The 71,271-nt window shown below is 35.3% G+C and overlaps 1 non-coding gene across 1 annotated transcript; it reads right to left on the reverse strand.

Moving 5' to 3' along the window:
* Positions 1–24,923: 24,923 nt before the first annotated feature.
* LOC120082270 (small nucleolar RNA R71) lies at positions 24,924–25,030 on the reverse strand. The gene has a single exon (XR_005483106.1). It is a non-coding gene; the product is annotated as a small nucleolar RNA R71 (small nucleolar RNA).
* Positions 25,031–71,271: the final 46,241 nt, after the last annotated feature.

Consider the following 71,271-nt stretch of genomic DNA (forward strand, 5'->3'; position numbering starts at 1 on the left):
TGTATTCTCTAGGATGAGAATTTAAGGAGTTGTATGGGCTCTTGGTATTTTTGGTGAGGGAGTGAGATTGAGAGAGGGAGAGAGTGAGATCAGAGAACTTTTCTCAGAATTATTTCTCTCAGCTTTTCACTATAAACTCTAGGGGAATAAGAAGAACACAACCCTCTGCACCCTTTCCCACAAATGCACATAGTAGAGAGAAAGCTACCTCCTAAATTTTTTTTTTCAAAAATAAAATAAATTAAAAGAAAATTTATTTTAATAAAATGTTAATATATATTTATATGATAACCACTTTATCATGTAATATATATTAAACTTTATGTTATATCAAATATAAAATATAAGCTATAGTTTAATATTGTATCGAATACAATATAACCTATAGTTTTCATTCTCTCATTAATGCATGGTATTTAATATAAATCTCATTTATAATAAATTTAATCATATGAATCCAATTCACATAATTAATATTTGAATCATATTCAAATATTTATTTCATCTCAAATAAACTTTATATAATAATATATCATATACATTATAGTAATTATATCATATACACTTAAATTAAATTTATTATATCACATATAATTAATTCCTTCAATTAATTTGAATAATTCAAATTAATCCAAAATTGATTCTCATTTAATCCATGTTGAGCTATAGAGAGAACTTTATGAACCTTTAGCTTGAAGCCCCAATGATCCATTAACTGTCAGACACTCCACTAAAGACTGATAGCGGCACTTTTTGAACTACAAATATATTTCTGTGTCCATTGGATATAACAGTCAACAACTGATGACCCTTCACAAATTGCTCGTAAGTACAACTAGGCCAAAATTACTGTTTTGCCCCTATAGTTCTACATCTAACTCCTTAAGTACCATTGATCCCTCTAATGAACAATAAGTCATAATTCAACTATGACCAAACCCATTTTGGGCCAAGAGAGAGTATGACACCACATTATTCAAGCCCCCAAGATCAGCTCTTAAGGGAGCAATTTATGTACTTACCTTGATGTCGGGGAAGAAGTGAATTCTGTCTTGTGTAGCTGTGTTCCCAGCTCCCCAATCAGACGAATCCCCAAAATGGTAGGCTTGTTGAGTTGGCGATCTGACCACTTTCACCCATACAAATCAAAGGAGTACATAATTGACAGGCCCGGACTACGAAGAAATGAAGAATTAATTTCTTTTGAATTCAATTTGACTATGGAAAAACAGTAAAAATGAAATTTTGGTTTTTAGTTGAAATTTTAAAAAATGAAAGAAAGATAAAGTGCAAGGGATAAATGAGACAGTAATTGGTTCATCTAGTTCTCGGATCAAGTAACCATTTAATGCAATTTAAATCATGGATCATGTCACCGAATTATGCATGCATAGCTACCCAATTGATGCAAATTAACTAATCTCTACAAAGGCCGACAATCAATTAATTTGAAACCAGTCAAGCGTCCTAATTAATAATTAAGGCTGGAAAGACTGTGCTCTAACTAACCTACATGCTCCTAGATTCAATTGGGTCCTTAGCGGCCATAAAGAACTACAACCACATGCATTAAGATTTAGGATTCAACTATGCTGATTAACTGTCAGGAAAAGTTATGTTAAATTAACCAAATATTCTTCAAATCTAAATTAAACATGCAATGCAAAGATTCAGGGTCAACCTATAAATCTAAGCATACACATTTAATCGATGCTACCGGGTAAACCCAAAGGATAGACGAACTACTAGGATACGTGCGAGCTTGAGATTAACTAGCAAAAGAATTGCAATCACAATAAGGGTGTCAATCCAACATACAAATGCAATTCGAAATCAAGCAAGATTCAAAGAAAACACAATTCTGAATTAAAACACATATTTTGGCAGAAAACTCAATAAATTACATGATTGCTCGATCCAAGAATTAGATAGAAAGATTACCTCATCGATTCATAGGCAAACCAATGAGATACAATACATGTTCATAATCCAAAATTAAACTAAAAACTATCCTAATTATACTGAAAATAAAGAGGGAAAGGAAGAAAATAGTGTTAGGAATCAATAATAATGACTTGTTGATTTTGCATCTTATTATGAAAATCCAATAAACGTATCATTGGCTATAGTCTGAATACTGTAACGTTATGTAGTGACATAAGCAGGATCAAGTTGACAGTATATAGCCTAAATAGTCTAATAAGTATATGGATGAAATTGGGTATCTCATCCTGGTAACACTATTGGATGCGACCTACTCTGTAGTTGTTAAAAGAAGTTGTAAAGCGCTACAAACGATGTAATCCACAAATTGTTCATGTTGAGACATGTGAGTGGGGGCATCCTATGCAATGAGTTTGCATATAGACTGGACCACGAAAATTGTCACTTTTCTTTATAACGGTCGTTTACTGTTAAAACTGACTATTTCATTTATCAAATAACTTAGGTTAACTATCTTAATCCTGAGCTAGTTATGAACTCCTATTTGTTCGACATTATCCTTTGATCTGCAAATGGTGAGAGTAGTCCAACAGCACTGCTCAATAAGCTTCCCATTTTGGGGATAAGACCGGATGAATAGCTGGGGACATAGCCTTGCAAGATGAAATTCACTCCTACCCCTAAGGGTTAGTAGATAGGTTGCTCTCTTAAATACCAATTCCAAGTCTTGAACAATTGTGGCCCCACCTTCTCATGATAGAGAAAGGATTTGAATCATAGAGATTATGAATCATAATTATTCATTAGAGGGTCGGTAGGAACTTAAAGAACAAGATATATTCATAGGGGGTAAAACGGTAATTTTGACCTAGCTGTGATTACGAACAACCTGTGAAGGATCGACTAACTGATTATGGTTATTAAGTGGACATAATATATCTACAGTGAGGGGAGTTCAACATGGGCTATAGTGGAGTGTCCCATTAATTAACGAATGAGGGTTAGATCGGACTAATGAGTTTAGCCGATTAATCTCGAATCGTTGGAGCCCATGATCTGTAGGTCCGCGAGGTCCCCCTACTAGCTCGTAAATGGTTAAGCTTTAGAGTAGCTTGAGAAATTAATTTGAAGCGATCAAATTAAACGGAATAGGATAATATATATTTAAATATGATTTAAATATATGATGATGATTATTGTGCAAAAATTAATTTAATATTTGATATTAAATTAATTTATGAATTTAATTTTAGAACATGATTTTTCATTTATTAAAATCAAAATTGAATTTTGAAATCAAATTTTGGTTTTAAAACAAAAAATGGAAAAAATCGTTTTTACATGCATTAAAATGGAAAATGTTGATTTTCCAATATCATCTTCTTCATGCTCACAAAGAGTCCACTACCTTCTCTTCATTAATACTCCAAGCATGAGCTGCAAGCTATGCATTTCTCTTCTTTGTATGTTCATATGCAATAAATAAAGAAGATTGGAGTGGGTTGATGGCATGCATAACACAAAAATTTTGAGAGAAATTTCAGTAAGAAGAAAGAGTTTTTCAAAGTGAGCTGCTGTGAGTATATCTCTGTTCTTCATTGCTTCAAGCTGTTCTTGAGTCTCAAACTCGATCTAAAGCTCCAAGAAGATAGTGGGGAAGATCTTGAGGTGGTTCACGATTATCTTTGGTGAGGACTGCTGTTGTACAATCAAGTTCTTGAAGAGTTCTTCAAAGGTATGATCTTAAAACCTTCCTTTTAGAAGAGCATGCTTTAGTTTCTGCCAAAATTAGTGAATTTGAATGCTTATGAATCCTTGATACTTCTACTACATGTTTTCTTACTATAACAAATAAGGGCTCTTCTCGGCCTCCATCGACTCCGACCTCAAAAAATCAGCATCCCCATTAATTTTTGGCATCTCATTTAACCTAAATTGGAAGAATTACATTTATAGAAAAAGGGACAACATTGCAACGCTATGTGGAGTGTTGTAACGCTGCTGTGGCTGATCTCGAGCGTTAGGAACAGAAGTCCAACACTAGTGTTGACGCACACTTGCGCGCGCGTGAGGGTTTCTCTGTCTTCAACATCGTAGCGTCGCGATGTTCAGGGTGAGCATTGCAACACTACCCATTTTGTGCTTCAACATGGGGCTAGCGCGTCATGACGGTGGTGTTGCCTATCTTCGCAGTGTTGCAAGCAGTGTTGCGATGTGGTAACAGGGGCATTTTGGTCTTTTTAACTCTTTTGAAGCCTTGATTCTCAAATCAACTCTAATTTGCTTCAAATTAACCTTGTTCTTCACCAAATAATTAGTTCTACCTCTTGATTGCTCGGTACCTACAAAATAGAAAAAATAAACACATAAAATCTAATAATGAGCCCGAATTAAGCTAGGAATAATAGCTCTTTTTGAAAGTTATCAAACACCCCCAACTTAATTCTTGCTCGTCCCGAGTATGGCAAGAACACACAATAAAATAGAACATAAGATAATTGATGATATGTTAGTTCTAGATGCAAAGTTTTTACTCCAGCCTCAACAGTCAATAAGAATGAAATTTGTAATCAAGAATGAAAATTAATTATGATCAATCAAAAAGCACAAATTTAAGAATGGTTCTTAATCTATTCATGCATGAGTGAGCCTAGAATTTTGCTAGTTAAGCTTGCACGGCCCGAAAAAGTTTTAAAAGGTCTTCATCTCGTTTTCCTCTACTCTGGTTCGATTATCAACCTCAGACATACCATACTTGTAAAAAAATGGCAACACTAGGACAAGGGTGCCTAAACACGCAAAAACACAAAACATAAAGGGCATTTATTTTACCTAGAGGGCTAGCTTTCACACCCCATCGCCGGAAACCTATCAACTTTTTTCTTGCGGGGCCCTAACTAGACACGACGGGGGTAGCTCTTTTTACCTCTATCCATGCACACACACACACACACACACTATTCGTTTGCAGGCATGTCGACAAATGCCTCATTTTTTATTATTTATTTATTATTATTATTATTATTATTTTCAACTAACTTTTTTTTCCATTTTTATTCACTGTAGGCTCTTATTTTTATCCACTTTGTCTAGTTTTGCTCTGCAATAAGTTTGGTTACTCCTAAGTCAAAGGTAGACCTTTCAGGGTGACAATAGAAGTACAAACCAGATAACCCAATTTTAAGCATGCAAGACACTGTTGAGGTTGATGCCCTAAAGTCTCGTGTCCTGTAGTTTGTAAACTGTTTGTACGAATGCTTTTGATGTATAATATATGATATTTTACTTCACTTCTTGGTTTTGTACATTATGAATGTTTTATTTACTTTACCACAAACGAATAAACCTAAAATCCCTGGTTGTCTGTATGTAACTTAAGCATGTATGTGGTGACATATAAGTAGATCAAAGGGATAACCAAAATGGTCTGTAGTATATGGATATAGGAGGGAAACCTTATCCTAATAACGCTATGGATGGGGCCCGCTTTATGGAATAGTTGCAAGTGTTGTAATTTGTCACAGATCGCATGATCCTGATCATTTGTGTAGGGGACATGCGAGCAGGAGTGTCCTATATAAAGAGTTTGTATAAGATCTGACCACGAAGTGTTAACGTCTCGTTATATAATACCGTTCATGACAGAGACTTCACTTCACTAGGATGACCATAGGTAACATACCTCAATCCTGAGTGAGTTGGGAACTCCTGCCATTGAGGGCGGTCCTTTGATTTGCATGGGTGTGAGTGGCCAGCTCACAGACTCAAACCTACCACTTTGGGGATTCGTCTAATTTGGGAGCAGGGAACTCAGCTACACAAGATGAAATTCACTTCTTCCCTGAAGCAGGGGTAAGTAGATAGATAGCTCCTTTAAATACTGATTCCAAGGCTTGAACGATATGGCGCCACACACCTTCTCTTGGTTCGAGAGGTGTTCACACATAGTTGGACTATGTTGTATTGTTCATTAGAGGGATTGATGGTACTTAAGGAATGAGATGTAACTATAGAGGTAAAATAGTAAATGGCCCAGCTGTACTTACGAGCATCTGTGAAGGGTCATTGTATTCATGATTGGTTATATCCGTTGGACACATAAATATATCTGTGGTAAGAAGAGTTCAACTATTGGTCTTTAGTGGAATGCCTGGAAATTAACGGATGGAGGATCTCGTGGCTAAAGAGTTTAGTCAGCTATTCATGTACCGTTGGAACTTCGAGCCATAGGTCCATAAGGTCCCCTTGGTAGCTTGGATAAAGTTGAGAATCAGTTTTTGGATCAGTTTGAAATGTTCAAATTGACAAGAGGGAGTTCGATTATACATGATATAATTGAACTAATTAATTATATATGATATAATTGACTAAATGTATGAGATACATTATTTTGGAAGAAATTGGATATAAATATGATTTATATCAAGTAGAAGAGAAAACACTATAGTCGATATATGATATCAAACTATAGGTTTAGAATATAATATGATTATATTCATTATTTAATTAATTAGGCGGTTATGAGATAATTGGCCGAGAATTTCTCTGGAATCATGTGAAAGTGGGAAGATCGAATTCAATTCTTGTAACTGAAGAATATAATGAAAATTATTTTCATTTTGTAAGATACGTAGTAAAATCACTCATGGTGTGAAAGTATACGATCGCACAACATTGAGAGCCTGTACGGTAGTGCCCATCGTCCTAAACGATCGCACACACACGCACTAAATGATCGTTCGCGATTTCTAAACGATCGCTTACTTTTTCCATACGATCGCTTAGTGCGCCGAGAAGACCTAAACGATTGCTTACCATTTGATAGACGATCGCTTAGCTAAACCTACACAATCTTGTACCTTTTTCTAAACGACAAGCACCCGGCTATACGATAGTCTTCTATTTTCTCCCACTTGCTTGTTCGTTCAGTAGATCGTCTTTTCCTCTACCAATTCCCTCAAAGTCCACCCTTTGGATTCTCACTTCGAGAATACCGAGGGCTTCAAGTGGTGGTGTCGTCCTCAGTTGCTGTTGGTTCGAGGATTGCCGATCGTGTAGACGACCGTGGTGCTGTTTGGCGACTGTTTGTTGGACGATAAGAAGCGTAGAGAAGTTCGCTTCCGCTGGACTGAGTTTGCTTGTAGAAAGTCTTCAACTGGTACGTTTCTCTCAGTCTTTTGTATTTAATTGTTAAAGCATGCCAGTAGTTAGTGTTACAATGCATATCTATTTGTTTGAATGTATGTGTGGTAATTCTGTCACAATGAAATCGGAAAGATCCACTTTCGCTCATGGATTCTCTTGTTTAAGAGTTCCTTCAGATGCTTCATTTAAACCTTTCACATTTCTCTTATATAGTCCACACAGTGAGATCTACCCTCGACCTCGTGGCACCCAGGGAGTGTCCCCTTAAAGGATGGTGTTTGGGTGGGTTAATATCAAGGTGGATGGAGAGAGTGTTCATAGTAAGTGAGAGCTGGAAGTGCGACAACATATCCCACGGTCTCCCTCGTTGGATTGAATAAAGTTACTGCGCATCGCCTCGAGGCACCCTGGGAGAATCCCCCTATAGGATGGTAGTTTTGTGCATTTCTTTATTTGATCTCCTGAAAGAGGATAAGGTTACTTAGTCTCTTGTCCTAATCTGCTTCTTCCCTACGGTGGGCTCATTAGGGCGGGATTCTGGCACCGAAAGCGAGGGGTCACACTTACGCGGAATTGTTAAAGCTTAACAGTTCTGGACCAAATAAATGGTGGCTGTTAGGTTCAGTTCCAAGAGTTGGTTCTGCCTAATGGTTGAGAATGTCTCATCCCAGTGAAGGGGCATCTGATCACCCCACCGGAGACGTTTGTCCTGCCTCGCTGTGGTATCATTACTTCGCTGGGGAATTGCAAAGTATATTTACATTGTCCTCCTATTCCAGCTCCAAATACCGCTTGAAATGTTCGGGAGGCATATGAGCAATGGACACGAAAAAATGATAAGGCCAGAGCCTATATCTTGGCAAGTCTTAATGACATCTTGGCCAAGAAGCATGAGCCTATGGTCTCAACACTTGAGATCATGGAGTCTCTGTGGGGGATGTTTGGACAATCATCTAAACAGCTCAAGCACGAGGCTCTTAAGTATATATTCAACTCTAAGATGGAGAAAGGCACCTTTTTTTGTGAACATGTGCTTAACATGATAGTCCACTTCAATGTGGCGGAGTTGAATGGGTCTATTATTGATGAGGGTAGTCAGGTTAGAAAATCCTGCATTCTTTGTCAGAGAGCTTCTGCACTTTTTTAGTAATGTGATTCTTAACAAAGTGACATACACCCTTACAACTCTCCCCAACGAGTTGCATACATACCAATCTTTACTGAAAAGTAAGGAGAGAAAGAGAGATGAGACAAATGTTGCTTCATTCTCCAGGACGTTCCATCGAGGTTCGACCTCAGGAATGAAGTCTGCACCTTCTACTTCTAACTCTACAATAGGAAAGAAAAAGAAGGGTGGTAAAGGGAAAGGGAAAGTGCTTGCTAATCTACCACCTGTCACCCTAAGAAGGTGTCAGCCGCCGATTGAAAAGGGAAAATGTTTCCACTACAACCAAAATGGACACTGGAAAAGGAATTGTCCTTGCTGGCTGAAGGAAAGGAAGGCCGCCAAGGTTAAGGCCTGCTGATAAAGGTAAATATGCTTTACTTGTATTTGAAACATGTTTAGTGGAGAATGATGATTATGCCCGAATAATTGATTCGGACGTCACTAATCACGTTTGTTCTTCTTTTCAAAGGATTAGATCCTGGCGACAGCTGGAGGCTGGTGAGATGACGATGTGAGTAGGCACCGGGCACGTCGTCTCAGCTGTGGCAGTGGGAAGGATCCAGTTATCTTTATAGAAGAGGTTTCTTGTTTTAAATGGTGTATATATTGTTCCTAAACTTAAGAGGAACCTTATTTCTGTAAAGTGCCTATTGTAATGTAAATATACGCTTTCTTTTAATGTGGATAAATTGTTTATTCATAAGATGGTGTTAATATTTGTACAACTTATCTGAAAGTGACTTGATGTGCTAAGACCGTTAGCGATAAGTTTCCTCCATAACACTGAGTTGTTTAAAACTACCATAACTCAATTTAAACGTCAATGAATTTCTCCAAAAGAAAATGGCCATCTTTAACATCTTCAATTAGGGCACATTAATCTCAATAGGATTGAGAGATTGGTGAAGAATGGACTTCTAAGTGAGTTAGAAGAAAATTCTTACCGGTGTGCGAATCTTGCCTTGAGGGTAAGATGACTAAAAGACCTTTTACTGGAAAAGGTTATTGAGCCAAAGAGCTTCTTGAGTTAGTACATTCTGACCTTTGTGATCCTAGAATGTGCGAGCCCAATGTGAATGAGTATTTTATCAATTTTATTGATGATCACTCTAGGTATGGGTATGTTTATCTTATGCAATGATAGTCTGAATCCATTGAAAAGTTCATAGAGTTCAAGGCTGAAGTTGAAGATGCATTGGATAGACGGATTAAAACACTTCGATCGGATCGAGGTGGAGAGTTTTTGGACTCAGCATTTTAGGACTATTTGATAGAACATGGAATCATTTCCCAACACTCCACACGGGGTACACTTCAGTATAATGGTGTAATCGAGAAAAGAAATAGAACCTTGTTAGAAATGGTTCATTCGATGATGAGTTACGCTTCCTTACCGGACTCGTTTTTGGGTTTCACAATGGAGACTTCGATTTACATACTCAACTGTGTTCCCTCCAAGAGTGTTGCGAGAACACCTTTGGAGTTGTGGAATGGGCGTAAAGCTAGTTTACGTCACTTCTGCATTTGGGGTTGCCCTGCACATGTGTTTGAGGCAAATCCCAAGAATTTGGAACCACGGTCGAGGCTATGCCTCTTTGTAGGCTACCCCAAAGGTACACGAGGGGTTTATGATCCGTGGGAAAATAAGATTTTTTTTCCACGAACGCTACTTTCCTAGAGGAGGATCATATTCAGAAGCACAGTCCATGAAGTAAAGTCGTGTTGTGTGAGCTTTCCAATGAAACTACTGAAACTTCAACAAGAGCTGTTGAAGAGTCTACTTCATCAACAAGAGTTGTTGATGGTAGTTCATCTAGTAGGTTGGTTCCACCTCAAGAGTTAAGGGAACCTCGACGTAGTAGAAGGGTTGTGAACCCACTCGTTCGCTATCTGGGTTTCATGGAAATCCTTGCTATGGTAGTAGACGGCGATGTTGCGGATTCGTTGTCTTATCAGAAGGCAATAGAGGATGTTGACCGGGATGAATGGGTCAAGACCATGGATCTCAAGATGGAGTCGATGTACTTCAACTCAGTATGGGATCTTATAGATTAGCATGATGGGGTAAGACCTATAGGTTGTAAATGGATCTACAAACGCAAACGGGGTGCTGATGGGAAGGTGCAAACCTTTAAGGCTCGACTTGTGGCGAAGGGTTATACCAAGGTAAAGGGAGTCGACTATAAGGAGACTTTCTCGCCTGTTTTCATGTTAAAGTCGATCCGCATCCTCCTGTCCATTGCAGCTTATTATAATTATGAGATCTGGAAAATGGACATCAAGGACCTTTCTGAATGGCAATTTTGAGGAGACTATTTACAGGTGCAACCCGAGGGATTCATTACCCAAGATCAAGAGCAAAAAGTTTACAAGCTAAATCAGTCTATTTATGGGTTGAAACAGGCATCTAGATCTTGGAACATATGGTTTGATACTGCGATTAAATCGTATGGCTTTGACCAGATCGTCAATGCTTCAGTAGTATTCTTAGTGTTGTATGTAGACGTATACTACTCATTGGGAATGATGTAGGTCTACTGACTGTAGTTAAGAACTGGCTAGAGACCCAATTCCAAATGAAAGATTTGGGAGAGGCTTAGTTTGTTTTGAGTATACAAATCTTTCGAGATCGTAAGAACAAAGTCCTAGCACTGTCTCAGGCATCGTACATTGACAAGATGTTGCTCAAGTACTCGATGCAGGACTCCAAGAGGGGCCTACTACTATTCAGGCATGGAGTCACTTTGTCTAAGGACATGTGTCCTAAGACGTCTTAAGAGGTTAAGAAAATGAGACGGGTCGCATATATGTCTGCCATTGGCAGTTTGATGTACGCGATGCTCTGTACTCGACCAGAAATTTGCTACGTTGTGGGCATAGTCAGTCGGTATCAGTCTAACCTAGGCTAGGGTCACTGGACCGCAGTGAAGAATATCCTCAAGTATCTTTAGAGAACGAGGGACTACATGCTCATGTATGGATCTAAGGATTTGATCCTTATGGGATACACAAATTCTGACTTTTAGATTGATAGGGACTCTCATAAGTCCACTTCAGGGTCAGTCTTTACTCTTAACGGAGGAGCTGTAGTGTGGCGAAGCACTAAACAGGGGTGCATCGCCGTCTCCACTATGAAGGCGAAGTACATAGCGGCTTGTGAAGTTACTAAGGAGGCCGTCTGGCTCAGGAAGTTCTTGATAGAACTGGAAGTTGTTCCAGATATGTCTAGGCCCATTACCATCTATTGTGACAATAGTGGGGCTGTGGCGAACTCCAAGGAGCATAGAAATCACAGACGCGACAAACACATAGAGCGGAGTATCACCTGATCCGTGAGATAGTGCATCGAGGGGACGTGATCATCACGAAGATCGCTTCAGAGCACAATGTTGCTGACCCGTTTTCGAAGGCTCTCACGGCTACAGTGTTTGAGGGTCACCTTTAGAGCATGGGTCTACAAGATCGCCCGTGGTTGGACTAGTGCAAATGGGAGATTTTCTTGTACTGTGCTTTTATGCCCTCGTTTATTGTTTTGTACTAGTTTTTGTACGCCCCACTTCGCTTTAGGACAAGTGGGAGATTGTTGGGGTTGATGCCTTAAAATCTCGTGTCCTGTAGTTTGTAAACAGTTTGTACGAATGTCTGTGATGTATAATATATGATATTTTACTTCATTTCTTGGTTTTGCTCAGTATGAATGCTTTATTTGCTTTACCACAAACCAATAAACCTAAAATCCCTAGTTGTTTGTATGTAACTTAAGCATGTATGTGGTGACATACATGTGGATCAAAGGAATAACCAAAATGGTCTGTAGTATATATATATATGAGGGAAACCTTATCCTGATAACCCTACGGATGCGGCCCGCTTTGTGGAATAGTTTCAAGTGTTGTAATTTGTCACAAATGGTCTGATCCTAATCATTCGTAGGGGACATGCGAGCAAAGACGTCCTATACAAAGAGTTTGTATAAGACCTGACCACGAAGTGTTAACGTCTCGTTATATAACACCATTCATGACAGGGACTTCACTTCACTAGGATGCCCATAGGTAACATGACCTCAATCTTGAGTGAGTTGGGAACTCTGACCATTGAGGTCGGTTCTTTGATTTGCATGGGTGCGAGTGGCCAGTTCACCGACTCAAACCTACCACTTTGGGGATTCGTCTGATTTGGGAGCAGGGAACTCAGCTACACAAGATGGAATTCACTCCTTCTCCGAAGCAAGAGTAAGTAGATAGATAGCTCCCTTAAGGGTTGATTCCAGGGCTTGAAAGACGTGGTACCACACACCTTCGCTTGGCCCGAGAGGTGTTCACACATAGTTGGAATATGTTGTATTGTTCATTAGAGGGATCAGTGGTACTTAAGGAGTGAGATGTAACTATAGGGGCAAAACGGTAAATTAGCCAAACTGTACTTACGAGCATTTGTGAAGGGTTATTGTACTCATGATTGGTTATATCAAATGGACACAAAAGTATATATGTAGTAAGAAGAGTTCATCTGTTGGTCTTTAGTGGAATGCCTGGCAGTTAACAGATGGTGGATCTCGTGGCTAAAGAATTTAGTCACCTATTCACGTACCGTTGGAACTTCGAGCCATAGGTCCAGAAGGTCCCCTTGGTAGCTTGGATAAAGTTGTGAATCAGTTTTTGGGTCAGTTTGAAATGTTCAAATTGACAAGAGGAAGTTCGATTATATATGATGATATAATTGAACTGGTTAATTATATATGATATGATTGACTAAATGTATGAGATACATTATTTTAGAGGAAATTAGATATAAATATGATTTATATCAAGTAGAGGAGAAAACACTATAGTAGATATATGATATCAAACTATAGGTTAAGAATATAATATGATTATATTCTTTATTTAATTAATTAGGCGGTTATGAGATAATTGGCCGAGTATTTCAACGGAATCGTGTGAAAGTGGGAAGTTCGAATTATGTAACTGAAGAATAAAATGAAAATTGTTTTCATTTTTGAAAGAGACATGATATGCAAGAAAAATCGCTCATGGTGTGAATCTATACGATCGGTTAGCATTTCAGAGCCTATACAATAGTGTCCGTCTTCCTAAACGACTGAACACTCGCGTACTAAACGATCGCCCGTGATTTCTGAACGATCGCTTACGTTTTCTATACAATCGCTTAGCGTGCCGAGCAGACCTAAACGATTGCTTACAATTTGATAGATGATCGCTTAGCTAAACCTACATGGTTGTGTACCTTTTCCTAAAGGACATGCACCCAACTATACGATAGTCTTCCACCAGCTCCCACTTGCTTGTTCGTTCTACACAATCGTTTTTCCTCCTTCTCTCTACCAATTCCATCAAAGTCCATCCTTTGGATTCTCACTCCAAGAATACCGAAGGCTTCGAATGGTGGTGTCGTCCCCGGTTGCTGTTGGTTTGTGCGCTGTTGATCGTGGAAACGACCGTGGTACTGTTAGGCGACTATTTGCTGGACGATAAGAAGCGTAGAGGAGTTTGCTTCTGCTGGACCGAGTTTGATTGAAGAAAGTCTTCAAGTAGTACGTTTTCTCGGTCTTTTGTATTTTATTTGTTAAAGCATGCCAGTAATTAGTGTTACAATGCATATCTGTATGTTTGAATATATGTGTGGTAATTCTGTCACAATGAAATCGGAATAATCCGCTTCCGCTCATGGGTACTCTTGTTTAAGAGTTTCTTCAGACACTAATTTCACAAAAGCAATGGCTTGAAGATGCAAGAGACAAGAAAATTTTTTAAATTTGGGCTAAAAATCATTATCATGCATTCCTAATATTCTTTCATGCAAATTTATCTCAGAAAGACTACGTCCTAAACTATCATGATAACAACAGAACAAACGAGCTAAAAAGGCAATCATAGCACACAAGCATAGTCCGAGCACAACGCTCAAGGATCCCAAGCTAATATATAAAAAAAAAACTACCCAACAGGTATCCCACCCCCAACTTAAAATAATACATTGTCCCAAATGTATTTCAAATAAAGCTCAATAGAAATAAAGACAAAGGAATAGAAAACCTCCCCTGAAAATGTGGTCGTACACAAGATGGTGGTGTCAGGTATTTCTTCCTTACTCGATTAGACTATGGAGAGGCCTACAAAAAAGAGAAAAATAAAAGAAAAACTACAAAAGAAACCCTACAAAACAAACAAAAAGGTAGCAAAACTAAAAAGAAAAACTAAAAATAAAAATAACAAAAAGGAAAATGAAAAGGAAAATAAAAAGAAAAAAATGAGGGCACAAAATAAGAAAGAAAAGACTAGCCTTAGTCGGAGTTAGGAGAGTCTGGGTCTCTCTGAAGACTGCTTTGGAAACCGATGTTGTCATAATAGACACAGCTCTATACAGCCATGACGTTTAATGTCCTCTCATTACGCCTCGCTTAATGCACAACCTCTCAACTCACTTGAAGTGACTCAGTGGGTATCCTCAGGGGCTCCTCCCTATAAGATTCCTCTACCATCAAAATCTCATACTGATCCTGGGGACCAGCATTAAGAAGCTGCTCAACCGCTGGGACATCCTCGTCCTCCCCTTCATCGTCTAAACTGTGCTCTTTCGCACCTTACTCGCGAAAGACGACAACTGACGACCTACAGATGGTGGCTAGACACACCATCCTCTCCTTATCGTTAGGAATCTCCACCCTAGACCTATGACATAGCTTTGTAATTAAGCTAGGGTGCCTTAGGCTACCTGTTGTGGCACACGGTCCACAATGACGGATCGAAGCCCTAATGACTAGACCAACATTGATTGACATCCCTTGGACTAGGCAGTACAGGAGTTTGGCCCCCTCCTTGGTGACATTCTTAAGGCATAGCTGCGTAGGACTGGCATCAATTTGGAACATGCAAAAGTATGCCAGATTTGGGCAGTGACGGACATGTATGTCCCCTTAAATGTCACTACCACCCCTCTAGATTTGGCCCACTGAACTCCCAAACCACATAAGGCCTCTATTACCTCCTTTTCGAGGAACTGCTGAGAATAGAACCCACTATACTCATCGTTGAAGTCATGTAAACTGTAGACATCATTGATGTGGGACGAAAAAAAGGTGACCTTAATACCCCTCACCAATGAAGTCCCTGCCTTCCTTAATGTTGGCGTAAAACTCCCTAACTAGTTGGACCACCGCCTCGCCAGGACGGGCTGCAAAAGACTCCCATCCCCTTTGCTGTATGGCAGTCGTGATGTGTGAGTAAAAGTCGGCCTCTAGGGTTAAGGCTCTCTTGGGGACTAGCTTCCTATCGGAAACTACATGTTGATATCTATCCAAAGCCCCTTGCGAACTAAACCTAGAATGCTCGAAAACTGGTTCAAGGCTTTGCCCATTCCTATTGGTGCTAGCCTCTCTTCTTCCCGCTCTTTTAGGACCCATTAAAAAGATTTTCTAAAGGAAAGTTCATAAAACTTGGTTTTCTAGGAAAAATTTCACACACTCCTCCTATCACTACCTAAAAACACTCCAAATTTTCAACAACCACACTCCAATTCACATGCATATAGAAAAATCCCAACATCTTATTCATATATTCCATGTTCACCATTCACAAATTCTTCAAACCCATTCAAACAAGCAAGAAAAGCACGCAATTCAAGAAATCTCACAACCATTTAGCAAATATATGAAATAATAAACAAAGAATGACAAAAATTTTACCTTAAACGGAGAAATCTCAAAATGCCCAAAAACTTGCCTAGATTTCAAAATTGGGAGAAAAACCCACAAAATCAATGTTGAACTGGAAGAAATTTGAAGATTTGGAAGAAAAGGAAAGGGAAATTGTGATTTTGGTGAAAGAAAAGTGAAGAAAATGGGAGAGAACGAGAGAAGTGTCAGAGTGAAGAGAAAAGTGGAGAAGAAGGTGAAGCGACTACTGCAGAACTGCGTTTTAATGCAATTTTGCCTCATAGTGTCACAACACTGCAAAGTGGAGAAGAAGGTGAAGCGACTGCTGCAGAACTGCGTTTTAATGCAATTCTGCCTCACAACGTTGCAACGCTGCAATTGCAGTGTCACAACACTGTGCCCTAATTTTTTTTTTTTTTTAAATCTATCCTAAAAGGAAAGAAAAGAAAAACTAACTAAAAATCTAACCTAAAAAAAAATAAAAATAAGAATAAAAAAGAAATAAATTTTAAACTTGGCTGCATCCACACTAGAAGAATTTCGGGTTTTAATTTCGATTGACAACCGATATTAAAGATAGTGTTATTAAAGCCCTTTAATGTCGGTTTTAATGAAATTTGCAATTGACATTAAAGGGCTTTAATGTCGGTTCAACTGAAGCCCAAAATCAAATGAAGCCCTTTAAACCAACATTGAAGCCCAGAATCTGTCCGTTTTATCAATTATTATCTGTTTTTTTTTTAAATTCCATTATCAAATCCATTTTTTCGGTTAAAAAGTATAACATGACACATCATCATCAAACGTTGTGGCTATGACATATTGTTCATATATGGATTGTATCTATTACATTTAATCCGCAAATTCTGCTATAAAATTATAATTTAAAAAATCGTACAATAATTCAGGCCTTGAAAACAAAAATTACAAGTAATACAAACATTATGATTTTACAAACATTATGTGTTTACTGTCCTTCTCCACTTGGTAAGTATGGATGCCTTCATAATTCCCCTCCCCCCCGGCTTCAGCAATGTCCGGTTATAGGCATCTTTGTCTGACCACTTTTGTTCAAAGGATCATAAACAAAAAAAAGGTTTAAGACAAAGGATTGAAAGTGAAAATGTGATCATAATTCATATTCAACTAACCGTGTTTATTGGGAATGTGCATAAATGGTACATTCAAGGCAAAATTCTTGTAGTGACTGTGTTTGATCTAGAGTTCCCCTAGAAAAAGCATAAAAAGGTTGCGATACCAAATCTTTACTTCTTCGTTGCACCTGCAAAATAAGAAAACTCAATAGTTGAATAAATGAGAGAATCTTCTTTTTCAAGATCTTGAAGAAGAGAAGTTTGGTTACCTAGATATGAAATACGAAGACGATGGAAAATTTCGACAGCATAACGATGCTACCACAACAAAACCAAAAATTTACCTTGAACCTGTTCAAAGAAACACACTCCCAAAAATATTTCACAACCACTTGTTCTCAACATAACTATCAGAATTCCCAAAAAATGAATATTCAAGAACACATACATCAATAAGCAAATTTAGCTCATAATGTACTTCAAATCTCAAAAGTTGTCACCTACCATAGTGTATGAATAACCCACAAACTACCATAGTGCAACCCACAAACTCAAGCAGCTTGAATCAAATCTAAACTACAAATAAATAGTACCCATGAGTCATAAACGGGTGTTACATTCTAATCCAATATGGTCCAAAGAGAAATAAGCATACTATAACTTCTCAAACAGTAATTTCCATATCATTAGAGTCACTTGAAAACATTGAGAAACTATGCTTAAAATTGCAAGCATTAAAAAATGCACTTACCAGGAACAATTTTTACATGAATCCCTTGCTGTTGCAAGAAATCCATCTCCTCCCCACCCCTTCCAAACACCTATAAAACACACAAACAACACCATTAAAATTATAGGGTAGAAAAATTCATAGGCCTACTAGATACACCATTAAAATGCAACTTCTCATCTATGTAAAACAATTGCTTTTTAGGAGCTCTACTATATTTTGTCCCACTATTATAAAAAACAAAGGAGCTCTTACATATTTATTCATTTAAAAACTTCTTTACAACCCATCAAATTAATGTTTAAGTCGAATTAGGACTGGGAGTTGAAAGATTGCGTGTAATACTAGAAATTTTAAAAGGGAAAAATGGAAATACGTTTGTCGGAGTAGGGGAAGAGAGGGCTTGGTTTGCCGTTGATGGTGTGAGTGTCGAAGGCTTGGTGGAAGTCCAATTTGTTGGCTTGCAATTGTCATAAAAATCTTTGATCTCATTTGTTAGAGCTCTATTTTCAAAAGTTAAAAGGTATTTATTAACCTTTTTCTTTCTGAGGGATTCATTTTCGGTCAAATTTAAAAACTAAGAAGTAGAATAATGAAAATTATGGAGATATTTGGCCAAGAATGAACCTGGCGCCACGTGCGAGGGAGACGCGTGAATGACGACAGAGGCATCAATTAGGGCAAAGATTAGTTTAGCACAAGTGCCAATAGTGTTTTCATCCATTCCAATGCAGAGCTAGCTGAACAGAAAACAACAATGAGGACATAGAACTAGTGTACTTTCAAACACAATATTCATCCTACAACACAGTAACATAGCTTGTACCTATCCCCAATGATTTGGAGAACGATATAATTTAAAATAAATAAAATAAAATGAGGTGATTGTAAGATGGTCACCATGAACTTGAAAGAAAGTGGTAGAAAGATACAAAGATGTTGGATCAAAACTCATTCTTGAAGAACAAACGACCTAATATCTTATTGCCCATTTTTATAGTTTTATTCAAATTTTAAGTAAAGTTGGCTTTAGTCATGTGCGAATTTACCAACCTAGGCCGAGATTATAAATTAAAAGCATAAGCTTCAAAAAGCTAGTAAATAAGATGAGCAACCTGCTTAAGTATTACTTACTTCCAGTAGAAACATTTTTCTAGGCATCATTGCATCTTTAGGAGTATGGTCAATGCCTTCCAACTTAATCACTTCTGAGGTCAGAAAAACGTATTTGGTCTTATTAACTTCAAGAAAGAGGCCAATGGCCTTAAGAGAAATAATTCATTGCAATATGTTTACTCACCTCTTCATGCTCAATGGTATTACTTGATTCCCAAAACTTCCAACTCTAGACCCTGGTAAGCTCCATGGGCCAACCTTAACAGTAGTAGCTGAATAAGTATTAATATTGTTATCAATGTCTGCCTATTCTGAACTGTGCTCTCGCAGAAACCTCAGTAGAATTGCAGGAGGCACATTTTGCAGTGGCCAAATTGAGGTGAAACAGACAATTCACAAGAACATAAAAATTGGCGAAGCAATTATTCTATCGCATAAGAATTCAAAACTATTCAATTTCCGATGAGTGCTATGGAATATATACGTCTGAAGGAGTTATAAGAAAGAATGAAAAATACTTCTACCTGGAAGTGAAGATGAAGATTATATTCAAGAAAAATACTTCACAGGAGCACTTCCTGTCATTTTACCAAGCAAGCAAGCAAGCAAAAAAAAAAAAAAAAAAGGTGCGCAAATAACTTTACCTGTAGCAGCATCGATGCTCTAGCACATAAAACTGCATTGCTGATGGCAGAAAATCCATTTGCAAATGAAATGTTCAATCCCATTAGCTTGTCAGGACGAGAATAGTTATATAACAACCTGACCCTTATATAATAAGGTCCGACCGCTAAGACATGCATACTTAGACTTTTCTATGAGTTTTGGTAAAAATTTTAAAAGAACATATCTAAACTTTTATTAATTAGGTAGAAAGTTATATAAAAAGTTTATTTTACATTAGTGTAGTGGTACAAAATGCATATATGGCCATAACAGTGAGTTTGATGGTTGGCCCTTTGAACAACGTCCAATCCTGCCACCTACGCTGTGTCCTTACCTTCAAAGTCTGTAAAATAGGATGAGTATACAATATATCTAGTAAGTGACCAAATGCACAGTCACATGCAACATGTCATGAAAACATATGATTGGGACCAATACATAAAATTATAATAACATGAGGTGGTCAGATATGCTTCCAACGTAAGTTCCTCCATCCTGGTAGGAAGATGAGGACTTAAGCGAAAACTAACCCATCTGATGATTAGTGGGTCATGCAGTCAGTAGGGCCAGAGTCGCATCCAACATCAACCATTAATATAAACGTAAGGTTGGACTAGAGGGGTGCAACCATACATACCCTGCTAGTCCCTAGCATAAATATAACGTAAGATTGGGCCAAGAGGGGTGCAACCAGACATGTCTTGTTAGCCCTAGAAGCATAACCTATACCTAATTAAAACTTGATCTCAACATAATCGTGAACAAACATAATGCATGGGGTCCCTTGTCGAGAAACGTGTTTTAAATATGTAATGCAACATAACAATAATAATAATGTAACATAACAAAGGTACACTACCATAAAACACTTAAGGAGAGGGTGAGATAAACTATTGATAACGGTCAGAAATGTACGTTATTACAATGCAAAGATATAAAACAATGTGGGAATGCAACGGTAAAAATATGCAAAATCGTGTCCAAAAGCATTAAGTTGAGAATATTGCAATCGCATGCGTCCATCGCATTAAAGCAACTAAGTTACTTATTTTGTGCTGGAAAATGCATTGGCGCAAAGCAAATTGTGATCCAAGGAATTCGGCACCCGAGCACATTAGAAGATTGCGACTACAAAGCTACGCGATCGTATGCGCTCACGAAGATCTGCTCGAGAAGGTGGCCGCATAAAGATGGAGCATCAAGGTGAAAGCATAATAAATCGTGATGGGACGGAAAACTAATGATGGTCGAATCTGAATTTAGTTGACAAGCCATTAACGACACGCTGTAGCAAGTACATTCAACTTTTCGGTGACCATTAATCAGCGCATCAGACAGAAGAATTTATGACCGCCCATAATTGCAATCATTTGAGAGAAAAGCTTCTTCACCTTGAACTCTATAAATACCGAAGACCACCATCGTTAAAGAGTTCAGAGTTTTAGAGTTCCCATTTTGCTAGTTCGATATATACTCAATTTGCCATATATATAGAAGATAGATCATAGATAGCCGTTAGTCTGTAATTCTTATACTTAGAAGGCGGAGACGAGCGAAGAGAAGAAGACACCGAAAGATAATTGCTGGTTAGCTCGAGAGATTGCTGGGAGGCGCTATAAAAAGAGAGAGGGCTGACACTTGCGAAAGCAAGATCATTCTTTTGGGCAGAGTGGAGTAAAACACAATGTAAAAACCTCGGAAAGCAAGATATTGCTACCGGGCTTCCTATCCCTACTTTCTATTGTCATTTTGTATTTTGATTTTATTTATAAAATGGAATTTGCATCTCTACATCTGTTCAATCTCTTCACATCGCGCATGAGTAACTAAATTTCCGAATGGGTTGAGAAGCACTTAGCTCGTATGACCTAAGATTTTTACTTTATGCGATCATCTTGTTTTATGTATGCGTCCTTCACCCTTTAGAGATACTTGAGTGAGTAGTCTAAAGAAAAAACCTAGACTTGAGAGAGTTAGGTTAGAATCTAGACTCGAGAGAGTCAGATTATAACCGCATAAGCAAGAGATAGAGACTTAGAGATAAGTTTTGTTTGCTATCATGCATCGCATACACCCTAGAAATAGGATATGATAGTATGTGGTCGCCTTGTGTATGTGTGTATCATTCATCATCGCATAGACAAGAATAGAGGCTTAGACATAAGTCCTATAGATATTTCGTATCATCGCATGCGTCCTAAAGTTAGGAACTATGGTATTTTCATTGAGAGATTACATGTTGTTGCATGTGTGTAGCATGATTGCATAACTTGAATGCAATCTTAGGAAGTGTTAGCTAAATCTTTTCTCAACCCGTTGCCCACATACTCATTGTAACTTTCACTGTCATCAACTCGTTACTCAATTCCACCACATAGGATTTATACTTTAAACCACATACCAACCAACTTATTGTTTTTGTCATCGCAAAGGAATCAAAATTTACCATCGCATATTGTCTCAATAGTCCCTGTGTTTGACCTTGGACTTACCAAAAAACTTAGTAAGATTTATACTTGGGTTTTACTAGGAAAACTTGCATGTGCAACACATAGGTCACCATCACAATTTCATACCATTAATTCATCACATTCACAACGCATCAAGTTTTTGGCGCCATTATCGGGGGCTACGGCAGTACATAGTGCACTAACAGTAACTTTTTTATTTTCTTTGCAGCTTTCCATCTCTGTGCACTGCTTCTCCTTTGGTAAGGGAAGAAGCGGTTGTCCTATGAGCGAAGGACAAGTTCCTAAGCCTAACTACGACCCAGAGATTGAAAGAACATTCAGAAGAAGAAGAAAATACTGAAGAATCTCATACCGAGAGTTCCATAAGCGGGTTTAGATCGCTCCGATTTCACAGTGACCGAAACACAAACAATATACATTCAACACATACAGTTATGCATATAAAACACATTATCGGCATGCTCAGAATATAATAATACATAAGGAAAGGGTTCATACCAGATGAAGACACTCTTCGAACGTCTGAACCCAAAGCAGTGGAAAACCTCGCACCAATCTACCAGCACCCGGCAAGTATGTCGACTTCAACAATACGATCCGAACGTACATGAACAATGCAGTAGGGACGAAACCACCACGAGAGAAACCTGGGTCTCCTTGGCGTCAAAAACTTAAAGAGTGGGCTCTGGTGAGTTTGGTAGAGGGCGGAGGATAAGGCGTCGTGTAGACGATAAACAAGCGGGAGATGAAACTCTGCTATCGTATAGCATAAATGTTTATTGTATAGTAGAGCTACACAATCGTGTAGGAAAAACTGAATAATCGTTTAGGAAAAATGTATACGATCGTTTAGAGAATGCGTGAGGTAGATGATCATTTAGACAAGCGAGCTTCTATCGTATAAGTTCTCTCGATCACTTTCACGGATTCTTTTGGGCGTGGGCGAATACGAATGCACGATTGAATGTAAAATGAAAACGATTTTCATTGTTTTAATCTGCCGGTTACTATAAACTTCGTAGCCCCATTTCCCACGTCCGAATGTGGATCAATCGGTTAATTATCAAATAATTAATCAATTAATTTAATTAATAACTATAGTCATATTATATTTATATCCTATAGTTCGATATCATATATCTACTATAGTATTTTCTCCCTTACTTGATATAAATCATATTTATATCTAATTTCCTCCAAAAGAATGTATCTCATACATTTAGCCAATTATATCATATATAATTAACCAGTCCAATTATATCATATATAATTAACCAGTCCAATTATATCATATATAATTGAACTTCCTCTTGTCAATTTGAACATTTCAAATTAACCCAAACATTGGGTCTTAACTTTATCCAAGCTACCCAGGTGACCTAATGGACCTATGGCTCGAAGCTTCAACAGTACGTTAATAGCTGACTAAACTCTTTAGCCACGAGATTCACCATCCGTTAACTATCAGTGATTCCACTAAACACCAACAACTAAACTCTTCTTACCACAGATATATTTCTGTGTCCATCGAATATAACCAATCATGAGTACGATGACCCTTCATAGATGCTCGTAAGTACAGCGGGGCCAATTTACCGTTTTTCCCTTGTAGTTACATCTCACTCCTTAAGTACCACTAATTCCTTTAATGAACAATAAAACATAGTCCAACTATGTGTGAACACCTCTCGGGCCAAGAGAATGTGTGTGGTGCCACATCGTTCAAGCCCCAGAATCAGCCCTTAAGGGAGCCATCTATCTACTTACCCCTGCCTCGGAGAAGAAATGAATTCCATCTTGTATAGCTGAGTTCCCAGTTCCCAAATCAGACGAATCCCCAAAATTGTAGATTTGAATCGGCAACTTGGCCACTCGCACCTATACAAATCAAAGGACCGCCCTCAATGGCAGGAGTTCTCAACTCACTCAGGATTGAGGTTATGTTACCTATGGTCATTCTAATGAAGTGAAGTCTCTGTCATGAACGGTGTTATATAACGAGACATTAACACTTCGTGGTCAGGTCTTATACAAACTCTTTGTATAGGATGCCCACATTCGCATGTCCCCAACATGAATGATCAAGATCAGACCATCTGTGACAAGTTAGAAGACTTCTGACCATTCCACAAAGCGGGCCACGTCCATAGCGTTACCAGGATAAAGTTTCCCTTTTTTATCCATTTACTACAGACCATTTTGGTTATCACTCAAGACATGATCCACTTGTATGTCACCACATACATGCTTGAGTCACATATAGATAACCAGGGATTTTATGTTTGTTGGTTTGTGGTAAAGCAAATAAAACAAATAACCGAGCAAAACAACAAGATGTGAAGTAAATATCATATATTAACAATCACAGGTGTTCGTATATACTGTTTACAAACTCCAGGACACGAGACTTTAGGGCATCAACCCCAAGAGAAACAACCGCCGACAACAACAAGAGAGAAATCCCAACATGGCGGAGCAACCGAAAGACAGAGTACCAAACGCAAATAATATCATGGCAAACCCCATTCTTCTGGCTAACGACCGCAATAGGCCCATCCGGGACTATGTGTCGTCCAACCTTTATGATTTCTCACCAGGAATCATGAGGCCAGCCTTGGACGGATCAAGGTTCGAGATGAAGCTGGTTATGCTGCAGATGATTCAGACTGCCAGACAGTTTGGCGGAAGGCGTGGCGAGGATCCGCACGCCTATCTCTGAAGTTTTATTGAAATCTGCAATACTTTTGTAATCCCAAACATCTCAGCTAAGGAGGTTCGACTAGCGTTGTTCCCATTTTCGCTGTGAGACCAAGCAAGAAAATGGGCCTATTCTCTTGAACCAAGGGAGATAACATCTAGGGAACAAGTAGTAGAGAAGTTTATGAAGAAGTACTTTCCCCCGACAGAGAATGCAAGGAGGAAGTTGATTACTAATTTTGAACAAGATATTGATGAATCGCTCAATGATGCCTGGGCGAGGTTTAAGAGACTGGTGCGAGATTGTCCGCACAATGGCTTACCTGATTGTCTCCAAATGGAAATTTTTTATCATGGTTTGAACCTGACATTGCAGATGCTTGACAAAACATATGACGAGACTAAAAATATACTTGATCGCATTTGAAAGAATCACGAAGACTGAAGGAAAAACGATCAAAGACACAGAATTAAAGAAGGTGACGCACATAATGAAGCCATCGCATCCCTACAAAATCAAATGAATGCTATGATGAACCTGATACAGGGAATCGCAATCAATAGCCCAGGAACGCATAGGGGGCAGGTCAACGCAATCGATCAAACGAGCGCAAGTTATGCCACTTGCGCAGAAGCCCATCAGATGGATGAGTGTTCGAGAAATCCACAATTTGTTTACTTCGTGAAGAATAATCCTTTCTCTAATACTTACAACCCCGGGTGGAGAAACCACCCAAACTTCGCGTGAAAAAATCAACAACAAAAATTTCAACTCTTGGCACAAAAAGAAGGGCTGCCATGATTTTTCCCGTGAACAAACGGTCAAACACAAAATCAAGCTAGCAGCTCACAGGCGTGGCAATCTTCATCTCTGGAGAGCTTACTAAAGCAGTATATTGAGAAAAATGAAACAGTACTCTAGAATCAGGTGACGTCTATCCGTAATCTCGAAATTTAGATAGGAAAAATTGCGGGCGAGCTCAAAAGTAGACTGCAAAGGGTGTTGCCAAGTTCAACTGAGCTCCCACACAACTCAGGGAATACGGGAAAGAAGCAATGTCAAGTTGTGACTTTGCGAAATAGAAAAACAGTAGCGGAAGAGAAGAAGGAGCCAAGGAGGGCTGCTCTAATTGCGATGGAACCCTAGACCCCGTTGACTCAAGAGGAACCAGAAGAACAGGAGACGATGGAACCAGAAGTTGCATCCATTTCTAAGCCTATGGAATAGGGAACCATGAAAATACAGCTGCCACAATTTTCTCAGAGACTTAAAAAGAAGAAAAATGATGAAGTGCAGGATCATCGCTTCATGGACATGCTGAAACAGTTACATATCAACATCCCTTTCACTGAAGCGATTGACCAAATGCCAAAATATGCGAAGTTTCTGAAAGATATGGTGACGAAGAAAAGGAGCACAGGTAAGTTCGCAATGGTGGCACTAACGCAAAGGTCAAACACCATTATTCCACTGAAAATGCGCGACCCCGGAAGTTTCACAATACCCTGCTCAATTGGCGGGATATATATTGGTCAAGTGCTTTGCGATCTCGGGGCCAGTATCAACTTAATGTCCCTTTCAATTTTTAAACAGTTGAATGTGGGGCAGCTGGCACCCACAACGGTGACTCTTCAACTAGCTGACAGGTCTCTAGTTCATCCAGAAGGGAAGGTGAAGGAGGCGAAAGGCCATGGGGAGATACTGTCTGTGATCCATGGATCGGACCTAGTCTCGATTGACAAATTTATCTTACTACAGACTTCATTATCCTCGATTATGAGGCGGACAAGGATGTACCCATCATTTTGGGATGACCATTTTTATCCACTTGTCGTGCTCAGATTGATGTGTACAAAAGAGAGATCACGCTGAGTGTGAATGGAAAGAAACTCAGGTTTGACATTATTAAAGCCATGAAGTATCCGAAAGAAGAAAACCTAACAGATTCCGACAATGAACCCAGTTGATATGAAGAAGAAAAGTCTGAAGATGAAGATGAAAGAGAGGATGCAACTACATCTGTAGCTTGCAATGTGATCATGGAAACAACCAAAGAAGAAAAACTGGCGTTGAATGAAGAAAGAAAAGAACAACAACCATCCTTGGAACAACCACCCACTATGGAATTAAAAACCTTGCCAAACCACTTGAAGTATGTTTTTCTGGAGCAAAATGAAACTCTACCAGTAATAATTTCCTCCGCACTTTACAAAGAACAGAGCATGCACTGCTGAGCATCCTGAAAAAGTAAATAAAACAATAGGATGGACGCTAGCAGACATTAAGGAATCAGCCCCGCATATTGCATGCATAGGATACGTCTTGAGGAAAACCAAAAAGGGTCGATTGAACATCAACGCAGACTAAACCCTACGATGAAGGAGGTCGTGAAAAAAGAGATAATCAAATGGTTGGATGCAGGCATTATTTATCCAATCGTCGATAGCACGTGGGTCAGCCCCGTGCAATGTGTGCCTAAGAAGGGAGGGATGACGGTAGTCCCAAATGCAAATAATGAATTAATACCAACGAGGACCGTCACTGGCTGGCGGATCTGCATGGACTATCACAAACTAAATGCAATGACGAAGAAGGATCATTTCCCCTTGCCTTTTATTGACCAGATGCTAGATCGCCTAGCAGGAAATGATTACTTCTGCTTCTTAGACGAATATGCAGGCTACAACCAAATCATGATTGCTCCTGAAGACCAAGAAAAAACCACATTCACCTACCCCTATGGAACGTTTGCTTTTCGACGCATGTCGTTCGTGTTATGCAATGCGCCGAGTATGATCTAGAGGTGCATAATGGCCATCTTCTCTGTGTATCTTGAAGATTCAGTGGAATTTTTTATGGACGACTTCTCGATATACGAGAAAACATATGAAGTTTGTGTAAACAATTTGGAAAATATACTGAGAAGATGTGAAGAGACGAACCTTGTGCTGAACTGGGAAAAGTGCCATTTCATGGTGAAGGAAGGTATTGTGCTCGGGCACAAAGTCTCCAAGGAAGGGCTGGAGATGGATAAGGCGAAGATAGAGGACATTAAAAAGCTCCTACCTCCAGCAAATGTGAAGATTGTCAGGAGCTTCCTGGGGCATGTAGGATTTTATCGACACTTTGTGAAGGACTTTTCGAAGATTGCGTGACCATTTAGTGTGTTGCTGGAGGCAGAGAGAATCTTTCACTTTGATGAACAATGCCTCAACACATTCAAGATACTGAAGAACGCATTAATAATTGCACCTGTGTTGATCACACCGGACTGAACGAAGCCATTTAAGTTAATGTGCGACGCTAGCGGTTATGCGATGGGGGTGGTGCTAGCACAAAAAAAGAAAACAATGCTACACCCCATCGCATATACGAGTAGAACCTTGAACCCTGCCCAAACAAATTACACTACCACTGAAAAAGAAATTCTTGTGGTGATCTTTGCGCTAGAGAAATTCAGAGCTTACTTGCTGGGATCCAAAGTGATCGTTCACACTGATCACTCGATAATTAAATATTTAATAACAAAGAAAGATGCAAAGCCGAGGTTGATTCGATGGGTTCTCCTCCTTCAAGAATTCAACATGGAAATTATTGATCGCAAGGGGATGAAAAACCAGGTTGCGGACCACCTATCAAGATTAGAAAATCCTGAAGTCGACCGCAACCAGTCGGAGGTGAACGCAACTTTCCTAGATGAGCAGATATTTAAAATTGAAGGGTTACCATGGTATGCAGATGTGGTCAATTATCTGGTTTGTGAACAATTTTTTGAGAACTACACAGCCCACCAAAAGAGGCGGCTTAGACACGAATGTAAATCATATTATTGGGACAAGCCAAATCTTTACAAAAGGGGGTCAGACCAAATTTTGCGCCTATGCATACCAGAAGTTGCTTACCAGTGCATACTATCCCAATGCCATGACTCACCGTATGGTGGACATTTTGGAGGTCAACACACAGCAGCAAAGGTGTTACAAAGTGGATATTTTTTGCCAACTTTATTTAAGGATGCAAGAGACTATTCAATGAAATGTGACAGGTGCCAACGCACGAGAAACATTTCATGGAAGAATGCAATGCCAATGAACATCATCTTAGAATTGGAGCTATTCGACGTCTGGGGCATAAACTTCATGGGACCATTTCCACCATCAAATGGTCACAAATACATTCTATTGGCCATCGATTATGTTTCCAAATGGGTAGAAGCGGTATCGTGCATCGCAAGCGATGCGGCGGTAGTCTCCAAGTTCTTGCAGAAAAATATCTTCACTCATTTTGGCACCTGCCATAATAAGTGATGAAGGCTCCTACTTTGTTAATAACATCATCAATAAATTGCTGCTCAAATATAATATCCACCATAAAGTAGCCACCACATACCATCCATAAACAAACGACCAAACTAGAGTGTCCAATAGGGAAATCAAGCTGATCTTAGAAAAGGTGGTGAAGCCTTCACACAAAGATTGGGCAATGAAGCTGGACGATGCCTTGTGGGCATACATGACCGCATATAAAACACCTATAGGCATGTCCCCGTATGTGCTGGTGTTTGGAAAGGCATGCCACTTATCGCTTGAGTTGGAGCATAAAGTAATGTGGGCAGTGAAAAAACTCAATTTTGATTTGAAGACCGAAGGGGAGGCAAGGAAACTTCAGTTGGTTGAACTTGACGAATGGAGAACTCAAGCATATGAGAATGCCAAGATATACAAGAAGTGCACAAAACGTTGACATGACAAACAACTATGCGAAAAGAATCTCCAAATCAGACAGAAGGTCTTGTTATAAAATTCTCAGCTACGACTTTTTCTTGGAAAATTAAAATCACGATGGTCTGGTCCGTTTATCATCAAAGAGGTATTCCCGCATAGAGCAGTGGAGTTATCCAATGAGGACGAGACCAACGCATTCAAAGTCAACAGGCAAAGAGTCAAGATATATCACGGAGAATACTTGCATCGCGAGAAAACCTTCGTGGACCTGAGGAATTCCGACTAAAGAAGAAGTGGACAGTCCCTGCGCAATCATATGATTCAAACTCATCAGGGACATAATCTTTTTTAAGTATCCTTTTAAAAACTTCATTTCATGAACTCTTTCTACCTTTTCATATCCTTTTATACCATCATCTAAAAAAAAAAAAAATTTAACTATGTCTTTATTATTTTTTACCCTCTCGATGTTTTTAGTAACGATCGTGGTAAATGATTGCGATGGAGCTATACGATAATCAAAAATTTGACATGTTCGTTCGGCCATCGCAATCGAAGAAATCGGCTCGTTGCAAAGAAGGATGCGATCACAAATGATGCGGGCAACAGAGTAAATTTAGGGGTTGTATCTTTCTTTGACTTTGTTTCCAAATTTTGCATTATCGCATCTCATTTTTAACATTGATTATTTTATTATTGCATCTTCTTTAGTTGGTGGTGCATTCATTAAATGTTGATTACTTTAGTTAGTCACCGCATTATTTTTCCATACCAATTATGATTTCAGTGATGAAACGCATGCCTCTATTCTCATCGCATGTACTAGAATCAACTCAATTTCAGAACAGTCAATTCATAAAATATTTCTAGAAGTTAGTGGTCCACCAGCTTTCTTGCAAACCGACTTTTACGAAATTTCCTAAGAGCATCGCATGAATTCTTTCAGTCTTTCAGCAATGAGGACATTGATGCGTGTAAATTTTGGGGTGTCGGTATTTATTTTCAACCTTGCTACCTTTAGACATTTCAAAAGAAAAATCATAATGTTGCGATCGGATCCTGTTCGTAGTTGGATGTCCCCATGACACCTGTGGGAGCAAGCCAAAACGAAGGTAGGAATCGTGATCAATGCATAAATAAAGTGATTGCAACTATTCTGCCAAATGGGCATGAGTTTAGACTGAGGAAGAGCGCCTTGCTCATAGTTGGATACTCGCATGACACCTGTGGGGACAAGCCAAAATGAAGGCTAGGCACTTGGATCAGCGCAAGGTCACAAAAAAAATATCTAAACTATGCAAGGATAAAAATCATTTGGAAACACCCTAGTTGAAAAAAAAAATTAAAATAAATCATGTGATGTCCTGGAAACAAGCAAAGTCTTTTTGAACGTTAAACTTGCGGTCCCTAAATTTTAGAAATATTTTAGGAAGAGACCAGGATAGAAATTAAGAAGATTTTGGTTCATAAGATTTGAATAAGGCACATCGAGAAATCTAGGTAAGGAAAAGGCGGCTGACTCTCTAAAGAAAATCTTTAGTTTATGCTTGAGGACAAACATTGTTTTAAATTTGGGGGTATGATAATGGGCAGAAATGCACGTTATTACAATGCGAAGATATAAAACAATGTGGGAATGCGACGGTAAAGAAATGCAAAATCATGTCCAAAAGCATTAAGTTGAGAATATTGCGATCACATGCGCCCATTGCATTAAAGCAGCTAAGTTACATATTTTGTGCAGGAAAATGCGTTGGTGCAAAGCAAATTGTGATCCAAGGAATTCGGCGCCCGAGTGCATTAGAAGATTGTGACTGCAAAGCCATGCGATCGTATGTGCTCACGAAAATCAGCTCGAGGAGGTGGCCACATAAATACGATGCATCAAGGTGAAAGCATAATAAATCGTGACGGGACAGAAAGTTGATGACGATCGAATCCGAATTTAGTTGACAAGTCGTTAACGACACACTGTAGCAAGTACATTCAACTTTTTGGTGACCATTAATCGGCGCATCAGACAGAAGAATTTATGACCGCCCATCATTGCAATCATTTGAGAGAAAAGCTTCTTCACCTTGAACTCTATAAATACCAAAGGCCACCATCGTTAAAGAGTTCAGAGTTTTGGAGTTCCCGTTTTGCTAGTTCGATATATACTTAGTTCGCCATATATATAGAAGATAGATCATAGATAGCCATTAGTCTGTAATTCTTATACTTAGAAGGTGGAGGCGAGCGAAGAGAAGAAGACACCAAAAGATCATTCTTGGTTAGCTCGAGAGACTGCTGGGAGGCGCTATAAACGGAGAGAGGGCCGACACTTGCAAAAGAAAAATCATTCTTTTGGGTAGAGTAGAGTAAAACACAATGTAAAAGCCTCGGGAAGCAAGATATTGCTACGGAGCTTCCTATACCTACTTTCTATTGTCATTCTGTATTCTGATTTTATTTATAAAATGGAATTTGCATCTCCACATCTGTTTAATCTCTTCACATCGCGCATGAGTAACTAAATTTTCGAATGGGTTGAGAAGCACTTAGCTAGCATGAAATAAGATCTTCACTTTATGCGATCATCTTGTCTTATGTATGCGTCCTTCACCCTTTAGAGATACTTGAGAGAGTAGTCTAAAGAAAGAACCTAGACTTGAGAGAGTTAGGTTAGAATCTAGGCTCGAGAGAGTCAGATTAGAACCGCATAAGCAAGAGATAGAGACTTAGAGATAAGTTTTGTTTGTTATCATGCATCACATGCACCCTAGAAATAGGATATGATAGTATGCGGTCGCCTTGTGTATGTGTGTATCATTCATCATCGCATAGACAAGAATAGAGGCTTAGACATAAGTCCTATAGACATTATCGTATACATCGCATGCGTCCTAAAGTTAAGAACTATAACATTTGCATTGAGAGATGATATGTTGTTGCATGTGTGTAGCATGATCGCATAACTTGAACGTAATCTTAGGAAGTGTTAACTAAATCCCTTCTCAACCCGTTCCCCGCATACTCATTATAACTTTCACTGTCATTAACTCTTTACTCAATTCCGCAGCATAGGATTTATACTTTAAACCACATATCAACCAACTTATTATTTTTGTCACCGCAAAGGAATCAAAATTTACCGCCACATATTGTCTCAGTAGTCCTTGTGTTCGACCCTAGACTTACCAGGAAACTTAGTAAGATTTATACTTGGGTTTTACTAGGAAAACTTGCATGTGCAACACATAGTTCACCACCGCAATTTCATACCATTAATTTATCACATTCACAACGCATCAACTACTTACCTCGACTGCGATCCTAATTATTCCTTCTGATTTGGTCCTATAGATTTTATAAAGAACACTTATGATTAAATCTAGTTTTAAGACTATTTGATTAGGAAATTTGATGAACATAACTTATTTATTTACAAAATTATGATGGTTAAATATTGAGAGCATTAGTGTAATTATGTTGAATTATTTAATGATGATGATGATAAAAATAGTAATATTATTATTAATATAATAAGAATTATAAAAGTATTATTATAATAATCTACTACTACTACTAATACTAGGATAATATAAAAACAACAACAATAATAGTAGTAATGATAGTAATAGTAGAAGGATAATAATAATAATAATAAGAAGAAGAAGAATAATGATAATGATAATAATCATAATAATAATAGTAGTAGTAACAGTAATAATATAATGATAATAATAATAATAGTTGTAGTAATAATAATAATAATAATAATAATAATATTATTATTATTATTATTAATATTAAGAGGAGGAGGAAGAAGAAGAGAGATGGAGAATGAAAAGTTAATATTTAGCATTGTATTAGTAATAATATTATTAGTAGTAGTAATACTATGTAATAATAATGATAATGACAATAATATTAACAAAATTGGAAATCAATAATACTATCATTAAATTAATATTGTTAATAACAATAGTAATACCAACAATAAAAATTTTAACAATAGTAGTAGTTTTAGTGAAAATTCAAACTTTACTAAGTAAAGAATATGAAAGTTTAATATCAATCTTTCAATTACTAAGGTCACTTTTATATGTTGATTGTAGTTTTAAATTATGTTGAGTTTAAACTTGATATTCAACTAAGTGCCTAAAAGATCTTAAAAGAAAGAAACAAAACCTCAAAAGTAAGGAATCTTACTTGTATGAATCCCAAAATTCAAGAAATGCTTCAAAAGGATTTTGATTCTCCAATTTTCTTGTTGCAAAACAATACAGCAAATCTATTTATAGCCATCTCCCCACCACCTTTCATTATTATTATTATTATTATTATTGTTATTATTATTATTTTTTTAACCGACTTACATATTTTTTTTCTTTCTTCTTTCTTCTTTATTTATTTTATTTTTTTTCTCTCCTATTAACCACTTTATTAGTTGTTTTTTTTTTTTTTTTCATTATTACTATTTTAAACTTTCTTCATATTTTAATAGTTTTTATTATTAATAAAATCATTTCCTATAATATCTCTCTTTTTTTAAGTGTTATCATATTGTCATTATTTTTATTTTTATTATTTTTTTATTATTTTCTTGCTATCTCTTTTCTAACCAACTCAATTCATCTTTTATTATTTATTATTATTGTTATTATTATTTTAACTTATCTAGATATTTCTCAAATGTTCTTAGTTATTTTATCTATTTATTTTGTTCTTAAACTTACTAGATTTTTCTACTTAAAAATCATCCCATATCATCATTATTTTATTTTTTAGAAATTTTATTACTTTGTTATTTGTTTAATTACCAAACTAATGTTTTGTGTGTTTTCCTTATTATTTATATACCACTTTTAATCTTAATGTATGAAATTTAAAATTGGTCTTCTCCGACTAGTCTTAGAATTAATTTAAAATTAAAATTCAACATATAATTTTTCGTAATATTTATGTACATACTTGGGTCATTACAAGATACGTCATCCATTCCATCATTTCCCATCACGAACCACCCTTCGTCGTTAAAACCATCAAGTGCCTCATCAAAACCCCTACAAGATATTCCCAGCATTAAAACAATCAACAAAGCTACATAATTAAAGCAGATATAGAGAGTCAATTGTTATATGCTAACCGGGTAAGCCTCTGACCAAGTGAACGTAAGGCTGCAGGGCGTCTACCCCAGCCTGTTACATTTGACTGTGAAACTTCATGAGCTATCTGCCTCAACTGGCGAAGAACCTGCATAAAAATGAGAAAACCAATGTATCAATATATTGGCAATTCAAATAATATAACAATTAAATAAATCGTCACTGAATTCTTCCCAACTTAAGAAAGTAATGAGCACATTCTGCCCTTTAAATCCTACGGCAACATCCATAAATTATCTTCGACAAAGACACGCAGATTTGATGGAGACACGCAAATGACGATGGAACGAGCAACAGATCCGGCGGAAACACGCAAACGACGATGAAATGAGCAGCAGATCCGACGGAACGCAACCAATAGATCCGAGTGATTGGGTGTGGCGACGCGGGTTGCACGACGAATAGACCTGCATGAAGGCCAGATCTACACCACGACAGACTCTTCACCCACGATCGACGGACGAATGGCAAGGGTTTGGAAGAGGGGAGTGAGAAAGAATAGGGTTTGAAGAGGGAAGTGTGAGAATGAGAGGAAAAAGAAAATAGAGGGAGAGTGAAGAGGGAAATGAAAAAAATGGGGGGAGGGGGAATAGAAAGTTAGAGGAAAAAGTGAAGCGGGTCTTTAATGTCGGTTTAAAACCGACATTAAAGATCCGCTTTTTAAAAAACAAAACCGACATTATACATCCGATTTCACTTTTTCCAACCGATATTAAAGCCTAAAATTTTTAATTCTATTATTAGTTGGTTGATTGATTTGTTAGTATTGTAGATAATGTTACACATTAATTTTGTTTTCGATGACTTTTTTTTTTATATGTTTTTATTTACACATTAGTTTTTTATATGTTTTTATATGTTTTTATTTACAATGCCATATGCTTATTTGATATGTTTTATTTTTTTTTTTCAATTCTTTAAGGATTTATTTTTCTTTGTTAACAAGTAGAATTTGAACTATGTTGTTTTTCCAAGCAATTTTAATAACTTTCTTGATAAATTATGGATTGTTTTCTGTCTAGTAGTCTTATTTTTGGTGTCTTTATATTTCTGGTACTTTCTTTTACTCATTTGGTTGTTTCTTCTATGTGACTTGTTTTAGATTTATTTTTGTACTTTAATTCTTTTTACTAATTTGGTCATGTTTTATTTTTAATGTGTATAATTTATTTTTTACCATGGTTTCGTAAGTACTATGGATGGTTTAGATTTGTCTTACCCTTTTTCTCTGTCTCTTTACGTGTTATATTTGGTTCTACTATTATTTGGGTACATTATTGTTTTTTTATTACACTGTGGATTGTTGATACACACTCTATTTTATATTCTCTTTTGTGATATTTAATTTCTTTGGGAACCAAATGAAGAATTTAATTTTCTTTTAGTATGGTTGCATTTGCACTCATTCAAATAAAAATTTGACTTTTTTTATGATTCTTGTTTCTGTTTTTGTATTATTTTTATTATTTTTTCTTTTATTCCTTTGGTCATTTTCAATAGTACATTTGTATAGAATTCATATATCTTTTGACATGGTTCGATTTTTACTTTGGATATAGTTTATGTCTCTTTTATGTGGATAATCTTTCGAGGTTTATGTATTTGTGTGTTTTATTATTTTTGTACTTTTTTTCTCAATTATTTTTAATTTGTTTGCTGTGTAATGAAATGTTAATTAGGGTACATGAGCATCTTAATTTTGAATTAGCATGAATTAATATTAATGATCACAATCTTAATTAATTTGGTTACTACTTCATTCATCTTCCACCAAAAGCACTTAAATCGCTCATGCATATACACAATTTCTGTTTCAATTTCTTAATTTTGGTCACTGTTTATTTTGGAAAACCCCTCTCAACCCCATCTCTTAATTTTGATGAAGTTGAGTAATTAAATTGTTTTTTTTTTCCCTTTAAACAACAGAAAAAAGAATATATAATTATAATAAATTAATAAAATTAACTGCATTGAAGCACGTAAAATCGGTTTCACCTGTTGCTGACTATATTAGTTATGTATGATGTTCAGTAACAAAATAGATTATTATTATTATAATTTTTAAACAGATGAATATATAAAAATTAAACTAAATTAAAATTAAACTTCACCAGTAGCCTCATATTGTTGACCGGCAACCGGCAACGGCTACTTACAGACGGTGGTGGGTGAAGAAGAAGTGATAAAAGGCAATCGGTAAAAGAAAATAATAATAAAAGAATTCTATTGAGAGTCATGTGAAATCAATTTGAAATAAAAGGAGCGGTCACCGGCAACTGGCAACGGCTAATTTTTAGACGTAGGCGGTGGTTAGTGAAGGGTTATAAAAGGCACAGAGGCTGATCCTCTCTGTTTCAATTCAAATGAAAAAGATTAGGCTCCTCTCTGCAGCAACCAGGTAATTACTTACCTAATTAATCATCATCTTCTAAATCTTTTGGTTTAACTAATTAATTCATCTTCTTCTTCTAAATCTTCTGGTTTAACTAATTAATTCATCTTCTTCTTCTAAATCTTGTGCTTTAACTAATCAATTACTTACTTAATTAATCATCATCATCTTCTTCTAAATCTTCTAGTTTAACTAATTAATTATCTTCTTATTCTTCTTTCAGCTTTCAGTTGGTTTTTTAATCTTCCATATCTTTTCATTATGAATGAAGCATGCATATGTTAATAATAATATGTATATATTACTATTCTTCCGTCTCTTGATCTTTAATTACTGTTCTTCAATTTCTGTCCAATATTAATTACTTTGTATCTTCCTTTTTGTTTTCCATCATGTATCTTAGAAACTCTCTTTCAAAAACTATTTCCAAAATATTTTCTATTTGATTTTTTTTTTTCCAAAATCTCTTTACAGAATATTTTCTTAAACATTTTTTCTTCTTTTTTTTTTTTTTCAAAAATTATTTCTCAAACTATTTTTCAGAAATGCTTTCAAAAACTATTCGAAACATTTTCTCAAACATTTTTCGCTTCAAATTTCGTTTTAAAAGCTCTCTTTCGAAACTCATTTCAAATGTTCTTTTTCATATAAACTCTCATTTAGAAATTATTTTCAAAGCATCTTTTCGGATTTTTTTCCTTTGAGATTTTGTTTTTGCTAAAATTATTTTTTTTTAATAATAAAAATTCTTTATTTTTTTTCCCCAAAAAATTTATCTTTCAAAAACTCTTTCCATATCTTTTTTTCATACTTTTTTCTCCTCAAATTTATTTTACAAAAAAATCTCACATTAACACTTTCAAAAACATTTTCTCATACTTTTAACTCTTATCAAATCATTTTCTCAAAACTTGTCTTCTTTTTAAATTTGGCTTTATTTTTCTCAAATGTTTCTCAATGTTCTATTGCACCCACCAATCCCATATCTTGTGTTTCTTATTAAAAAAATATTTTTTCAAACTTTTTCCACTTCACATTTTATTTTACAAAACAATTTTTTTTTTGAAAAAAATATTTCCCAATAAACTTTTTCTTAAAAAAAAGTACTTTCCAAAATATTTTCTCAAAGCCAACGAGAGTATTGCTCAATTGGCAAAGAACTCGTAATATCAATCTCGAGGTTGGAGGTTTGATTCTCTTATTCCACACTTTAATTACAATACCTTTGTAAATATATATATATATTCAAACAACTTTTCTTCCTTTTTTCTCAAAAGCTCTTTGTAAAACATTTTCTACTTTTTTTTTACTAGCTCTTCTTCCAAAAACTATTCCTAACCTCCCAAAATTTCAAGTGGATTAAATTAATTATCTTAAATTTATTAGATTTTATTTTTCCTTAATTTTGAGTGGTTAATTGATTTAGGTTTATTTGACAATATATTTAAAGATTTAGAGTTAATTCGTTAAAAGATTTGAGATAATGGGATGATCTTAAGTAATCTAATTTTAATTCAAATGAAGAATTGAGAAATTTGGATTTAATTTAAAGAAAGTTGGATTTTTTTTTTTTTTTTTGAGATGTGAATTTGGGTTTTTTTTTCTTGAAGTTAAGATTGTGATTGGGAATAAATTTAGACATATATATATATAAATATTGTATTTAACTAAAATGAGGGGTTTGGCTTTTTATTTTAATATCTATATGTGTGTGAGTGGTGGGGAATTATGGAAATAAAGGGAACAAAAAAATTACAATTTTTTTGTTCCCGTGGAAACCTCCTCACACGCATACTCCATCCCCCTCTATTGTCTCTCTCGCTAAGTCCTCTTTCTTGTTCACACTGCAATTGTGAGCGCCAGCCGGTCCGACACTATCGCTCGCCTCCATCTGCCATCGTGTTGCCATAAGCTTGCCGCTGATGAGGGTTTATAATGCAACAAAGGGGCTAGAGAATGGCGGATTATGCAGTGGAGTCAACGAGGGTTTAATGCACAAAAACGGGTTAGAGAGAGAGTATGAACTCCCAAAATCCTTATGGACAACAAGTGTAAAAACCCGAGTTTAAGAGGGGTATATGAATGAACTGATATCACATCCGAATGAGAGGGATCCTGATAACATGAAAGTATGGTTAAGAAAGGTTTAAAAAATTGAAAGTTACTACCTATACTAACAAGGTGCATCTTCTTTTTCGGTGGCTCGATCATAGGAATTCCAAAGTTTGGAACTATCTTACGTTGGGTGACCTTCTGAAAATTTTCCTAAGATGTGAGTGAGGACAAAATATCTTAAAAGGACCCATACTGGTTTATAAAATATATGTGAGTGAGGACAAAACATCTTGAAATGACCCGTGTTGATTTATGGGGACAACTCCATCAGTGTTCTCTATGTTTTTCCCCTTTATTTCCATAATTCCTCGCCACCCACACATATATATTAAAATAAAAAGTCTAACCCCTAATTCTTAGTCAAATACAATATATATATATATATTAATCTAAATTTCTTCCCCTTCACAATCTTTAACCTCAAGAAATAAACCCCAATTCACATCTCAAAAGAAAAAAAAAATATATCCAACTTTCCTTAAATTAAAAATCCAAAATTTTCAATTCTTCATTTGAATTAAAACCAAATTATTTAAAATTATCTCATTATCTCAAATCTGTTAACAAATTAACTCCAAATCTTCAAATATATTGTCAAATAAACTTAAATCAATTAACTTTTTAAATTATCTTAATTTTGACTCCAAAAATCAAAATTAAAGAAAAATAAAATCCAATAAATTTAAGATAGTTAATTTAAATTCAAGGTCTGAATGTTACACTACTTTTAAAACATTTTCTCAAACTTTTTTCACTCAAAATTTTGTTTTCAAAACTCTTTCAAAATATTTTCGTTTTACAAAAATATCTTCATCATAAAACTTTCAAAAACTCTATCAAAAATATTTTCGCACACTTTTTTCTTCTATTTTTTAAATCTCTTTCAATATCTCTTTCCAAAACATTTTTGTAAAGTTTTTTTTCACTTCATATTTTATTTCAAAAACACTCTTTTCAAAATATTTTCTCAAACTTTTTTCTTCTTTTTTTTCAAACACTCTTTTAGAAATCCTTACTCAAGCATGTTCCTCAAAGGTTTTTTGCAAAAATTATTTTTCATAACTTTCAAAAAGAAAATTTCTTACTTTTTCCCTCAAAAAGTTTCTCTTGCAAAAACTTTTTTCACTTCAAATTTTGTTTCAAACCCCCATTTCAATCTTTTTCATTTCAATTTTGTTTTTGCATAATAAGCTTTCAAAAAAAAAATAATAATAATAAAACTTTTCCAAAATATTTTCACAAGTCTTATATCTTCAAACATTTTTTTTCTCTTCAATTTTGTTTTTTCAAACTTTTTTTTTCTTTTTCTTTTTCAAAAACTCTTTTCTCGAACTAGAAAACATTTTTCCATACCTCTTTTTCACTTTTTCCTTTAAAAATAACCCCCCCCCCCAAAAAAAAAAAAAAAAAAAATTGTAAAGCTTTCCAAAATATTTCTTTAGAACTTTTTTTTCTTCCTTTTTCCAAAATATCGCTTTGAAAAACTGTTTCCAAGTCGTTTTTTCAAACTTTTGTTCTTCAAATTTGTTTTTGCAAAAATTTTTTCTCATGAAACTTTAAAAACACATTTCAAAATATTTCCTCAAAACTTTTTTCTCTTCAAACATTATTTCTCATAGAACTTTCAAAAATAATTTCTTCCACTTTTTTTTTTCAAAAGTTCTCTTTCCAAAAAATCTATTTAAAACATTTTCTCAAACTTTATTTCTCTTAACTTTTTAAAAAACAGGTCAAACCTTTTTCTTTCCAAAAATTTATATTATATTGCTCTTGCAATATTTATTTTTAAATATTAATAATGAGTGGTCTTTAAAATCGTAATCGTCCTATAACTTTTCTCTCATAAATTATTGTCGGTATCTCTCTAATACATAATAGTAAATTTGAGGTGATTTAAGAAAAAATTGATTGTCCGGGAATCAATTTTTCAATGTTATCTTATCTCTACTCTAATTTTTTAAATTTTGTCCTATAATTTTTATCCTCTTTTTCTAATTTTCGTAGTGTTTGTGTACTACTATTGTACTCGCAACCTGAAGTGATCAATTTTTCAATGTTATCTTATCTCTACTCTATATATATATTTTGAACTTTTTCTATCTTATTTTTTATTTATTATGTTATCTAACATTCTATTTAATGTGACTTTCTATTTATTTTTCCAATCTATGTTTTTCTTTTATGCAACATTTTTCAAATTTGCTTTTTTACATCATGTACAATCTTCACTATGTTTGAACAATTGTTTGATCATGTATAATCGTCACTATGTTTGAACAATGGTAGTTGTTCACTCTATAGTGTTTTTTAGTTTTATCTTGTTTGATTATATTATTATTATTTGGTACATTGTTTGAACTATGAATTGTTCAAATAATTATCACTCTTTTCTCGAGGTATGATATAGTTTTACTTTTTATATTATTTTCTTAATTAGTTCTTTATAACTCTCTTGACAAAATATGAATTTTTTTTTCCTTTTATTCTTTCAATTTTCTTAGTTTCATTTTTTATATTGTGACATGTTGTGTTTTTTATGATAATTTATTTTCCTTTTGACAAATTTCAAATTTATTTTTACTGTCTTTATTCATGACTATGGATTGTTCAGTATTTTGTTGTTTCTTTTATGTGAAATTCTTTTAAGTTTTACTTTTATCTATGATTTTTTTTGTATATGTTTAATTTTATTTATTTTTCTTTATTTAACCTATAGCATATTGTCAAATTATGAATTATTTTCCTTTGAGTCTAGTTTTATTATTGTATTTTATTTCTCTCTAGTGTTTTTTAGAATTAGATTATATTGTTATGTTTTATTTCTTTTGTTTGAAATGTAGCCTTTTAGTTTAACTTCATTTGGTGCTACTATTATATTATAGGTACTCTTTTCTATATATAATTTAAAATAGTTGTCAAGCGAATACCTTTCTGGTCTAGTTTTATTTGCTCCATAAATTACAAAATATTACACTTTTAGTCTTTAAGCTTTGAGTTTAGTTTCAATTTAGTACTTAAGTTTAAAAATGTAATTTTACCGTTGAATTTTGAGTTGTGCTTCAATTTGACCCCTAGTTTCAAGATTTACATTAATACTCACTTTCTGTTTGTTTTTTTTTTTTTTAAGTTATTATCTAATAATTATGATGCCTAACTCAATTGGCATAATGTGTCAGCGATTTTTCTGTGGTTATAATTCTCTCAAACCCTCGAGAATAAAAGTAGTTTATCTTTTTTTCTTCTTTTTTTTTTTTTTTTTTTTTTTTTTGAGTTTGCTTTCTCTCTCGGTTTATATTAATTTCATTCATTTGACCTTATACTATATTTAATTTTTGTATGCACAATTTTTCTTTTTTGTATAACTCTTTTGGTATGTTTCTCTTTTAAAGGTATATGCTTGTATTTTTTTTGTTTTTTTTATCATTGGTTAAAATAGATTATTAATTTCTTTTGGACAAAATGTTAGTTTTGTTTCCTTTATGTGACAATTCTTTTAGTTGTTTTTATCTTATTTGATTCATTTTTTGTCTCTTCAATTTTGTGACAATCTTTGGTATACCATTTTTTTTAGTTCTATTATTATTTGGTATATGTGGATTTGTTATTCTACATAGTATTACACATTAATTTTTTGTATGACTACTCTTTTTTGTGTATGTTATTGTTTACAGTGGTAGATAAACATCTTTGGTATATCCGTCATTTTATTTGATATTTTTTATTTTATCAATTCTTTAAGAATTTTTTTTTTTAATTAGTAAGTAGAATTTAAACTATGCTTTCTCCAGCCCACTTTTTAGCTTTCTCGACAAATTATGGATTGCTTTTTATGTGTTTTTGGTAGTTTTTCTTTTATAATTTAGTTGTTTCTTTAGAATTTAGAATTTTATTTTCTTTACTACTAATTATTGTTTTTCTATTTGCATAATGGGGTGTTCAAAGTTTATCATCCTTTTTCTTTCATTTCGTTGTCTTTTATGTGACTTTGGTGTTTTAGTTTATTTTACTTATTTGGTCATATTTGATTTCTTTGCATTAAAATGTAGAATTTATTTTTCTTTTAGCATGGTTCCGTAAGCGCTATGGATGGTTTTAATTTTGTTTTACCGTTGTTCTCTATTTCTCTATTATCTATTTTCTATGACATTTTATTAGTTTTATTTTATTACATCATTAGTTTTTCTTTTATTGTACCGCTAGTTGTTCATACTCTTCACATTTTTGTATTCTCAGCATTCTCTTTCATTTTTAGCAATATTTCTCTTAAAAAACTATGGATTATTTTATATATATATATATATCTTTTATACAAATGTAGATTTTCTTTTTATTTTTGGCGTGGTTCCTCTTGCACACTATATTGGTTTTTTTTTTTTTTGACACTTTTCTCACCGCCTTTAATGTCTTTTTGATATGTGACGTTCTTTTAGTTTAACTTTGATTGGTGCTACTATTGTAGATACTCTTTTTCATATATGTTTTTTATAGTTGCAGATAAATTCTTTGGTATTTGTTTCTTGTTTAAAGATTTATGCATTACTTGTATTTTTTTAATCTTCATTTGGTCATTTAAAATAGATTGGACCAAATGTTAGTTTTGTCTCTTTAAAATGTGAAATTCTTTTAATTCTTTTATCTTATTTGGTATATTTTTTTCTATTGAAATATGGATTGCTTGAAATTATTTTCATTCTTTTTTATTACGAGACAATTTAATTTTGTATACTATTTTCTTAGTTCTATTATTAGTTGGTTGATTGATTTGTTAGTATTGTAGATAATGTTACATATTAATTTTGTTTTCGATGACTTGTTTTTTTATATGTTTTTATTTACGCATTAGTTTTTTTTTATATGTTTTTATATGTTTTTATTTGCAATGCCATATGCTTATTTGATATGTTTTATTTTTTTCAATTCTTTAAGGATTTATTTTTCTTTGTTAGCAAGTAGAATTTGAACTATGTTGTTTTTCCAAGAAATTTTAATAACTTTCTTGACAAATTATGGATTGTTTTATGTGTCTAGTAGTCTTATTTTTGTGTGGCTTATATTTCTGGTACTTTCTTTTAGTCATTTGGTTGTTTCTTTGTGACTTGTTTTAGATTTACTTTTGTACTTTAATTCCTTTTACGATCATGTTTTATTTTTAAAATGTATAATTTGTTTTTTTGTCATGGTTTTGTAAGTACAATAAAGGTAACCCCAGATAGTAACAGGCAGCGAACCAAGAGAGAAACCTATAAAAGCATCAAGTTCCTCCACCTCACAAGATTCCACACCCGCAACAAACATGGAACTCTTCCCAACATTCGCAACTAACCCAGACAGCCCTGCAAACTCTGCCAGAACATACCTCACGAACTCCAAAGAACCCCTCTCAGCTGTAGAGGAAATCATCAAATCATTTACAAAAACCAAATAAGTCAGACCCACATGCTCACATCGATCATGGAATCGAAACCACACAGGAGGCTTATTCAACAACCTAGACAAGACCTCCATCACCACCACAAACAAAAAAGGAGACAATAGATCCCCCTACCTTAACCCCTTCCTACCAGGGAAAAATCCCTCAAGGGAATGATTGATCATCACAGAGAACGTAGGTGAAGTAACAAAAGCCCTTACCCAGCTAACAAATTGAAAGGGCGTACCTATAACAATCAATACACCAAACAAAAAAAAACCCAATTGATCGAATCATACGCCTTATGAAAGATCAACCTTCAACACACAAAGTGGATTCCTTCTGCTCACCTTATAGCCCCTCACAAGCTCCTGACACAAAAAAATGTTAAAATCGACCTACCAGGAACAAACACAGACTGATTACCACTAATGAAAGAAGGCAACCATAACCACAATCTCTCAGCTAGGACCCTCGAAATACACTTATAAACAACATTGCGACAAGAAATAGGATGAAAGTCCTCCATATGTTCAGCTCCCCGTCTATTTGGGATAAGAGTAATAGCGGTAGAGTTAACTCCACCTGGCAGATAACATGACTCAAAAAAATTCAGAACCGCATCACAGAATCATCCCCAACCATTCTTTAAGCAGCTCTGTAAAAATCAACCGAAAACCCATCAAGCCTAGGAGCTTTCCCAGACTTCAACGAGAATAAAGCCTTCTAAATCTCATCCTGACTCACTGGGTGACCAAGTGCCTCCACCCCCTCCGCGGACCAGTTGAACTACACAATATCCCCAATTCAGGCAGTAAGATCCTTATAACCCACACACTGAGACCCCAAACTACTACGAAAGAAATCCACTACCACCCCCGACACCATGTCTAGCGAGTCCCCCCAGCATCCACAACTGAAAATAAACCACTACAACTATGGTGAGAGGGAACACAGCGATGAAAAAACGTCGTGTTCATATCACTTAACTCTAGCCACCTCACCCTAGCCTTCTACCGGGACGATGCCTCCTTCAATCTAGCCACTAACCAGAATACCTCAGCGACTCGAACCACCTCCGCACACACTGACTCTGAAAAGGGATCCCTTTCCAACTCGACCTGAGCAACCTCCATAACTTGCCTAGCAACCTGTACCTCATCAGATAACACAGAGATACGCCTACCAAACGAGGCATGTGAAACTCGTTTCACTGCCTTCAAATTTCGCACAAAGCTAACCATAGGGGACACATCCTTCAACCTTTTCCACACTGACTTGATAGTATCAATAAAACCATCTGCCTCCGCCCAATGAGTAAAATAGCGGAAAGTATGAGGCAGCCTACTTCTCATCTACCCTGTAGACACCAGAAGAGGGCTATGATCAGTAATCCCCCACTGCCCAACCCTAACCTCCAAATATGGAAAAGCCACCTTCCACAGCTCATTAGTCAAGCATCGATCAGACCAATGTAAGATACCATTCCCCTAAACTTTACTAGTTTAAGTAAACCAGTTACCTACCACCCACATCTCAACCAGATCCGCCTCCAACAACGCCTCATCAAACTTTTCCATCTCTCTTAAGCTAAAGCAATCACCAAGATCCTCCGAACTACTATGAATAGCATTAAAATCACCCATAACAACTTTAGAAAACTGCCACGAGGCACACACATCAATCAACTGGGTCTACAAGTTTCTCTTATCACTCACGTGATTAGAGGCATACACAACACCAATATGAACCCTAGCACTAGATACAATATCCACCAAAGTTCGAGAAATGAATTGATCCCCATTGACATCTAGAATAAAATCATAGACACTCTTCTGCCACATCACCTAGATCCTCCCAACTCCCTTCACATTGTAGATACTCACACAACTCCAAGCATCATCAAACCTACCCACCACCATACCAAAGTTTTCGCGGTGAACCCTCGTCTCAAGCAAACAACAGAAAGTAACAGAGGAGGAGGATAGAAAATCCACCACTACCCTACACTTGACTGGGTCATTCAACCCTCTAACATTCCAGGAACACTAGATCATGAAACTTGCAAGAAGTCACACCTACCACCTGGCACTGGGCTTTTGCTTGAACTTCCAAACATCCCATCCAAAACAGACAACGGATCAGGTTCGTACTGCACTAATGCTAGTGCCAACTATTCTCCCTCCTCATCACTCAGTACGTCAAACTGATTACGATCATCAATATGCTTAACGAACCCCGTAATCCCAGGGGATCCATAAACTACTCTACTTCTAAAGGGCGTCGATCCTGAAGACCCACTACCACACCTATGTCCTACACCTCCTCTATCACACCGGCGATGGCTAACCATAGTAAACTCGTCATCACACCCTACACTTCTATTCCCAACCACTAGGCTAACTCCCCTCCCACTAATACTCAACTCCTAACCCTCAACTCCTGACCCTTTCTTACACTTTCAAGGCCGCCCTTCTCCCCCAAACACCCCTTATTAACTGCCACAATACTTAAATCCTGACTCTTTGCCACACCTTGTTTCTCACACATAGCCTCAGTATGCTCAAAAGAGCCACAACAAGCACACTTATAAGGCTTCCATTCATACACTACTAGAATGATAAACTCCCGACCCCGCATTCTAACAGTGACTGAAGGGAGCAATAACGAATCACCACCCATCTGAACACAAAATTTCACATGCGATAATCGACGTCGCTTTCTAGTTGCAACATCAAACGAAACAGGCTTACCCACGACACTAGCTAACACTATTAAACCCCTATCTGTCCACAACTCCAAGGGAACACGCTCCAGTTTAATCCAGATAGGGACAGTATAAAAAAACAAAGGTTTCAGGAACAATACCTAGTGACCACTGTCATAATAAGATGGGCTTCCCACCGAAGTTCCACGGACCATTCTCCAGCACCCAGTCCTGTGACTCTGCCTTTTGAAATTTAAAGATAATCAATTCGTCTCCAGCAAGGTTAGTTGGCATCTCTATGCATCCCCAAATTCTCTGGATAAGGCGAGGGAGTTTTGCATCCACAAATTGACCCACCAAAGATTTCTCCCATAAACAAACACCCACATCAAGAACCTCCATCAAGAACCTCCTCACAAGGCTCAACAATCACTTTATCATTTTCAATCAATGAGGGGGTAAACTCTAAATTTCCGCTCAAATTGGACCTAAAAAAGGCCAACCACGAATTTCCCCTTTCAAACCGGAACTAGATCCAATAGAACCAAACCGTTCCCCCGTTGAACCTAACTGGTTCGTCTTTGAAACACACCCAGCAACTAAACCGACGTTGGTTTGAACCGACTCCCCGCTCTCGTCCGTAGAAACCAGACGCTTAACACTCTCCACAGTCCCAACCCTACCTCCTCACGGTCCAGTTTCAGCCCCATCACGACCCCCATCTCTGGCTCAACACCTCTCAGCCCCACCATAACACCCAAGCCATTCGTCATTCTCCCTTGCTCCCTTTTGTCTAGCCCGCTCCCATCTCGCAGCCCACTCCCATTAGGCCCACCTCTATCTCGCATACCACCCAACATCTTAGCCACACTCACCTCAACTCCCTCAAAACCCAACCCAGACACACCCCTCACAACCTGTGCCCCAGCTTCATTAGAGCCCAGATTCCCCTGCCCACCACCTAACCCAATACCCAACCCACGCAGATCACCCAAACCCTGGTTCTCCCCAACCCAGATTGATTCCGGTTCTAGGTTAGAGGACAAAGGCGTCTTCATCCCTTTGAGCACCGCCAAAACACAAACCGAAAAACTTCCCATCCCAACTCCGACAACAATCCCCGCACCAGACCCTTCACCCTTCTTAGAACGACCATTAGACACCCCAAACTCCTTCACCTCCGAACGAGCCACCAATCCCGATTCAACCTCCGGTTTAAGAAGAAAGGGTTTTCGTGCCACACGAGCTCCATTGCTTCTTAAACTGGTTGGGTGTTAAGTGATTTTGTCGGTTGGGTGTTGGGTAGTTCTAACCGGGTTTGGATTTGGGAGGATGGTGCGTAAACGGTCGCCTTTAAGATTGAAGGAGAAGAATGGAGCTCGCGTCGCACGAAAACCCTTTCTTCTTAAACCGGAGGTTGAATCGGGATTGGTGGCTCGTTCGGAGGTGAAGGAGTTTGAGGTGTCTAATGGTCGTTCTAAGGAGGGTGAAGGGTCTGGTGCGGGGATTGTTGTCGAAGTTGGGATGGGAAGTTTTTCGGTTCGTGTTTTGGTGGTGCTCGAAGGGATGAAGACGCCTTTGTCCTCTAACCTAGAACCAGAATCAATTCGGGTTGGGCACCAGGGTTTGAGTGATCTGAGTGGGTTGGGTATTGGGTCAGGTGGTGGGCAGGGGAATCTGGGTTCTAATGAAGCTGGGGCACAGGTTGTGAGGGGTGTGTCTGGGTTGGGTTTTGAGGGAGTTGAGGTGAGTGTGGCTAAGATGTTGGGTGGTATGCGAGATGGAGGTGGGCCTAATGGGAGTGGGCTGCGAGATGGGAGCGGGCTAGACAAAAGGGAGCAAGGAAGAATGACGAATGGCTTGGGTGTTATGGTGGGTGGGCTGAGAGGTGATGGGGATGAAACTATGAGGTAAATAGGGTTGGGACTGTGGAGAGTGTTAAGCGTTTGGTTTCTACGGACGAGAGCGGGGAGTCGGTTCAGCTGCTGGGTGTGTTTCAAAGACGAACCAGTTAGGTAGGTTCAACGGGGGAGCGGTTTGGTTCTATTAGATCTAGTTCCGGTTTGAAAGGGGAAATTCGTGGTTGGCCTTTTTTAGGTCCAATTTGAGCGAAAATTTAGAGTTTACCCCCTCATTGATTGAAAATGATAAAGTGATTGTTGAGCCTTGTGAGGAGGTTCTTGATGGAGGTTCTTGATGTGGGTGTTTGTTTATGGGAGAAATCTTTGGTGGGTCAATTTGTGGATGCAAAACTCCCTCGCCTTATCCAGAGAATTTGGGGATGCTTAGAGATGCCAACTAACCTTGCTGGAGACGAATTGATTATCTTTAAATTTCAAAAGGCAGAGTCACAAGACTGGGTGTTGGAGAATGGTCCGTGGAACTTCGGTGGGAAGCCCATCTTATTATGACAGTGGTCACTAGGTATTGTTCCTGAAACCTTTGTTTTTTTATACTGTCCCTATCTGGATTAAACTGGAGCGTGTTCCCTTGGAGTTGTGGACAGATAGGGGTTTAATAGTGTTAGCTAGTGTCGTGGGTAAGCCTGTTTCGTTTGATGTTGCAACTAAAAAGCGACGTCGATTATCGTATGCGAAATTTTGTTTTCAGATGGATGGTGATTCGTTATTGCTCCCTTCAGTCACTGTTAGAATGCGGGGTCGGGAGTTTATCATTCTAGTAGTGTATGAATGGAAGCCTCATAAGTGTGCTTGTTGTGGCTCTTTTGGGCATACTGAGGCTATGTGTGAGAAACAAGGTGTGTCAAAGAGTCAGGATTTGAGTATTGTGGCAGTTAATGAGGGGTGTTTGGGGGAGAAGGGCGGCCTTGAAAGTGTAAGGAAGGGTCAAGAGTTGAGTATTAGTGGAAGGGGAGTTAGCCTAGTGGTTGGGAATAGGAGTGTAGGGTGTGATGACGAGTTTACTATGGTTAGCCATCGCCGGTGTGATAGAGGAGGTGTAGGACATAGGTGTGGGTCTTCAGGATCGGCGCCCTTTAGAAGTAGAGTAGTTTATGGATCCCCTGGGATTACGGGGTTCGTTAAGCATATTGATGATCGTAATCAGTTTGACGTACTGAGTGATGAGGAGGGAGAATCGTTGGCACTAGCATTAGTGCAGTATGAACCTGATCCGTTGTCTGTTTTGGATGGGATGTTTGGAAGTTCGAGCAAAAGCCCAGTGGCAGGTTGTAGGTGTGACTTCTTGCAAGTTTCATGATCTGGTGTTCTTGGAATGTTAGAGGTTGAATGACCCAGTCAAGTGTAGGGTGGTAGTGGATTTTCTATCCTCCTCCTCTGTTACTTTCTGTTGTTTGCTTGAGACGAGGGTTCACTGCAAAAACTTTGGTATGGTGGTGGGTAGGTTTGGTGATGCTTGGGGTTGTGTGAGTATCTACAGTGTGAGGGGAGTTGGGAGGATCTAGGTGATGTCGCGGAAGAGTGTCTATGATTTTATTCTGGATGTCAATGGGGATCAATTCATTTCTTGAACTTTGGTGGATATTGTATCTAGTGCTAGGGTTCATATTGGTGCTGTGTATGCCTCTAATCACGTGAGTGATAGGCGAAACTTATAGACCCAGATGATTGATGTGTGCGCCTCGTGGCAGCTTCCTGAAGTTGTTATAGGTGATTTTAATGCTATTCACAGAAATTCGAAGAATCTTGGTGTTACCTTAGCTTAAGGGAGATGGAAAAGTTTTATAAGGCGTTGTTGGAGGCGGATCTAGTTGAGATGTGGGTGGCAGGTAACTGGTTTACTTGGACTAATAAAGTTCAGGGGAATGGTATCTTGCGTCGGTTGGATCGGTGCTTGACTAATGAGGCGTGGAAGGTGGCTTTTACGTATTCAGAGGTTGGGGTTGGGTAGTGGGGGATTACTGATCATAGCCCTCTTCTGGTGTCTACAGGGTAGATGAGGAGTAGGCGCCTTCTACTTTCCGCTATTTTACTCATTGGGCGGAGGCAGATGGTTTTATTAATACTATCAAGTCAGTGTGGAGAAGGTTGAAGGATATGTCCCGGTTAGCTTTGTGCGAAATTTGAAGGCAGTGAAACGAGTTTCACGTGCCTCGTTTGGTAGGCGTATCTCTGTGTTATCTGATGAGGTGCAGGTTGCTAGGCAAGTTATGGAGGCTGCTCACGTCGAGTTGGAAAGGGATCCTTTTTCAAAATCAGTGTGTGCGGAGGTGGTTCGGGTCACTGAGGTGTTCTGGTTAGTGGCTAGATTGAAGAAGGTGTTCTAGTTAGTGGTTAGTGGCTATATATATATGCCTAAATTTATTACCAATCACAATCTTAACTTCAAGAAAAAAAACCCAAATTCACATCAAAAAAAAAAAAATCCAACTTTCTTTAAATTAAATCCAAATTTCTCAATTCTTCATTTGAATTAAAATTAGATTACTTAAGATCATCTCATTATCTCAAATCTTTTAACGAATTAACTCTAAAATCTTTAAATATATTGTCAAATAAACCTAAATCAATTAACTTTTCAAATTCTTTTAATTATGTTCCAAAACTCAAAATGAAGGGAAAATAAAATCTAATAAATTTAAGATAATTAATTTAATCCACTTGAAATTTTGGGAGGTTATGAATAGTTTTTGGAAGAAGAGCTAGTAAAAAAAAAAAAGCAGAAAATGTTTTACAAAGAGCTTTTGAGAAAAAGGAAGAAAAAGTGTTTGAACACATATATATATATTTGCAAAGGTATTATAATTAAAGTGTGGAATAAGGGAATCAAACCTCCAACCTTGAGGTTGATATTACAAGTTCTTTGCCAATTGAGCAATACTCTTGTTGGCTTTGAGAAAATATTTTGGAAAGTACTTTTTTTTAAAAAAAAAGTTTATTGGGAAATATTTTTTTCAAAAACAAAATTGTTTTGTAAAATAAAATGTGAAGTGGAAAAAGTTTGAGAAAATATTTTTTTTAATAAGAAACACAAGATATGGGATTGGTGAGTGCAATAGAACATTGAGAAACATTTGAGAAAAATAAAGCCAAATTTGAGAAAATATTTTGGAAAGAGTTTTTTTTTAGACAGTTTTATAAAGGAAAAAAAGAAGACAGAAGTTTTGAGAAAATGATTTGATAAGAGTTAAAAGTATGAGAAAATGTTTTTGAAAGTGTTAATGTGAGATTTTTTTGCAAAATAAATTTGAGGAGAAAAAAGTATGAAAAAAAGATATGGAAAGAGTTTTTGAAAGATAAAATTTTTGGGGAAAAAAATAAAGAATTTTTATTATTAAAAAAAATAATTTTAGCAAAAACAAAATCTCAAAGGAAAAAAATCCGAAAAGATGCTTTGAAAATAATTTCAAAATGAGAGTTTATATGAAAAAGAAAATTTGAAATGAGTTTCAAAAGAGTGCTTTTAAAACGAAATTTGAAGCGAAAAATGTTTGAGAAAATATCAAAAGTATGAGAAAATGTTTTTGAAAGTGTTAATGAGAAATTTTTTTGCAAAATAAAATTGAAGAGAAAAAAGTATGAAAAAAGGATATGGACAGAGTTTTTGAAAGATAAACTTTTTGGGGGGAAAATTTAAAGAGTTTTTATTATTAAAAAAAGAATTTTAGCAAAAAAAAATCTGAGAAAATGCTTTGAAAATAATTTCTAAATGAGAGTTTATATGAAAAAGAAAATTTGAAATGAGTTTCGAAAGAGAGCTTTTAAAACGAGATTTGAAGTGAACAATGTTTGAGAAAATGTTTCGCAAATAGTTTTTGAAAGCACTTCTGAAAAATAGTTTGAGAAATAATTTTTGAAAGAAAAAAAGAAAAAAATGTTTAAGAAAATATTCAGTAAAGAGATTTTGGAAAAACAAAATCAAATAGAAAATATTTTGGAAATAGTTTTAGAAAGAGAGTTTTTAAGAGACATAATGGAAACCAAAAAGGAAGATACAAAGGTTCAAAAGATACTTTGGAAAGAGTTTACTTAAAAAAAAATTAATGAGAGAATTTTTACAAAAACAAAAGAAGAGAAAAAAAAAAATTGAGATAATATTTTGACATGGATTTTTGAAACAAAATTTGAGTGAAAGGAGTTTTTGAAAGAGAAACTTTCCGGAAATAGTTTCGAGGGTTTATGAAAAATAATTTCTGCAAAAACAGTTTGAGAAAATGCTTTGGAAATAGTTAAAAAGAGTTTTTATTTAAAAAAAAATAAAATAAAGGAAGCTATTTTAAATGAGTTTTGAAACTGAGTTTCTAAAACAAAATTTTAAGTAAAAACGTTTGCGAAAATGTTTTGGAAAAGAAAAAGAAAAAGAAAAAGAAAAATGCTTGAGAAATTATTTTGAAAAAACAAAAATTGAAGAGAAAAAATTTGAGAAAATGTTATGGAAATTAAAGAGTTTTTGAAAAACAGGTTGTGAAGGAGAATTTGTTTGAAAAGTGTTTTTGAAAGAGAAAATTTTTGAAAAAAAAAAGGGAAAAAAAGTTTGAAAAAAATGTTTTGGAAAGAATATTTGAAAGAGAAAACGTACGAAAATAAAGGAAAGAAAAGACAAAGTTATAAGAACACTTTCGAAAATAAATGAAATTAGGAAGGAAAATTTAGAAAGAGAGAAATGGAGAAGAGGTTATTATAGTAAGAGATTTTTTATTTTTGAAAAATTTTGGAAATAGAAAAAAGTTAAAGATTATGATAAAAGAAGTAGGAAAAACAATAATATATCAAGAAATCACACAATAATTATGTTATTGCAGCAAAATTCCAAAATATTAAAAAAGTAAGTTAAATAGAAAAACCTGAGAGGGGAAGCTTATTGAGATGGAATTGAGGTGTGTATTAAATCCTAGGATGACCAATGTTAATATGAAATTAGATACCCAAAATGTAATTAATTAGAATAATAATAATAATTAATTAATTAATTAAACAAGGTTTTGTTAATTCATTTACCACTTCAAAATTGGAGGCTCCCTGAATTGTGGTGCAATTTGGGTTCCACCATATTTTAATTTTTGGAGTCAAAATTAAGATAATTTAAAAAATTAATTGATTTAGATTTATTTGACAACATATTTGAAGATTTGGAGTTAATTTGTTAAAAAAGTTGATATAATGAGATAATTTTAAGTAATTTGGTTTTAATTCAAATGGAGAATTGAAAATTTTAGATTTTTAATTTAAGGAAAGTTCGATAATTTTTTTTTCTTTTGAGATGTGAATTTGGGTTTATTTCTTGAAGTTAAGATTGTGAAGGGGAAGAAATTTAGATTAATACATTAACTAAGAATTAGGGGTTAGACTTTTTATTTTAATATATGTGTGTGGATGGTGGGGAATTATAGAAATAAAGGGGGAAAAACAGAGAGAACAGTTTTTTTTTATTCCCTCGTGGAAGAAACCTCACACGTAGACCCCATCCCACTCTACTCTCCTTTTCTTGAGCGCCAGCCGCTTCGACGATGTCGCTCGCCTCTATCAGCGGTCGTGCTATCATAAGCTTGTTGTAACACCCTAGCCCCAGGATTCAGAATTCGAATTCGGCAACTGATGGCCCCGACATTCTCCTGCATCCCCTGCTACCTGACTACGTCGTCCTTACGTGTCTTGAATGCTCCTAGAGGTGAAAGTTATCCCTACAAACCAACACGAGTCCTTTCAACATGCTTTGTCCTAGGATTTGGATCAGGATTCAGAATCCGGATGTGTAGCATCGCCACATGTCTTGTGTAGCACCGCCGCATGCGCAGCATCACCACATGCACAATCAACCCGCGCACGCATCTCCAGTATCTTGCGCCTATGTCCGCACAACTTTGAGGCTACCGCATGCGTCTACTAACCTCTCAAACATAGGCTGCCGCATGCTTGTCCCCGCATAGCCTTTCCTTTCGACCATACTTTAGCCTCTTTCAACGCCCAAATAACCTCTCAAAACTTCATGGCTAACGCATGGCACCACACCAACGCATTGTCAAATACTTAGCAATTTTTTTCTTGGCTTCCAATGCATGGTTATACTTAACCAAATTTTCACCAGTCATGGCTTATCTCAAAGCTACTCAACAATCTATTTAAACACTTAGAAATTTCCTTCACTTCAACATAGAATTTAACTTTCACTTAGTTAATCCCTTTTATTTCCTGCTTAAGTAGGAAAAATGGAAATCCGAGTTTCACATTTCTTATCTACGTAGCTCTATATCTCGTGGTGCTACCGGGTGTTTTTCGGGGTGTTTTCTGTATCAGCCTTGTCTATAGGTGTTAGGTGGTAAATTTTTTAGCCACTGTGATTCTGTCGGGTGGATGTTGGGTATTTTCGTTCACCATTCGGTCTCTAGGTTGCCAAATGACCAAGTGATGGTGATGGAGGTCCATTCCACGTTGTTGAATAAGCCTCCTGTGTGATTTAGATTCCATGATTGGTGTGAGCGTGTGGGCCTGACTCATTTAATTTTTGAAGATGATTTGATGATTTTCTCTACAGCTGAGAGGGGTTCTTTGGAGTTTGTGAGGTAGGTTCTGGCAGAGTTTGCAGGGCTTTCTGGGTTAGTTAGGAATGTTGGGAAGATTGTGGGTGTGGAATCTAGTAAGGCGGAGGAACTTGCTGCTTTTATGGGTTTCTCTCTTAGTTTGTTGCCTATTAGGTATTTGTGGTTACCTTTATTGGACTTATGAAACCATGACAAAAAACAAATTATACATTTTTAAAAGAAAACATCACCGTAAAAGGAATTAAAGTACAAAAGTGAATCTAAAACAAGTCACATAGAAGAAACAACCAAATGAGTAAAAGAAAGTACTAGAAATACAAGGCACACAAAAATAAGACTACTAGACACATAAAACAATCCATAATTTGAAGAAAGTTATTAAAATTTGTTGGAAAAACAACATAGTTCAAATTCTACTTGCTAACAAAGAAAAATAAATCCTTAAAGAATTGAAAAAAATAAAACATATCAAATAAGCATATGGCATTTGTAAATAAAAACATATAAAAAGTTATAAAAAAAAAAAAAAACTAATGTGTAAATAAAAATATATAAAAAAAATAAGTCATCGAAAACAAAATTAATGTGTAACATTATCTACAATACTAACTAATCAATCAACCAACTAATAATAGAATTAAGAAAATAGTATTATAAAATTAGATTGTCACGTAATAAAAAAGAATGTAAATAATTTCAAACAATTCATATTTCAATAGAAAAAAAATATACCAAATAAGATAAAAGAATTAAAAGAATTTCACATTTAAAGGGACAAAACTAACATTTGGTCCAATCTATTTTAAATGACCAAATGAAGATTTAAAAAAATACAAGTAAAGCATAACTTTTTAAACAAGAAACATATACCAAAGAATTTATCTGCAACTATAAAAAACATATATGAAAAAAAGTATCTACAATAGTAGCACCGATCAAAGTTCTAAAAGAATGAAACATATCAAAGAGACATTAAAGACAGTGAGAAAAGTGTGAAGCAAAAGGCCAATATAGCATGCAAGAGGAACCACGACAAAAAGAAAAAGAAAATCTATATTTGTATAAAAGATATATAAAAAAAATAATCCATAGTTTTTTAAGAAAAATATTGCTAAAAATGAAAGAGAATGCAAAGAATACAAAAAGTGGAGAGTACGAACAACTAACAGTACAATAAAAGAAAAACTAATAAAATGTCACCGAAAAGAGACAATAGAGAAATAGAGAACAACGGTGAAACAAAATTTAAACCATCCATAGTGCTTACGGAATCATGCTAAAAGAAAAATAAATTCTACATTTTAATGCAAAGAAATCAAATATGACCAAATAAGTAAAATAAACTAAAATACCAAAGTCACATGAAAGACAACGAAATGAAAGAAAAAGGATGATAAACTTTGAACAATCCATTATGCAATAGAAAAACAATGTACCAAATAATTAGTAGAAGTAAAGCAAATAAAATTATAAATTCTAAAAAACAACTAAATTATAAAAGAAAAACTACCAAAAACTAGGGTTGGCAAAATTCTCCGCGGGCCCCACCCCGATTGGGGCGGGGACGGGGATGGTATCCCCGACCTCGACCCCGACCCCGATTTTATATAGTTATATTTTTAATATTTTATAAATACATATTTATAATATATAAAATAAATTATTTATATGTATGTTTATAATGTATACTAGACTTTGTAGCAAGTCCAATATTGAATATATAAATTCTAAATTTAATCTCAAAAGTCAATCCCAAACTTAAAGCATTAAAAGAAAAAAATGGGAAATCCTCGCATGGATCTAATAGGGGATTTTCCGCGGGGAATTAGTAGGGGAATCCCTATGGGGAAACGGGGAATGGAGCCCTGCGGGGACCCGTTTCCCCGACGGGGAATCCCTGCCATTAAATGGCAGGGACGGGAGCGAGGATGGGGGGAATTTTCCCCACGGGGCCGGTCCCCCGTTCCGCCCCTGCCCCGTTGCCAACCCTATCAAAAACACATAAAAAACAGTCCATAATTTGTCGAGAAAACTAAAAAAGTGGGCTGCAGAAAGCATAGTTCAAATTCTACTTACTAATAAAAAAAATCTTAAAGAATTGATAAAATAAAAAATATCAAATAAAATGACGGATATACCAAAGATGTTTATCTACAACTATAAATAATAACATACACAAAAAAGAGTAGTCAAAAAATTAATGTGTAATACTATGTAGAATAACAAATAATAGTAGAACTAAAAGAAATGGTATACCAAAGATTGTCACAAAATTGAAGAGACAAAAAATGAACCAAATAAGATAAAAACAACTAAAAGAATTGTCTCATAAAGGAAACAAAACTAACATTTTGTCCAAAAGAAATTAATAATCTATTTTAACCAATAATAAATATATATATATATATATATATATATATATATATATATATATAAGCATACATCTTTAAAAGAGAGACATACCAAAAGAGTTATACGAAAAAGAAAAATTGTGCATACAAAAATTAAGTATAGTATTGAATGAAATTAATATAAGCCAAGAGAGAAACCAAACTCAAAAAAAAAAAAAAAGAAGAAGAAAAAAAAGATAAACTACTTTTATTCCTGAGGGTTTGAAAGAATTATAACCACAGAAGATCGTTGATACATTATGCCAATTGAACTAGGCATCATAATTATTAGACATTAAACATAAAAAAAAAAAAAAAAAAAGATAGAAAATGAGTATTAGTGTAAATCTTGGAACTAGGGGCCAAATTGAAGCACAACTCAAAATTCAACATTAAAATTATATTTTTAGTTAAATTGAGACTAAACTCAAAGCTTAAAGGTTAAAAGTGTAACATTTTGTAATCTATGGAGCAAATAAACCTAGACCAGAAATTATTCTCTCTACAACTATTTTAAATAACTATATATAGAAAAGAGTACCTAAAATATAATAGTAGCCCCAAATGAAGTTAAACTAAAAGACTATATTTCGAACAAAAGAAATAAAACATAACAATATAATCTAGTTCTAAAAACACTAGAGAGAAATAAAATACAATAATGAAACTAAACTCAGAGGAAAATAATTCATAATTTGACAATATGCTACAGGTTAAATAAAGAAAAATAAATAAAATTAAACATATACCCAAAAAAATCATAGATAAAAGTAAAACTTAAATTTCACATAAAAGAAACAACAAAATACTGAACAATACATAATCATGAATAAAAGAGAGACATGTCACAATATAAAAAATGAAACTAAGAAAATTGAAAGTATAAAAGGAAAAAAAAAATTCATATTTTGTCAAGAGAGTTATAAAGAACTAATTAAGAAAATAATATAAAAAGTAAAACTATATCATACCTCGAGAAAAGAGTGATAATTATTTGAACAATTCATAGTTCAAACAATGTACCAAATAATAATAATATAATCAAACAAGATAAAACTAAAAAACACTATAGAGTGAACAACTACAATTGTTCAAACATAATGAAGATTATACATGATCAAACAATTGTTCAAACATAGTGAAGATTGTACATGATGTAAAAAAACAAATTTGAAAATGTTGCACAAAAGAAAAACATAGATTGGTACAATAAATAGAAAGTCACATTAAATATCACATTAAATAGAAAGTCAAATAACATAATAAATAAAAAAATAAGATAAAAAAGTTCAAAGTATATATGGAACATCACTAAGATCACCTCAGATTGCGAGCACAATAATAGTACACAAGCACTACGAAAATTAGAAAAAGAGGGTAAAAAATATAGAAAAAATAATTAAAAAATTAGAGTAGAGATAAGGTAACATTGAAAAATTGATTTCCGGACAATCAATTTTTTCTTAAATCACCTCAAATTTACTATTATGATATAAGAGAGATACCGATAATAATTTATGAGAGAAAAGTTACAGGACGATTACGATTTTAAAGACCACTCATTATTAATATTTAAAAATAAATATTGCAAGAGCAATATAATATAAATTTTTGGAAAGAAAAAGGTTTGACCTGTTTTTTAAAAAGTTAAGAGAAATAAAGTTTGAGAAAATGTTTTAAATAGATTTTTTTGGAAAGAGAACTTTTGAAAAAAGAAACGAGGAAGAAATTATTTTTGAAAGTTCTATGAGAAATAATGTTTGAAGAGAAAAAAGTTTTGAGGAAATATTTTGAAATGTGTTTTTAAAGTTTCATGAGAAAATTTTTTTGCAAAAACAAATTTGAAGAACAAAAGTTTGAGAAAACGACTTGGAAACAAAACTTTCAAAGCGATATTTTGGAAAAAGGAAGAAAAAAAAGTTCTAAAGAAATATTTTGAAAAGCTTTACAAAAAAAAGTGAAAACAGTTTGAGAAACTTCTTTGGAAATAATTTTTAAGAGAGAGTTTTTGAAAAGAAAAAAAAAAGTGAAAAAAAAGAAGTTTGATAAAATATTTTTAAAGGAAAAAATAAAAAAGAGGTATCGAAAAATGTTTTCCAGTTGGAGAAAAGAGTTTTTGAAAAAGAAAAAGAAAAAATGTTTGAAAAAACAAAATTGAAGAGAAAAAAATGTTTGAAGATACAAGACTTGAGAAAATATTTTGGAAAAGTTTTTTTTTTTTTTTTTTTTTGAAAGCTTATTGCAAAAAACAAAATTGAAATGAAAATTGAAATGGGGGTTTGAAACAAAATTTGAAGTGAAAAATGTTTTTGCAAGAGAAACTTTTTGAGGGAAATTGTGCTCTTTTTTTTCCCTTTATTTCCATAATTCCCCACCACTTACATACATATAGATATTAAAATAAAAAGCCAAACCCCTCATTTTTAGTTAAATATATATATATTAATCCAAATTTATTCCCAATCACAATCTTAACTTCAAGAAAAAAAACCCAAATTCACATCTCAAAAAAAAAAAAATTATTCAACTTTCTTTAAATTAAATCCAAATTTCTTAAAATTAGATTACTTAAGATCATCCAATTATCTCATATCTTTTAACGAATTAACTATCTTTAAATATATTGTCAAATAAACTTAAATCAATTAACCTTTCAAATTATTTAAATTTGACTCCAAAACTTTATTAAAGGAAAATAAAATCTAATAAATTTAAGATAATTAATTTAATCTACTTGAAATTTTGGGAGGTTACGAATAGTTTTTTTTTTGAAGTAGTAAAAAAAAGTAGAAAATGTTTTACAAAGAGCTTTTGAGAAAAAGGAGGAAAAAGTGTTTGAGAATATGTATATATATATTCAAAGGTATTGTAATTAAAGTGTGGAATGAGGGAATCAAACCTCCGACTTCGAGGTCGATATTACAAGTTCTTTGCCAATTAAGCTACACTCTTGTTGGCTTTGAGAAAAATATTTTGGAAAGTACTTTTTTAAGAAAAAGTTTATTGAGAAATATTTTTTTCAAAAACAAAATGTGTAGTGAAAAAAGTTTGAGAAAATGTTTTGGAAAGAGTTCTTGAAAGAAGAGAGTTTTATTGTAAAGAAAGAAAAACAAAAGTTTGAGGAAATGAAAAGGGTTCTTTTGGGGGAAAAAAGAAACAAAATATATGAGAAAATATTTTTGAAAGAGTTTTTGAAAGTTTTATAAGAAGGATTTTTTTTTTTTTTTTTTTTTTTTTTTTTTTTGCAAAAACAAAATTTCAAGTGAAAACAATTTGCGAAAATACTTTGGAAATAGTTAAAAAGAGTTTTTATTTAAAAAAAGAAAGAAAGGAAGGAAGCTATTTTAAATATTTTAAATGAGTTTTGAAAGTGAGTTTCTAAAACAAAATTTTAAGTAAAAACGTTTGAGAAAATGTTTTGGAAAGAGTTTTTGGAAAAAAAAAAGAAAAAGAAAAATGCTTGAGAAATAATTTTGGGAAAACAAAATTGAAGAGAAAATTTGAGAAAATGTTGTGAAAAGAGTTTTTGAAAGAAAGTTTGTAAGAGACATGGAAAAAAAGAAGAAGAAGAAGAAGAAACAAACAACTGAGCGTATATTTTGGAAGGAGGTTTTTTTTAAAAAAAAAAAATTGAAGTGAAAAGAGTTTGAGAAAATTTTTTGAAAAAACAGTTTGTGAAGGAGAATTCGTTTGAAAAGTGTTTTTGAAAGAGAGAATTTTTGGAAAAAAAAGGGGAAAAAATATGTTTGAAAAAATATATTTTTGGAAAGAATATTTGAAAGGGAAAACGTATGAAAATAAAGGGAAGAAAAGAAAATATTATAAGAACACTTTCGAAAATAAATCAAATTAGAAAGGAAAATTTAGAAAGAGATAGAAATGAAGAAGAGGTTATTATAGTAAAAGATTTTTTATTTTTGAAAAATTTTGGGAATAGAAAAAAGTTAGAGATTATGATAAAAGAAGTAGGAAAAGCAATAATATATCAAGAAATCACACAATAATTATGTCATTGCAGCAAAATTCCAGAATATTAAAAATGTAAATTAAACAGAAAAACCTGAGAGGGGAAGCTTATTGAGGTGTATATTAAATCCTAGGATGACCAATGTTAATCTGAAATTAGATACCCAAAATATAATTAATTAGAATAATAACAGTAATAATAAAAATAATAATTAATGAATTAAACAAGGTTTGGTTAATTCACTTACCACTTCAAAATTGGAGGCTCCCCGAATTGTTGTGCAATTTGGGTTCCACCAACGTAATTAACCACCAAATTAATTAGTCCAACCATTACAGAATTAAAAAAGTAGTTAATATTGGACAGAAATTGAAGAACAGTAATTAAAGATCAAGAGACGGAAGAATAGTAATATGTACATATTATTGTTAACATATGCATGCTTCATTCATAATGAAGAGATATGGAAGATTAAAAAACCAACTGAAAGCTGAAAGAAGAATAAGAAGATAATTAATTAGTTAAACTAGAAGATTTAGAAGAAGATGATGATGATTAATTAAGTACGTAATTGATTAGTTAAAGCACAAGATTTAGAAGAAGAAGATGAATTAATTAGTTAAACCAGAAGATTTAGAAGACGAAGATGATGATTAATTAATTAGTTAAAGCAGAAGATTTAGAAGAAGAAGATGATGATTAATTAGGTAAGTAATTACCTGGTTGCTGCAGAGAGGAGCCTAATCTTTTTCATTTGAATTGAAGCAGAGAGGAGCGGCCTCTGTGCCTTTTCTAACCCTTCACCAACCACCGCCTACGTCTAAAAATTAGCCGTTGCCAGTTGCCGGTGACATTGCCGTGGCCGCTCCTTTTATTTCAAATTGATTTCACACGACTCTCAATAGAATTCTTTTATTATTATTTTCTTTTTACCGATTGCCTTTTATCACTTCTTCTTCACCCACCACCGTCTGTAAGTAGCCATTGCCGGTTGCCGGTCAATAATATGAGGCTGACTGGTGCAGTTTAATTTTAATTTAGTTTAATTTTTATATATTCATCTGTTTAAAAATCATAATAATAATAAACTATTTTGTTACTGAACATCATACATAACTAATATAGTCAGCAACAGGTGAAACCGATTTTACGTGCTTCAATGCGGTTAATTTTATTAATTTATTATAATTATATATTCTTTTTTCTGTTGTTTAAAGGGAAAAAAAACAATTTAATTACTCAACTTCATCAAAATTAAGAGATGGGGTTGAAAGGGCTTTTCCCTGCAATTAATTTGGTTCTTTGTTTGTTGGGATGTTGAGGAAGAAGAAGTGCATGGGTTATATATATATATGGACTTGAAAAATACAAAACACACATTGACACGTGCACTCCACACAATAATTTCACTCAAACTATTCTTCAACCCAACAAAATTAGTACTTAGTAGTGCTAAATATCCAAGCTACTAGTACTTGGCTGATTGACTTTCCACCAAACCGCTGAAGAAAAGGGACATTTTTTTATGTTTTTCTTTTTAATTAAAAAATACTATTACTATATTCAAATATTACTGTAGTTTTTTTTTTATTTATTTAAATTCTATTTGGGTATTTGAACCTTATATCTTATTCTCTTTTGATCTCTAACATTTAAAAAAATGTTTGTTTTAGTTCCTGAATTTTAAAAAAATGCCTATTTTGATTCCTGGTGTTAATATTTTGTTAATTTTTTAACAGAATGGTGAACTGGATTGTATTTGTAGGTGACTAGAGGAAAGGGAGTTAATATACAAAGAGCTAGAGGAAAGCTCGAACCAAATGAGAAAAGGGAAAACGCAGCAGGGGAGGGGGCTACAAAAACACCTTCCAGTTTAAGGCAATAGAGGAAGTGTCGTAATTACAAAATAGAGAAGACTTAGTACTCCAAATGACTGCCATTGATAATATATCCTCCCACAAATAGTTTTGGTGTTTGACAATATCTTTAAAAATTCTTCTATTTCTTTCATTTCATAAACATCAAAGGATAGAAGCCATGACATTACTCCATAATACTCCAGCTTTCGAATTTATCCTAAGATGGAGGAGGCAATCCAATAGATTATTTAGAGAGTGCACCTGTTGACGTGTAGACTCTCGAATAAGACAATTCCAAAAGTTGGAAGAGTATTTGCAAGTAAGAAAGAGATGTTCCATCCACTCCGCACTATCCCTGCAAAGAGCACACCAATTAGGATTAAGACAAATAGATGGGTTTCTTCGTTGGTATCTATCATTTGTGGTCATTCACTATTTTGACCCTTGGATGTTGGCCTATGATTCATTGCAGGTAACATTTTTCTTTTTTCTTCTTTTTTTTTTTTTTTTTTTTTTTAAGAGTTTATTTTCTATATGAACTTTATTTATTTGATTCTATTCTATTTTCATCTTATTTGCTGGGAGATTTCAATTTGGAGAAAAAACAGTAGGATTTTCTTGATAGAGTTGAGTTTTGAAGGAAAAGAAAAAAAAAAGAAGGAAATCAATTATTTTTTTACACTTCAATTTTGTTTAAGTTTCTTGATTTTCCATAGATGTTGGTGTGCTTTCAATTACGATTCTAATGGAGACTCTAATCTACGTTATGTCTGAGCCAATTAAATTTTCGTTCTACCTAAGCTGGTTACAATTCCATCATTGTCTTCATCATAGACTTCAATTTTTGCCTGAGCCAATTGCAATGTTCCATCTCTTTCAGTTATTATCATCGTCATCACTTTGCACACCTCAAAATCAATTTTCGAAATAGAGTAGCTCCAAAAGAATGAGAAGAAAGAGGAGTGAGAAGAATTTGGGCATTGATATTTCAACCCATTTCACAAGAAAATAAATTAGAACCTTAGAACTTTTAGTCTAAAATTGATCAACTTATTTGGATCTTAATCAAACCATTTAGGCAATCATCTAAAAATATAGACACTCTCACCATTTTCTTAAAGAGTTAACAAATCTTAACAGTAGGGAACAAAATAAGCACTTTTTCAAAGTTTAAGAACTAAAATAATAGAATGAGATTCAAAGTTCCGAGAACAAAATAAGATTTAAACCTAGTTTTTTTTAAAAATATATATATATGTATATATATATATATAATGAAAAGTATACCGATGTAAAGGGGGGGAAAATTAAAAGGATATTATCCTTTTAGAAACTATTTAGGAAAATATTGTTATTTTCAAACTATTTGTAAATTTTTTTTTTTTTTTAATAACTCGAGGGTTGGAAAATTCGACCAAGGTAGGTCGAATTTTGAACCCTCGACCTTGCTGATGTCATCGCCCAAAATGAAATTTTGTATTGGGAGAGAGTAAGAGAGGGAGCGAGATTATAAGAGAGAGCGAGATTTTGAGCGAGAGCAAGAGTGAGATAGCGAGATTTTGATAGAGAGCGAGAGTACACTTCAATTTTTAGGTCATCCGTACAAATTTTTTTTTATTTTTTATTTTTTAATTATTACACATTCCACCTTCTTCTTTCTTTCTTCCTTTCTTTTTTTTTTTTTAATTTTCCATTTTATAAAAAAAATTCTAAAAAAAATTATTATTTTATTTAAACTCTAAAAAGAATAATTTAAAAAAAATAATATCTCATAAAAATAAAAAAATATAAATTAAATATCTCATTTATATAAAAATAATTACAAAAATCAATGTGTCCCACAAGACAGATGTCGTCGATTTCGAGCTGGTTGTCGTCGTCGACTTCGAACTTGAGGTTGCTCGGATTCTTCTTGATGTTGCTGTGGTACTTCTACAGACGCTTCATAATATAAATATTCATTATGCTCTCTACGACCCCGACCATGTCCATGCACGTATGAAGACGAAGGACCAGCCTCTGAGTCATAATGTCCTGAACCAAATACTGGCATCATCATCATCGGACTAACATAATTAGTTTGACTCTATGTCTGCATCATAGGGGACAACTCTTCCACATTATGTGCAACCTCATCAAACTCATCCTCTTCTCGAACAGGTCCTCTACGTCTAGGAGCTGGTGGAGGAACAATAGGTATATCGTACATATAACGAATTTCCTCCATATAGCTTTAGTTGTCACTACATATAGCAAGAACCTAGTTCAGATCATTCGCAACCTCATGGAGTCTACTATTGTTCGATCTCTGTGAATTATAAAACAATTAGACAATATTTAAAATAAATTTAAATTAAAAATAATTAGATAATATTCATTCATTCACCAGATGACTCACAGCTGCTCCCGAACGAGTGACGTAGCGCCTTGTGATATTATTATACCAATGAATATATTCTAGAGTGACATCTGTGTCAAACTGTTCAAGAGAAACCCCCCACTGCAATAAACCTTTCACGATGGTGCCATCGCATTACCAAATGTGCAACTTTTTCGGACCAACCTCCAGTCCTTAGGTCAATATCATGCAGTATGGGTTCAGTATTACAAGGCGATGGGACATTCTGCTGAAAACCGAATTGTCTCATCAACCTACCAGGAAAATGCCACTCACCAATGTGAAAACATATGAGAGGACTCATCGTCCGCCATATGTTTTGACCATTCGTACAAAAATTAGGCAAAGTATGCATAATAATTTTGTACGGCTCCCAAATAACCTGAAACACAAAATATTATATTAGAGAATATTAAAGACAAATACAATAAAAATATGTATAAAATAATCAATTAGGTTCAGTGTAATATACCTGTTCAGGTTGAAGCAGATCAAACATGTATCTATACTGGCTGACTACATGTGTGGCTGTCCTAGTCACACAAAATTTGTCTCTCCACCTAAATTTTTAAATTGATAATTTAAAATTTAAATTAACTAGATCAGTGATATAAAAATTAAATTGAATTAAAACAACATACCAAGAACCGTAGGCTCGTCCAACTAACTGAGCGTCATTAACATGTTGTAGTTGTGGAGCCATTGTTGGAAATCACTCCTAAGCCCATAGTTGCAAAAGTATGAGAGGCCCAGCTATCTCTCGAACCTTAGGTGAGTTGCTTTGCATAGTCTATACAACCATGCCAAGCATGCTCCACCCCACGAATACCGCCCGCATCATGGAGGTTAGCTAACAGTGGTAGGAACATCAAGTGAACAAAATAACTTGATTTATCTTAAATCTGTGAACCCCGAATCCCAATTTTACACTTAAGTATGTTTTCTTATTTAAATTGTCTTAATTTTCCACTTAATTGTGTGTCTCTATTTAAATTTGTATAAATAAGTTGAGTAGGTTGATGAGAAAGTTAGTATGAAATGGTGAAGAAGGGATGAGGATTTGAAAAAAAATATGGAATTGAGTTGGGAAAGTTGGGGAAAAATAATAAGTAGGTTGAGCTAGTGTGGAATAATATGGAAATTGAGTTTGTGAAATTTCGGCTAAGTATAGAGAAGTTATGTGAAATGCGTTATGGCTGAAGGACTGAGGAAAAAATGGAATTTATGTGAAATGCGAAAAATATGGGAAATTACTTTGGAAAAATTTGGAAAATCCATGTAAAAGTATCATCAAAGTGGTGAGCAAACGTGTACAGAGAACAACGTTCGTAGTAGCTAAGAGCGAGATCGTTGAGAGCGAGATCATTGAGATCGAGACTAGCGAGATTGGAGAGGAAATGGGAGAGAGCGAGATTGGATAGAAGATGGGAGAGAGCGAGACCAACGAGAAAGCTGGAGATAGCGAGACCAGCAAGAAAGTTGAAGAGAGCGAGACCAACGAGAAAGCTAGAGAAAGCGAGAGTGGAAAGAAAAGTTAAAGCTGAGAGAGCGAGATTGGAGAGAGCAAGACCAGCGAGATTGCTGGAGAGAGCGAGAGTGAAGAGAGTGAGAATAGCGAGAAAGTGGGAGAGAGTGACACTGCCGAGAGTGAAGAGAGCGACACTGCCGAGAGAGCGAGAGCACCTATGTGTTAGCCTTGCTTTGTACGATTCGAACGTCACGCCCACGCCTCGCCTATGCATTGAACGGCCGAGCAAATTTCTGGGCAATGTATTTGGACGCGTTGGGATGGATTATGCATGTAAAAACCCTAATTTGAATACAAACAAAGCTTGAAGACGTAAGGGCAAACGTCAATTAAAATCTAGGTGTCCGATTAAGAGAAATTCTTAAACCCTAAGAAATTGTGTTGGATGCATTTGGGAAGAACACATTGAACCAAGGTGAAGTCAACTTACGTTGATAAAGGGAGGATTAAACATTTGGCCATGCAGTCAAGTAGATGCTGTCAATCTCACGAGCAATTTGAACGCCTATAAATAGGGAGTTGGGATTTCATTTTCAAATCACACAAAAATCATAAATTTCGTAGAGAAAGTAGAGGGCAGTGAGAGTTCAGAGGAATGTGTCAACTTTGGACGAGGAGATCTTCCAATATACTCGTGCGTTTGGAGTGATTTCAAAGCCATCTGAAAGCTCTGAAAGTCTAGTTTTCAGAGTAGGGCTGCCGGAGGAAAAGGCTCAAAGGAACTGAGCTGGAGGTTGAGAAGAAGGCAGAAGGGTCAAATTATCGGATCAGTCTAAGCCAATCTTGAAGATTTTGAGATTCCGGCCAAAACATGAGGAATTATGAGCTGAAAGTTTAGAATAAGATTACTAAGACATTTTAGAATAAGTTTGTAGAAGGAAGTATTTCCAAATAAGGTTCAGAACTATAAATAATCTAAGTTGTAAGTTCAATCTGGATTCTAGGGGTGAAAAAGGGACCCGAGGAGCTACTAGAGTGAAAAGTTCCTAAGAGTTCGAGGTGAGTGGTTAAAATATTTTTGAACTAAAACATTTTTAAACTGTTTTGATTGAAAACGTTTTACAAAAAGCATGTTTGCGAAAATAATTCTCATGTACTAGTTTTCTAAAGTGGTTTCCAAGCAAGTTTGAATTGTGATTTGAACGCGTGCATATTATTAAAAAAACTATTTACATATGTATATGTATTGATTTTATCCAGCATGCGTTACCATCTTTTAAAGCCATGTTGTATATGTGTTATACTGTACATGCTTTAAAGAGAAAAGTTGTTTATAAATAGTTTTGGTAAAATGTGATGCCGAAGTACAAGGAGAAGCATCCACCCAACTAGATACTGAAGTACAAGGAGAAGGTATCTATTGGTACTGAAGTACGTTTGAGGAGAAGGTACCAAGCCAATGAGATACTGAAGTACGTTGGAGAAGGTATAGGTAGCTCGATACAGAAGTACAAGGAAAAGGTATCTGAGCAGTAATACCTAATGTGTGAAGGTACTTAGTATGGCCACAGGTGAATAAAGTCAGAGATTGAGCAAAAGGGTTCTCTCTGGACTAGTAGTTGGTGTTGGATTATTTTACCAACTATACAGTACTTTGATTTGAGAAATGATTTTATTGTTTTATGTTTAAAACAGTTTTATATACATTACGCTTGGAAATTATTTATGCAGTAAAAGTTTATATTTCAGATAAAACTATTTTCTTTCTGAAATTATGCATGAGAATTTACTATGTTTTCTCGGTCACTCACTGGGCGTAAGCTCACCCCGCTTTCAAATGTTTTTGTTCCCCCCCCCCCAAGGTAGCGGTCAAATCCTCTGAAGACAGCTCAATATCTGCTCTGCCACTAAAGGACCAAAATACTTGTAACTGTTGCTAGGTGGTTACTGTTAATATTGTACACATGTTACTATTGTTCATATAGAGACTAGGGTTTGTGGGTTTTGGAACTTGTAAATCTAATGTTATAAATACTCTAAACATATTAAGTTTCTAAGTTAATAAATTGTGGGCCTACAGCCATCCCGTTGCATATAATTTGTATTTGGTATCAGAGTTATTCCACAAGAGTTTTTAGACAGTAAGTGTCAGCCTATGGGTTGATAACTGCTGCAATCACGCCCTTCTCTAGGCTAAGAGGGTGATCTGGGGTGGGGTGTGACAGTTTGGTATCAGAGCATAAGTTTTTGGGCAATTGAGGAATTAGTTAATACCAGCTTGGTATTAAAGGATGGGTTATACATAAGTTTGGGAAAGATTTAAGCTAGCTTAGTACTAAAACATATGACTTTGGGTGAAAGAGAGAGTTCATGCATTAGATTAAGTCCCATAGATAAGTCCCTAACATGTGTACCTAATAATTAGGCAAAGATGCTGAGGAAAAGAGGCAGACGAAGCAAGCAGACTGAGAAGAGGAATATTGACCCTACCAGTGGAGGTCCTGAGATCTCGTCAGACCCAGATCCGAAGGGAAAAAAAGTTAAAGACTCAGTAGAACAGGAGGTAACTTCTGAAAACGAGTCTAGTACACCAAAGGTAGGTGTAGATCCTGAGATGGAGGATCGAGTGTTCGATAGAATCACTCAAAGATTAGTGGTGAGTGTAGGATCTATTCAAAACGATCCAGAAAAAAATTCGGCGTCGAGAGGCTGAAAGCTTTAGGAGCCACGATGTTCAATGGAACCACAGATCCATTAGATGCTGAAATCTGGTTGGATTTGATTGAGAAATGTTTTAAAGTTGAGATGCCCTGAGGACCGTAAGGTCGAGTTAGCGGCATTCTTTCTGCAAAAAGGGGCTGAAAAGTGGTGGAAAGTAATAGAGGCTAGACGAGGTAGTTCAGGAACTATGACTTGGTCTGAGTTTAGACAAGTATTTGAGGATAAATACTACCCTAGTTCTTTTAGAGATGCGAAGAGGGAGGAATTCCTTAGGCTAACTCAAGGAGTGATGACAGTTGCTGAGTATGAGAAAAAATTTACTAAGTTATCTCAGTATGCCCTCCCGATCATCGCGGAAGAGAAGGAGAGGTGTAGGAGATTTGAGAGTGGCCTAAGAAGAAAAATACGTACACCTGTTACCTCTACATATAATTGGGTGAATTTCACTTAGTTAGTTGAGACCACTATCCGAGTAGAGTAGAGTGTAGCGAAGGAGGATGAACTTCAACCAGAAGAAGGATAGTTTAGAGTACCTGGAGAAACAAGAAGTAAAAAATTTAGATCCTCGTTCTCTGGCCAGTTGGGGATAAGGAGTTTTGGGGGCATGAGCCAACAAAGTTTGAGTCGAAAGAAGTCCAGATCTATAGCTAAACAAAATGGTAGATCAGTATCAGGTCGTGCTAGTGAATCGGTGGCTAGTACGGGGAGGAAACCGCTGTGTGTAAACTGTGGTAAACCTCATACAGGGGTATGCTACGGTATAGGAATGTGTGTTTCCAATGCGGACAAGCTGGGCATTTCA

The sequence above is a fragment of the Benincasa hispida genome, chromosome 7 (assembly GCF_027475165.1).
Source record: "Benincasa hispida cultivar pf3 chromosome 7, pf3_genome.v1.1, whole genome shotgun sequence".
NCBI lineage: Eukaryota > Viridiplantae > Streptophyta > Magnoliopsida > Cucurbitales > Cucurbitaceae > Benincasa > Benincasa hispida.